Raw genomic sequence first — 50,522 nt, 5'->3', positions numbered from 1 at the left:
GAACGACGGATTTGCCGTCGTGCACCCATGAACGCGTACGATGTATTTCTACCCACACCTAAGGCTAATTTCCATCGATTTTTGGGTGTAAATGGGATAAGGAAGGTCATGAAATGGTTCCCAAGTGCTGGTTTGCTGTGATTCGTCGGAAAAACCGACGAAAAACCATCAGCGAAGATGGAAGAAAGCAGGTCAAGTCGTGAGAGAAATCAAGTCAAGGGGATCTGGTGCTTCTCCTCTCCCTCATTTCCTCTCCTTTCTTTCTTTTCTAATTGGTTTGTTCCCCATTTCTCTCATTTCTCTGTTTCCTGATTCGGCATCCCCCTCATTTCCTTCATATTATTTTCATCTCATCCGTCCATCTCTTTTATTTCTCTTTTTTCTTTTCCATCACAGCCACACACTTGGCATCATCTCACTGCTCCAGTAAAATCTGGAGCCTTCCAGATTTATGGTTAAATGACCATTTTGCCCTCAACTTCGATGGTTAATAACTCATTCGTTACAATTCCAAATTACGTTCTGTTTGCGCCCACGCGTTCGTAGCAATGAGTACAACAAGAATATGCTAAGGGAACAGATCTTATGTGACACGACAAGGCGGTCAACAAAAGCCAACGTATTTGCCTCAAAGGGCATTTTCGTAATTTCACATTTTAAATTATAAAAACCGTAATTTATGGGGACGGATCGTTACACTATCTACTTATCGTACACGTCTGCACAAGCTGTCCATGTAGCAAATCATACCCAGAGACAAATGATAGGTGTAGAGATGGAGGATTTAGACCATATTCAACCAAATGAGGGCCATACGACTCTCTTTAGCCCTATAGCCCTCTAAAAAAATATATATTTTAATGAACAGTGACATGCCATATTTCATTCCATCTCCAACCGAATGGGCCAAAGGGCCATAGACCAAGTATAGCCCTGTGACAAAAATTCGTCTCCAACCGAATGAGCTAAAAGGCCACATGCCAAACATAATTGATTATTTTAATTGAATTAATATAGTTAATTAAATTAAACTATCATATTAGAATAAGCTTTTCGGACATATTGGAATATTATTGAAAGAAGTGGTCATTTGAAAATTATTGAAAAAATTAAAGGAAAGATTATTGGAAGAGAATAAAATGTGAAGAATTGAAATAAAATAAGGTAAGATAGTATAAAATGGTGACAAGTATGTGAGAAATTGTGTAGGAAAAAAAATTCAACAAAAAAAAAAAGTGGGCTAGGCTCATCGAGCTGGTTGGAGATGGCCAACCGGTTGACTTGATTGGCTAGTTTTGGCCTTATGGGGCCCACAAGTCCTTTGACCTAGCCCTCAATTGGAGACATTTTTTGTGTCATTTCAGGCTATTTTTAGCCCTATGACCCTCTGGCCGGATCGGTTGGAGATGGCCTTAGTGGTCCACCCATCAGAGATAAATGCAAAGGAAAGCCTATAGATGCTAGCAGATCTGGAATTTATGGCAAAAGAAATAGGAAAAGGATCATCTCCAGATTTTCTTTGTGGCGATTTGGAGAATCCATCAATCACTGCCGTTCATCATATATCATGCAGTCAGTTTTCGTTAGATACTATTTATATTAAATTTAAAATTTAAAATTTAAAATAATTTCTGATTGCACGATGTACGATGAATAGCCGTGATTGATTAATCCCTTGAATTCCCACAGAGAGGATCCAGAGAGGATCATTTTCCAAAGAAATAGACATAAATACCGCCAGCCAAACAATGGCAAATGAAAGAGAAAGACATACCTTCAACCACTCATGGATTATGATGTAATGGCGAACTACTCAGTTACCATGACATCGGGCATTAATGGTAAGTTATGTTTCAAATCCGGATCCAATAGTATTACACAACCTCATTTTATCTTTGTGGTCCTCATGTACCTACAATTGGATCCAAAAAGTTGTGAGGTGTGAAGGAGAGAAGACAAAAATAAAGAGTGGTATTCCTAGTAGAGCCTCCACTGTCTACCTCTCGTACACGTCTGTCCAAGCTTTCCATGTAGCAACTCATACCCAGAGACAAATGGCAGGTGCAGAGATGAAAGATTTAAGCCATCTCCAACCGAATGAGAGCCAGATGGCTCTTTTTAGCCTTATAGCCCTATAAGAAATTATATTTTAATAAACAATGACATGCCATATTTCATACCATCTCTAACTAAATGGGCTAAATGACCATAGGCCAAGCATAGCCGTGTGATAAAAAACCATCTCCAACCGAGAGGGCCAAAAGGTCATAGGCCAAATATAATTTATTATTTTAATTGAATTAATATAGTTAATTAAATTAAACTACCATATTAAAATAAGATTTTCGGATATATTGGAATAATATTGAAAGAGGTGGCCATTTGAAAATTATTGAAAAATTAAAGGAAGGATTATTGGAAGAGAATAAAATGTGAAGAATTGAAATAAAATGAGGTAAGATAGTATAGAATGGTGAAAAGTATGTGAGAAATGGTGTAGAAAAAAAATTAGAAATTAAAAAAAAAAAGTAGGCTGGGCTCATCGGGCTGGCGGGAGATGGCCAGCCGATTAGCCTGATTGGTTGGTTTTGGCCCGGTAGGGCCCACAAGCCTTTTGACCTAGCCCTCGATTGGAAACAATTTTTGTGTCATTTTGGCTATTTTTAGCCCTATGACCCTCTGGCCGGATCGGTTGGAGATGGCCTTAGTGGTCCACCTATCAGAGATAAACGCAAAGGAAAGCCTAGAGATGCTAGCAAATCTGGAATCTATGGCAAAAGAAATAGGAAAAAGATCATCTCCGGATTCTCTTTGTAGGGATTCAGAGAATCCATCAATCACTGTCGTTCATTGTATATCGTGCGGTCAGTTTTTGTTAGATACTATTTATATTCAATTTTAAATTTTAAATTTAAAATGATTTCTGACCGCACGATGTACGATGAATGACCGTGATTGATTGATCCCCCGAATTCCCACAGAGAGGATCCGAAGAGGATCATTTTCCAAAGAAATAAACATAAATACCTCTAACCAAACAATGGCAAATGAATGAGAAATAAATACCTCCAACCACTCATGGCGTATGATGTAATGGCGAACTACTCAGCTACCATGAGATCAGGCATTAATTGTAAGTTATGTTTCAAATCCGGATCTAATAGTATTACACAACCTCATTTTATCTTTGTGGTCCTCCTGTACCTACAACTAGATCAAAAAAGTTGTGAGGTGCGAAGGAGAGAAGACAAAAATAAAGAGTGGTATTCCTAGTAGAGCCTCCATTGTCTACCTCTCAGACATATTGGAATAATATTGAAAAAGGTGGCCATTTGAAAATTATTGAAAAAATTAAAGGAAAGATTATTGGAAGAGAATAGAATGTGAAGAATTGAAATAAAATGATTTAACAGAGTATGGAATGGTAAAAAGTATGTGACAAATGGTGTAGGAAAAAAATTAGAAATTAAAAAAAAAAAAATTCGTCCAAAAGAAAAAGTGGGCTGGGCTAAAAAAATTCGTTAAAAAAAATGTGGGCTTGGCTTATCGGGCTAGCTAAAGATGGCCAGCTAGTTGGCCTGATTGGCTGGTTTTGGCCTAGTGAGGCCCATAAGCCCTTTGGCCTAGCCCACAGTTGGAGACGATTTTCTTGTCATTTTGAGCTATCTTTAGCCTTATGGCCTTCTGGCTGAATCGGTTGAAGATGGCCTTAGTGGTGCACTTAGCTAGGACTATGGATTTGTCAACAATGGAGCAATGGGTCAAGCTAGTGGGCATAACTTTGTTTAACAAAATCCTTAACAAATTAGGGGAGGGGGGAAGGGGTTAAGAATATTCTTATATCCTATTGGGAGGAGATGGGGGAGACAGAAGTAAAGTGGGTCAGGGATAACACCTTTATTATCATTGTACAAGATGAAAGTACTGCTGCAAAAATTCTAAACCAGGTGCCGTGGGTAGTTATGAAACATAATTTTTCTATTAAAAGATGGCTACATGAGCTAGCACTGAAGGAAGTCAAGATGGAAGTTGTGTCTTTTTTGTTTCAAATCAGGGGTGTCCCGCTATACCTTAACTCGGAAGAAAATGTTAGGCTTCTGGTAACAAAAATTGGAGGGTTTAAAGAGCTTGAAGACTCAATGAAAGCTCGGGGATTCCTGAGGGTCAAGGTATTTGTCAACACCTCAAACCTTCTAACCATTGGGTGTTGGCTTCCAAGAGATAATAGTAATGATACCTGGATAGAGTTTCGATATGAAAGATTACAGGACTTCTGCTATCGATGTGGTAGAATTGGACACTCCAACAACGAATGCTCATTTGAACCCATGAAAGGGGGTACGACTACAGGGTACGAGGAGTGGACAAGCTGCACCAATTCGAGATTTTGTAGAATCCCCAAGACCTTTGGCTATTAGCTCGGGGCAATGAAGGTGTGTTAGAGCAACAAAAACGGGCTCTACGCTTCCCAGTCAGCAACGTATGGATGACATTCACGGGAATGAAAGGATGGAACATGTCAACGACACTAGGGGCCACAACCCAATGGTACTGACTCAGGACAGAGGAAAACAAACAAAAAAATGGCATAGATTCAGAAAAGAAGTGAGGTATTGAATTTCAACTCGACCTAGTGGATTATGGAAGGATGTAAGCCTCAGTTAAGCCAGCGCTTTATTAGGGACTATGGGCCCGTGGAGCTGCAAGGGGAACAGGTAAAAAACCCTACGGTTATGATCGAGAAAATTCAGGAACAGACTTATAATCAAGCTGAGGGTGTAGTTGTTGTGCCTCAAACTTAAAATCAAATTCAGTAGATAAAACGGAGGGAAGAGATAAGTATGGAGGGGGATTTACAAGGAGAGTTTTGGGGTTTCTCAAGAGTATGCGAGTAAAGAGGGCTAGAAATCAAGGAGCAGGAGATGGTGCACTCCCCATAGAACAAAACAAAAAGCAAGGAAGATAGAAAGAGTACAAATGAGAAAAAGGAGAAAGCTACAGAAAAACTGAGGAATATGAGTATAAAAGAGAGATACCTGATGATGGAAATAATGATCTATGCGAAGGAGGAATTGCAGGAAGTCCCGATAGAGACATGTGTGACTACATAAAAGAGATCTCTGTGGGGGACAAATATGCCTTGTTGGCAAGGAATGCGAGAAACTCATCTCGAGGTGATGGCGGCTGGCTTTCAACAGCCGCACGATCACCATGGTACACCTCTTTGGAATTGCCGTGGTCTTGTTTCAAACATGGTAGTTCGGGCCCTACATGATACTTCTGTCGAAAACCAAAATGAGAGATCATAGAATTGAAGATGTCAGGCAACGTATGGGTTATTTTGAGGGGTTTAATGTTGCTATGCTAGGGATAGTGGGTGGTTTGAGTCTCTGGTAGGATGACTCACTAAAAGTGGAAGTTATGGAAGCCTCGAAACATTTTATTAATGCTAGGTGCATCTATGTTGATTCCTAATGCGTGTTCCGATTCACGGGACAGAACTAGTTACTAGGTTGAAAAGGTTGATTTCTAGAGGGGATGATTCAGAAGTTTAGCCTAGATAACATCTCATGGATATGTGGAGGTGACTTTAATGAGTTTTTATGGGAGTACGAGAAATCGGGAGGTGCGGAAGTTAGATATAATCGACCACAATACCTTGAAGATTTCATGAGTAACCTAAAAGTTATGGATTTGGATTTTAATGGTCCAAAATTCACTTGGAGAGGGACAATAAATGGGCAATTGGTGAAGGCTTGGCTCAATCGTGGTTTGATTAATAGGCATTGACAAGTGCGCTCGCCCAATACAATGATCATTCACGGTACTGTTTTAGGGTCCGACCATGTTCTAGTTTGGTGTGAGCTGAATGCTGGGAGCAGGAAAAAGCTATTTCGCTTTGAGTCTTTCTGGTCTAAGGAAGCAGAATGCTGTGAGATTGTGAAAAATTGCTAGGCAAATCGGCGTGATGAAAACAGTTTGGAACGCTGGAATATGAAGGTCAATGATTGCCGCTCTAAGTTAATAATTCTCAGAAAATTGATGCACTGTTAAAAAAAAAAAAAAAAAAAAAAAAAAACAAAGACTATTTGTAGAGTCAAGATGAGAGTCTTTTGCAATAGAGATCTAGAGTAAAATGACTCAAAGATTGGGACGCCAACACAACGTTCTTCCATCAATTTACTCTGCACAGGCAAAGGAGGAGCAAAGTGGTCTTGTCAAAGGATGATAGTAGGGAGTGGGTGGACAATTCAAGTCAAGTTCGGGGCATTATTGACAACCATTTCGTCAATTTCTTCACTTCGACAGGGCAGCAGGACTAGGGATCTATCCTTGATTGCATCATCCCAAAAGTTATTGATGAGATGAATGAATCCCTTACCACCCTGGCTTCGGTTGAAGAGATCAAGGATGCGGCACTGCACATAGAGGGGCTAAAAGCCCTAGGTCCTGATGGTTTCTAGGGTATTTTCTACCACTCCTATTGGATATTATAGTGAAGGATGTGAATGATTTATTTAGAGACCTGATGAATGGTATCCAGAACCCTAACCGGATCAATGCTACACATGTAGTATTGATTCCCAAAGTACAAAATCCTGAAACTGTTTAGCAGTTCCACTCTATTAGCTTGTGCAATTATTCATACAAGGTTATTCCGAAGGTTATGACAAACCGTCTTAAACCACTATTGCCGGCCTTGATCTCCCCTACTCAAAATGCATTAGTGGCCGGAAGACAAATATAAGATAATATCAGTATAGCGCATGAGATTTTTCATTTCCTCAAAATGAGAAAGACAAAATGCAAGTTCGAGCTTGGAATTAAGTTGGATATGCACAAGGCATATGATAGAGTGGAGTGAGATTTTTTATTGGCAGTGATGGAAAAATTGGGGTTTGACAGTAGATGAAGAAATCTCATTATGAGATGTATTTCATCAATGAACTTTGCCATTCTCTTCAACAGACAGTCCGACTCCAAATTTGCTTATCGTGGGGTCTTCTCCAGGGGGACCCCCCTATCCACATACTTATTCCTATTGGTTAGTGAAGTCTTATCATTTCTTATCCAACAGAATGAACCCCACCGGCCCGATTATCTCTCATATATTTTTTGTGAACGACGCGCTTATCTTCTTGAAGGCTGAGAAGGAAAATTGCAGACACTTTGTCTAATTAATTGATGCATATCGTTCGGCTTCGGGACAACAAGTTAACTTGCAGAAGTCAAGTGTTTTTTTTTTTTTTTTTTGGGGAAACATCTTAGCGGTATTGTCGGAAGAGTTGACCACTGTTCTTGGCATAGACACGATCGTGGACCTTGGTTTGTATCCCGCTATTTGGGGCCGATCAAAGAAAAGTGGATTGGCATATATAAAGGGGAGACTATTGGGGAAAATTCAAGGGTGAAAGCAATCTACCTTACACAAGCTGGGAAAGAGGTGTTGATAAAGGCAGTAACACAAGCAATTCTTGCATACCCGATGAATCTATTTAAATTCCCCACGACTCTATGCAATGAGTTGGATGCTATGATCTTACACTTTTGGTGGGGGCAAAAAGGAGGGGGAAAAACGCATTCACTAGGTCTTGAAGGAAAAATTGGGTTGGTCAAAAGCTGGAATTGGTTTTAGAAGCTTTGTGGATTTCAACGATGCCATACTGGCTAAGCAATGTTGGAGGTTGATTAATGAATTGAATTCCATGTGGGCTTTGGTGCTAAAAGCTTGTTACTTCCCTAACTGCTCATTCCTTGATGCTAAGTGGGGTGGAAGAGCTTCTTGGGCTTGGTTTAGCTTACTTGCTTGAAAAGATATCCTGCTTAGGGGATCACATTGGCAAATTATGAATGGTAGTGAGGTTCAGGTGTGGGTTGATAGATGGATTATGAATGGTAGCGAGGTTCAGGTGTGGGTTAATAGATGGATCATCTCCATCCCCTTGGGTCGGCCTTTTTCGATGGGCACGGTGCAGGTAAGTCGTAATACAAGGGTTGACACTTTGATCTGCCCTGCAAACGATGAGTAGAATATTGATTTTTTGAAACCATTTGTCTTAGCTGAGGAATTTGATGTGATTTTGGAGACTCATATTAGGGATCCATTGCTCCGGGATAGGCTGGTGTGTCATTTTGATAAAAAAGGATATTTTCAATCAAATCTAGATAACACTGGCTTACTTAAGGAAACCACCTCAAAGGAACATGTGGTCTGCATCTTCTGCTTCCATCCCCAGTTCTCTTTCGAAGATGGTGTGGAAATTGGAGACCATCCTTAAAATTAGGTGCTTTATGTGGAAATCTCTTCATTCAGCTAAAATTAGGTGCTTCATGTGGAAAGCTCTTCATTCAGCTATTTGCTACTATGCAAGGTTCTAAAAAACGCTAGGCGCTAGTCGGGCGGTGAGCTAGCGCCTAGTGCCTAGGCGGAATCTAGGCGGGATTCTAGGCGGCCTAGGCGGATTTAGGTAAATTTCTTGTATATCTTGTACATAAGTGCATATTGACAAAAAAAAAAATTATATTTGTATGAAATTCTTGAATAAGATAATAAAATAATGATAAAATACAAAAAGAGTATCCAACAAGTTCAAAATTTAAAAACATATTAAGCATATATACCATATAACTTAAGACATTTTGAATGATTAGTAAGTTAAATAAATTAAATTCAGAGAGATAAAATATAATTCAAGACATTTTATAGTATTAATTTAAACTAAAATATAACACTTAAATTTAGGAATGAGAGGATTAAGTGGTGGAGGAGAAAACATACTAGAATTGATAAAGTGGACTGTACAGCAAAGCAACCCACGTGATTTTTAGTTTTTTTTTAATAAAAATGGTGAGGCTAAAAAGCCTCCCACGTGGCTGAGGAGACTGTTTTCAAACCAATAGCAAAAACACACCGTTTTGCTAAATGGTTAGTCGTCTGCTTCAGTTCTTCTCCACCTTCTGGTTTGCAGAAGGCCATAACAGAGCAGTCGTCGCCGCTGTTTTCTCCTCCACCATATACCTATATTTGGGTGGTCCTAGGACCACCCAGGTCCCTTAATAGATCCTTCCCTGCGTCTACACAGACCTTGTTGATTTAAGAAACAATTTTGAGTTAATCGCGGTGGAGCACCGCTGCCTGGTGCCCAAGCGCCACCTAGGCGACCGCCTCAACCATTTTTTAGAACACTGCTACTATGGCGAATTTGTTTAAATGAAGAGCCTCTCCATCACCTTTATGTCTTCTATGTAATCTGCATGAAGAATCGATTGAACACCTTTTCCTTCTATGTCTTTGGGTGGAGGTGGTTTGGTTTAGTAGAGCTTTAAACTTCAAGATAAATCGATTGAGAAATGTGATGGGAGAACAATAGATAAATGATAACATGATTATTTTTATAGAGAAAGACATATTTGATGGTATTGTCATTCAACACTTTCTGGACATGAAAACACATTGACATCTGTTGTAATATGTTGTATGAAAAACTTCATGGATTAATATATAACTGTTTTATTCAGTAAATTCTTGAGTTTTTTAATTTGTGACATTTTTGTTTGAGAATGCCCCATCCATGCAGATTTCTAATTTCGTCCATGCGTGGACAACACAAATTTAATCATGGAGCACGCATCAGACAGCATGGAAAAAGTCAAAATTTTACCATAAATCAAACTAATTTTTTTTTAAGATGGATAGAATCTGGATCGAAATAAAATTGTTTAAACGTGGTGATGTAGTTCAGAAATTGGGTTTATTTGAGATGGGATACATCCTAATTAATTTACAACTCTATTACGTGGGATAAGTTAACTCCTACTCATTTAATCCAAATTAAAATCAGAAATAGAACCGAAATTACTGTTCAGTTCAGTTTTTTGTCGGTTTGTATTCGGTTCAGTTTCGACCCGATTTGGTTTTTTTTTTTTTTCCCAATACCAAAAACAATTTCTAAGAAAACAACTTGCAGCCATTTTGTAATACATCTTCCAAAGTCTAAAAAAAAAAAAAAAATTCTAAAAAACAACTTGCAGCCTTTTTTTTTTTTTTTTTTTTTTTAACTTCCAATGTGTACTCGAAAATGAGTTTGTTTGATCATGAGGGCCATTTGATTTTGATCTCATTGAGTTTAAACTTGAGCTAGAGGCTCTTGAGACGTTTAACGCCTTTTACTTCATCTAATTCACACAAAATAATAAGAGGATAGTAGTTAGTACTACAAACTTGTACAAAAGTAAATTGGTGCATATTCCAATTAGTGCAGATTCGGTTATTGGTATAAAAGTTAAAAAGTTATGATTTAATCTTATGTGATCATTTTTCAAGGCCAATGATACAAAAATACAGCAAGAATAAGACAGAATAGACCTATGAGGTCCTCCCCGGGGATAGGAATTTCAGACCTCCATTCCTTTTCTAATAATTTCCCATCTTTTTACAGCAAGACTCCAATGATCCACTTCAGGTGTATACCGTGATAAAGCAAGTCTGATTCCAATTGATGCAGAACAATCACACTCCAAGTCCAACTTCTACTCCTAGTTCTAGTCTAGTTCTGATTGTATATTATGTTTTCTAATCTAGTCCAACCCTACCTCTCTCTCTCTCTCTCTCTCTCTCTCTATATATATATATATATATATAGCTACCTCACCCACCACTGCTGGAAAACCCTAGATAGCATGTAATATCCATAAATTCAGAAGAACTTGCAAGGAAGAAGATTAAGATCAGATATCAAAAGCGAAAAATACATATTTTACAGCAAGAAACTTGGTTTACCGCAAGGATTGGGCAATAAGAGATTTAAATTACCTTGCAAGAAACTTGGTTGTTTTCCTCTACCAGATTGACTTGGTTGTCGCTTGAATGATCTTCTCTTGCGCAGAATAGGCTTTGGGTCTAGTAGAGATCTCTTCGATTGATTCACCTGTTAAAAAAGGGGTCATTAACGCGAACAACCAATGAAAGAAATCACATTTAAGTGCACTAATAGAACTGTTCTATTAATTCCAGGTTCTTAGTCACATTTAAGTGCACTCAAGGGATTGTATACTATTACCAATGAAAGAAGTCAGGAAGTATATCCGAGTTCATTCAAATACAATTTTGCGGATTAAAATTTGAGAACCACATATTCCAACTAAAACTCACAGCCAGTTAAATAGAATTGCATTCCCACTTTTCTCATTAATGGCAAACTGCATAGAGAATTAAAATGATGATACTCAGCATACTGAACTTCTTATCATTCAAAACAATGATAAAAACTTGGTTTATCTTGCTTGCAATAATCATCAAATAAAATTATCTACCACAATAAATTAGAACAATCAGAAACACAGATTAGTTATTCTAATAACAGAAGTATTCCTTTATCCAACAAAGAAACAAGTTCAACTACAAGAATTTGGCAAGGCATTAAGATTCCTATCATATATACATACAGGCATCAAGAAATCAAAACCCTAAACGAAAATATATACTTCCAGATAATTAAAGCCAAATCATGTAGTTAATTTTCAGACCACATATATATATATATAGTTAGATCCATGCATCGAACCTTCATCGATCAAAACCCCAAATGTTTTCCACTCACATACATCTATCTCAAAGATCCAAACAAACACAGAGAGCAAACATTCAAACCAAACCTTCGATGTGAGAGATTGAGTGATTGAGACTGAGAAGGGTCGCCGCTGGGAATGAGAGACAGAGAGTTTGAGAGAGTGATTTAATTGAAGACCTAGAGAGAGAGGAGGCTTAGGATGCTACGCGAAGTGCGAACTGAGAAAACGGGAGAGAAAAGGGCTAGAGTTACACTTTGGGGTAAAACTAAGGCTAGTTCAGGTTGGGATCCCGAACCGAAACCTCCAATCCAAATTCCAAACAAAAACATTTCGGGATGAAATTTTATATTCCAAAATCGAACCTAAACTATTCTATTCCTGAAATGTGGGATTCCCGAAACTGTTTCGGGATTTTCAGGTCACTTCAGGATTGGGCCTCAAAGCCCAAAATGTTGGGCTCTTTAAGCTTTTTACAATTTTAGGCTCTTTAAACAACAAGCCCACCCATTTTTCAGGGGAAAAAAAAAAAGTTAACAATTGCAGGCTTGCAGCCCACCTGTTTCACAATCACATAAATTCACCACAATGTCATCTCATAATTTCAATTCTCATACTGAGTAAGCAACAATTAACAAGTTAAGCTTAAGTTCACAATTGTCTACCAAACTAGGTAATTAAAAGTGCATGCAACCAAAATGAAATAAATAAGTTAAGTTTTAGAAACCAAACTTCCGAATGAATTTAGATTAAGTTACAAACCAAAAGTAAAACATAGTTTATAAGCAAAAAAGTGCATGCAACCAAAATGAAGCTTAAGTAAGTTCATTCCCCTTCTCCCCTACGGCCCTTTCCCCTTGTTGATGAATGACCCGTTGCAGTTGATGGTGGACCCCTTCCTCTTGTTGATAATTGAACCCTCCTTCCTGTTGGTGTAAATGCTCTTGAAATGGGTGGTCGTGGAAGTAGTGATGGGCGGCGTTGAACTTGAGGTGGTGGAGGAATTGGCATTTCACTTTGTGTAGGATTCTCCTCACCTTCCAAATTAGGCAACTCCAAAATAATAAAAACAATAAAAATAATAAAACACAAAATATATTTAGAAAGTGAATGTATAAATTATAAAACTAAGAAAATAAAAACATGAGATCAAATACTTCACTTACCTTTCTCCAAGTCTTCAAGTTCCTTGTAGAACATGAGGTCGTTGATTGTAGGCTCCTTGTAGAAGGACATTTCATTCCCCCTTAGCCAATCACTTGTACACACCAAAGCTTCTCGGTGTTATGGAAGCTCTAAAAGGATCTACAACTCTCCCACCAAGACTAAAGGCATTCTCACTAGCAACGGTGCTACTAAGAAGAGCAAAAATGTCCTTAGCAACCTTACTGAGAGTTGGATATGTTCCACAATTGCCTTTCCACCAATCCAAAATATTGAAACCCTCGTATGTTAAGCTTTGGTGAGGATCGTTGCAGTACATATCCACTTCATTAGATATCTTGTTTTGTTGGGCCGCCGCTCTTTTTTGTTGGATCTTCTTTTGCATTCTTGTACCAATATCATCATCTTCCAACCCCGAAGAATCATCTACCACAACACTTGGCCCTTGATCCAGGGTAACACTACTACCACTAGAAACCTCTCCCTCCTTATACGCCTTAAACAAATGTGTCAAGTTTTTTTTAATACTTGTCTTCACATCCAAGATTGCCTCACATGCATAGTGGAGTTCCTCTAGGCTTGCCTCTAACATTTCAAACTTGTACCTTGGGTCGAGTGCTTGAGCTATAAAGAGAATAGGGTTAACCTTTTCAATGTCCCCCCCAATACTTGTCAAACTTAAGTTTCATGGAAGTTGCCACATTTGCAAAGTGGCATTAGACAAATTGCAAATATTTTCTTCTATCTCCACTTGCAATGCAATCACCGTGCCGAGTATTAAGTTTGAAGTTGGAGTAAGGGTTGCACTAAGTGTTAAGGTGGCTTCATAAGACCTTTTAAGAAAGTGAGCAAAGCTCACCGCCCTCTCCTAATCTTCCACCACCAGAGGACCCACCCGTTTCACCTTGGTTGTGATCCCATTAATCTCTTTAGATACTTCATCTTGAAAGTAAAAGATGAAAGTGTTGCACTCATCTGCCATCCTTGAGAACACTTGATTAAATTTGAAGGCACTATTGAGCATTTCATAGGTGGCATTCCACCTTGTGATAACATCAAAAGGAATATTCGACATCTTAATAAATCTTATCAAGACGCAATACTCCCTAAAAGTCTCCAACCTCGCGGGGGATGAGTGTATGAACTTGACATAATTCCTTACCCCTTCAATCTCGCGACTAAGCTCCGTCATTCCATCTTTAACTATCAAATTGAGGATGTGATAAGCACACCTCATGTGCAAGTGAGCCCCGTCAAGTAAAAGAGTACCATTGGACTTGAGCCTTCTTTTCATGTATGCAATGGCGGTGTCATTGGCACTAGCATTGTCGACAGTAATGCTAAATACCTTGTCTATACCCCAATTATTCAAGCATACCTCTAGACAAATCCCAATATCATCACCCTTGTGAGACGTAATTTGAACAAAGTTTTGGATACTCTTAAGCAAAGTCCAATCATTATCCAAAAAATGTGCCGTCACCACCATGTAATTAATATTTTGGATTGAGGTCCAAGTATCGGTAGTGATACTCACTCTCAAACGATCAACCACATTCTTGATTTTTCCCTTCTCTGTAATATACAATTCTAAAACCACCGCCGCCACCTTGTGCCTATTTGAAAGCTTGTACTTTGGATTCAAGTCATGGATCCAATCTCTAAAGTCCTCTTGATCAACCGCCCTAAAATGCATCTTCGCTTTTATTATCCATTTCACACATTTCATATCAAGTCTTTTTTTATTGAAAGTGTGAGCGACAACTTGACCCCCATCACCCTTTGTGACAACAATGATTGTTTCGAATCCGGAGCCTCGTAGAGACTAGAATCCGGCCATTTCTTCAAATGATTAAGAATACCTTTTGTCCCATGTCTAGAGGACTCTGCCGGCACTTGCATTAACTCAACTCTAGGAATTGAGACTTTCTTATCTGGACTCGCTGCTCTCACTGAACTAGTTGTGATGATCCTGATGCCTCCCATTGTTTTCTCTATATTTTCGAAACCACAATGTTCTTTTTTCCTTATGCAAAGACGATCAAATATGGCTACCCATTAGCTAGCCAAATTTATACACCACCCTTCTGCCACGTACCTTTGCTTATCCAGCTTTTCTCCCTCGTATATCTCTTCTATTCCTACCAAAAAGGTGAAAACTAAAATGTAAAAACAAAATGGTTATCAAATATTTCCGGAACTTCTTGTCATGTTTAAAGTATGGTGGTTTTGTTCTATTTTATTATAACCTAAATTCTTTGTCACCCTAAATGAACAAATACTAAGTCTAACTTTGAGGTTGAGATATGAATTACATTAGAAAAGAAATTATATCCGAGGTACCACATCCTGAAGGTTGTGTTGCAGCAAATAAGATGGTAACGTGAAGTTAATTATTTTTAAGTTTTTAATCTTTTTGAATATCGATTGATGCGTTAAAAAGCAAAACATAATATAAAAGTAAAATACTAACCCACAAGTCACAAGCAACAAAATTTCCCACCAAAAAAAGCAACAAAGATTTGGAATCTCACCTTCATGTAAAATTAGACTTCAGAATCAGTTCCTCCTCCTTACTCCATATATTGTAAAAAAATTCAAGTGTGTTTCTGGCAGCTGCTTCTCTCTTTCTATATATTATGTGTTATAATATTATTGCAGAAATTGGAGTCTCCTTAATTGTTGCTTATGAAGAGACTTTTCATGTATCAAAACACAAGCTTGTATATTATGTGTTATAATATTATTGCAGAAGAGGATATATTTTTAAGTATTTGTTCACTTGTTTATGACACGTTGTATATACATATCGTTTTGTATCTCAGATACACAACTAATGGGAATCAGAGGCTTGTCCTTGAGTAATTTGGTTGAAATGAGGCAGTCATCATTTTTGTAACATGGCCACACTTCAACTTCTTTTAACAAAAGTCACTGAAGGTGGACTTAGGAGATTCAAACCTGGCTTCCGCTCCACTTTCGGTGAGCTAACGAGAAAAGAAGCATAGGATATTTAAACCTCCTCAATCGTTTAATTATACTTTACATTCTTAAAGTTTAGAGTGATTTTTAAAATGAGTCACACAATTTTAACTTCTCATATAACATTATAAAGTAATGAAATTGTATTAATCTGTGCCTTAAGTCTGGCTAATTGTATGATGATTAATTAAACCAATGAAGTGCGAGCTTGAGTCCCTTATATTGACTAACATATGGCATATTTTAAAATTTTCATAGTGCAACCTAAGAAAATGGAAACCTCATATGGCATATTTTAAAAATCATCCCGTTTGCATTGTCCACATGTTAAGCTTGAAAATTCTCCACATTTGAGGAGATGTGTAAGAATACGAAGGTTAATTAGAGAGACTAAACCATACAAGGACTTATAAGTTGTTAGGTTACTTAAAACCTCAATTTTTTGTCATGTAGACAAAAGTTGATTACCTCAAAATTTAGAGACGTGAATCGAAGTTAAAACTAGCATACAATGGTGAGTACTCTGAACAAACTCGGCTATACCATTGCTGACGACTGAGTTTACTGTATTTGAAAACACGTCACTTGCACAACTCGGTACCTTTTGCTGAGGCCCAAGATAGCACTTCTGGGCCAGGGGCTTTTCGCCCTGGGCTCGGTAGTCAATTTAGAATTTTTGTGGCCCAATCTAATGCGGCTGAGAATTTTGATGCTCAGATAAAAGATAAACAAGAAACAAACCAGAGAGCAACAGAGACCCACAAAAATGAAAGTTTGCGGCGGATTGGTGTGCGGAGGCTCTCGCGCCACCGCTCTGCCCACTGTGCTTCTTCGGCACGGCAGAGCTCGGCCGCGCTGCTCTTATTCCTCTGTCACGCATGGTAACTTGAGGCACTGTTTGGCTTGGATCTTTTTAGAAAGTGCTTGTTAATGTTACTGTTTTGTAAAGTTTGGGAATTGATTTTGTGGTCGGAAATTGCAGACCATGTGTCTTTCATCAAGGAGGTTGCCTCCACTCAGCCGCCGCAGCATTTGAGCCAGTTGCTGAGAATGCTCAAGACAAGAGGTGGGTCTCTTCAAGTTTTCACATTTCTAACATCAAACATCATCAATTTGTTGGGTTTCTCTCACTTTGTTGTGTTTTCGGATTTGCATATGTTGGTCTGTTTCCTTAAATTTTGCTAATGTGACAATGGCACTTGTAAAAGACAATGATTTATAGTACAACAATTTGCCCAGCTACATTCTCAGGATTATAGTACAACATGTGACAATGTGTTAACTGTTGGTCTATAATTTAGAGTTATTTCAAATTACAGTCTGACGCATTTGCAAACTAACTTGTTAAAATCACAAAAAGAAAAGTTTTTGCACGCATGTCAGACCGAGATTTGTTTGCAAAGGACTGGCTCAGAGGAGCTTTTTACATGGTCCATGCATTTTTGTATTCAAATCCTTTAAATAATGAAATTCTATGTAAATTTTCACATACATTGCTATGGAACAGGTGAATCTATTGTTTCTCCGGGAGCCAAGGAAGGGCTAATCCCCCTTGCCATACCACTTGCCAGAAACAGCTCAGGTATGGAAAACCTTTACTTGTATTTGGAATTTGACCAATCCCATTATCCCAAAAGTTGCCTTGCGGTTCAAGCTGTTCTAATTTTGTAAATATTTCCTCGTCAATAGGTGCTGTAACTGCACTGCTCCGGTGGCCTACAGCTCCGGCAGGGTAAGTGTTTGGAAAGAACAAATTTGATCCTTTTTTAAAAGTTTGATTCATCTAGTCCAATACCTGCAGTATGGACATGCCAGTAGTTGAGGTCAGGAAGCATGGGGTGTGGCTTTTAGCCAAGAATGTAAGTGAAGCAATGCCAGTTGTGCGAGTGCGATACATGTCTAAATGTGACTGTGAATGCATTTATGTACTCGTTATACAATTCTTCTCAGAGTAGACGTCCAATCTTCAATCCGCAGGTGGACCAATTTATTCACAGAATCCTAGCTGAAGAAGATGCTAAGAACCCTGAAGAAAGAAATGAAGAGCTCTTTCAGGCTTCTGCTGATGTTGGGGAGAAACTTTATACGAAGGGTGACTTTGCAAAGTCGCAGATTTCAAAACTAGATTTCTACCTTTTAAGAAAAGTACCAAAGAAAATTCTATATTGCACTTTGTTTACCCCGCTTCCTCCTTTATTTTCTTTTAACAAATGGTTCCCTTTCAGGTTGGTTTATTTCCAGATGTCTTGGAGCGCAAAGTGAAGTGGCATTTTGAGGAAGGGGACTATGTAAGATTCATCACCTCACTTTGTTTACTGCCTATAGGCATCTTTGATTAGTGTGTATCTACAATTCTAATTCCTTTGTGTGCTTTTGAAAGGTTTCAGCCTTGGTGACGGGAGAGTTCTATACGAAGAAGGAACATTTTCCTGGTTTTGCACGGCCTTACGTATTCAATGCTGAGGTTTTGCTGAAGTTCGTAGGAAACTTTTCCAGCTACTTTCCCCCATGCATTTGTTCTGAATTACTCAAGTTCCAACTTCTAAGATCAAATGTTTTATAGGGTCGGGCGTACTGCTGAAGCTAAAGACGCCGCCAGGGGAGCTCTAAAATCACCATGGTGGACACTGGGTTGCAGCTATCAGGTTTCTACTTTTGGTGATCATTCCTAGATTGTCGCAGCTCCCCATTCCTCTGCAGGATTTTTTTGTGACATTATTCACTTGAGTACTTACGATACAGGAAGTTGCTGACATAGCGCAATGGGAGGACGAGCAAATAGAGTACATTAAGGAGAAGGTGACCGAGGAGGGAAGGCAGGCGGATCTTAAAAAGGGAAAGGCCCCTGCGCAGGTTTTGTACCCGTCATTCCTTGAACTCTCAGAATAGAAAAAAAAAAATAAATAAATAAGAATAATTTCTAATCCTCAGAGTTCCATCATTTGCAGGTTGCATTGGATGAAGCAGCATTTTTGCTGGATCTAGCTTCCATTGACGGGACTTGGGATGACTATGTCGAGCAGGTTGCTGATCGATATAAAGAGGCGGGCCTCCAGGATATTGCAGTATTCGTATTATACAGAGATTGATGATGGAGATAAAGAGATTTATGTTAAAACTGAATATACAGTGTCATGAAATTGGCTTCATGACCGGAGACGATTTTTGTGCTGAGTAATTAGTATGTCCACCATCTTTCTGAATTTCTCTCTTTAATTTTTTTTACTCATTATATGTTACATACATATCACATTTTTCTTAATTTTCTTAATTCTGTTTGTTTTTCTCTCTATTGCTGAGGCATTTCCAGATTCCAGGAAGCTAAATAATATTATCAAACCATGACTTTGCTTAATCTGCATTTTTAGGGTAACTTTTTAGCTAATTTTCTTGTGAAAGTTGGTTGATTTCCTGTCCAGATTGCTGAGGCATTAGCCGCATTATAGAAATCCAAGAGCTCGTTTGGTAATCATTTTGTTTTTAATTTTTGTATTATAGATCAATGTATTAAAAGCGTGAGGCATGGACGAGGTGTCCGAGGGATAGCCCAGCCTAGGTATGAGGCGAAGCCTCACGAGACCTAAATTTTTTAATATATACACTGAGCATGCACATATATTATATTTAAAAAAAAAATTATTAATCAATAATCACCCTGAGCATACATATATTATAAATACATATACACACATATATATACATATATTATATATATATAATAGAGGATGAAAAGCACAATGAGAACACATATAATAATGCACGTAGACGGCACACACATCCTTTATATAAAAAATAAAAATCAGAAAACAAGGCAGAGAGATGATAGTGCAAGGAAGAGGTATGAGGTAGTTAAAACCCTACCTAAAATTTGGGTTTGGGAGTATTAAAAAAAAAAAAAAAAGGTCCCCTGAGGCGTGCCTAGGCAGCTCCGACGGCACCTTCTGGCGCCTAGGTGGCTCTGGTGATGCCTTCCTGCGCCTTCCGTCCACTCCCTCAAAACAGAGGCGTCAATCCTCAAGCCCAGCCTCACAGGGTGCCTAGGCACGCCCTGAGGCGAGCCTTTTAAAACATTGTTATAGGTAGAGAAATAGTATGTGGGAGAAGGGAGAAATGAAGAAGAGTGAAGGCTAGTGGAAGAAATGAACAAAAAATCAAAAATATTTTTTAAGTTGTTTCAACATTTTTGCTTTCCTTTCACCTCTAGCACAAGAAACTGAAAAGTAAAAATGAAATTGTTATTAAACAGACCGAAATAAAAGTAATAACTTTGCTGCAGGAACTTAAATATATCAGGACGAAAAAGAAACATATTTATTTACTGGGAAGATTACACGTGTACAAAAACTGGAAAATACATGATGGGGTACACAATTGTCAAACATGTCGTGTGCTGACATTGCTTCAGATTCCGATTTGCCTACAAATCCATGATATATATACAGGAGTAATACACAAAATATGAGCTCTCGGACGCACTCGGCAATCTCTCAAATCACCAACACCAGTCATAACCTTATTATTTCCAAATACATGTGTGAAACAAACAAAACTGCCATCAAAACACAGCAAGGAACACCGACGTTGTTATCGCGTTATCATATGATTGAGATTTGATCATGGGGCAATCGGAAGGGGTGTCTTTAGGTTGTTACCTTTCTTCTTTCTCCACACTAGCTTTCTCCATAGGCTCCCACCTCCCCGTTTCTTGCTGGGCGCTATAGCTAATGAACCAGCCGCTGCATTGTCATCCTGGTATTTACTATTTAGAACAAGGATATTAGGACCCAACGTGGAAGTCGAATTACTGCCAACCTCTTTTGTCGTTAGAGACGTAAAGTCCTTGATGCTAGCACCATCTTCTGCTAACATTTTATCTAGTAATGAGGATCGTTGGTTCGAGTTCCTGTGTGGGGTTTGGCTTGCAGCTTTGGCTGTGGGGGTGTCTGTATCAGAAGGATTAGTGATGACCTTGTCGAAAAGGGCTGCTTCTCTTGGTGAAGCCATTGCCTTCAACTGCTTCCCAAGGTGAAGTATTGTCTCTTGGCATTCGGCCAACTTTTCTGAAGCAGCTGCTACCTCCCAAACCTGAAATTTTGAGGGAAAAAAAAATATTTACCTTCAGAAGTAAAGAATCAGAATTCTTTGAACTGTAAAAACAGTAACTCGTGTAATATTGCAGCTGAATGACAAGAAAGCACGGTAGAAACATTTTTCGCTTGCAGTTGTTTTCTTTCAAAACTGAATTCTCAGTCTACATTTAAGTTGATCACTTTCGATGGTGTTTCTAGTGCGATTACTGTTTCACTGTAGAATTATTAGGTACATTACAGCAGCTACCATTCACAAATTAAAGATTCTCAAACGAACGTAAATGTATGTACAACAAGAGGATATTAACTCACATTTTGGGCTTTCCTTTCCTCCTGATTAAGATTGGAATTTGGGCTTTTCTTCACACTGCCAATAAAAACATACGTCAAATGCATATGAATATTGTAGATAAGTAAAGCTGTAATTTGTATGTGTGTGTATTTGTGGTTTATGTCAGCATTTGTACCTATCAAGCTGAAGCTGTAGTTCCAGGCATGTAGCCTCCAACTCTGCACAGCAGTTGTATTTATTCTGCAGTTGAATTTCTAGGGATGAAAACTTTTGGAGAGCTTCGTTTAATTCAACTCTGGCCTCAGTAAGCTGCGTTTCAAGATCTTCATTCATCATCTTGTGATTTTTAAAATGATCTTCAACGATTTCCTTTGACTCTCTTAAACATTGTAACTCTGTTCTCAAGCTGGCAATAGCTTTTTCAGATTCCTTGAGCTGGTTCATCAGGTATTCGCTCTTATCACTAGCCGACTGAAGTCTCCCTTCCAACTCTCTCCTTTCAGATTCTAAATTCACCAGTTCATTATTTAACTTTCTGTTTTCTTTTACCAGATTGGCCTGCAGCTCTTCTATTTGTATAATATGGCCATTTGAAAAGTGACCAACCGCTCCAGCTTCTCCTTCGGTTTCACTTCGTGTATCATCCCAATCAAATTCCTTCTTAATTGCATCCTTCATGCTTGAAACATCTTGAAGTGAAAAGCAGTGGTTTAAAATCCAGTCCAATGCAGCAGTTAATTCTTTGGCAAATTTTTCGAGACCAGCCCTTCCATTCAACAGATCATAGCAAGCATGAACAAACTGTTGTAAAAGATCACCGAGTTCAGAAGCTTTCCACTGGAAAACACGAACCATGTAGCCTGCATTTTCCGAGTTTTTATATGTCAACACGTTTCCGTCCTTCCTGGACCCATTCTCTGGGTTATTATCTGGAGATGGCACGTGGATTCCTTCAATAAGCTCAATTACTTTACATAATGACTTACTCAGATCTGGCTGGAACCGCGGATTACTCTTCTGTGGGTTTGAGATGTCCACATCACTTACTCCTCTGGGTGAATCATTTACTAGAGATTTATCTGAACCTTTCCATGAGGTGCAGCTCTTAACGGAGGAAGGATTCAATGCATCAAGATGGCTTCGATTTGTCCTTGCATTAACAAATTCACCAGGCTTTGGTTCTTCTGTACATGCCAAAGCTATTCTTAAGTCTTCAAGTATCTGTTCGGGGTTTCTTCCTGCAACACGGTTGTGCTCCATCACCAGTTTCACTATATCCTCAACCCAATGAGGAGCTTTGCCATTGACAATATTGTTAAACCTGGTCTCCCTGTTTGACAAACTGAAGCCTGACTCACCGTCCGAAATAGGGACCATCTTGCTGCCCACAAGTTCGGAGGAATACTCAGATTCCAAGGGGGGCGCAAATGCATGGACTGAAGAAACAGGAGGACCAGCACTTTGTTTGTCAGCAGAAACGACTGATAATTTTTCCATTTCAACAAAGTCATCCATCAGATTTATGTCTGAAGTTCCTACAGTTTTGTTCGTCAGAGATCCTTTTTGTTTTTCAGTTCTGAAGTGCTCCAGTTCTGTAATCAAGGCAGATGCCCATGAATCAGCACAACTAACCTTATCATCGCTGCCGATATCAGACATAGATGCTACAGAGACCTCTTGTAACAGAAGATTACTCCTCATTGACTCCATGGTTGCATGGCCTTTTAACGATTCTTCAAGCGGTGTCTCAGATTGTGATAATTTAGAAGCTACACGAGCATACATGTTTCTGGAGAACTGGAGTTCATTTATCTTCTTATTGAGTGCTTCCTTGAGAGTCTGGTTTTCTTCTTCCATAGCATATAACTGCTCGGTCAAAATGTTAACCTTTTTGCTGGGAGTCTCAGGAAAGTTATCAACTGTGGAGTCATTCAACTTTTTCCTCCGCATGTCAACAGAGTCCCGTCCTAGCATTTCCACTTCATTTTTCATTTTTGCCAAAGCGGCAGGGCCTGGTAACCGCTTCCGGACTAGGAGCCGCAACCTCTGACATTCTGATTCTAACTTCGCAATTTTCTTTGCACCCTCCAAATTCTGCTTGTGTGATGCATCAGCGGTTCGACGATTGAATTCTCTCTCTTCATTCCGGATCTCAAGCTCTTTCTCAAGCACCCGAACCTCATATTTCAAAGAAGCATTATCTTTCTCAGTGGATTCTAATCTGAGCGTAAGTGCATTGAAATCAGCTTCCACCTGTGTCAATTGTTTTCTTAAATCTTCTATCAACTTATCCTTCACTAAAAGAGCATTACTAAGATGGGTGTTTTCAGCACTGATTTTAGAAAGCCTTCTAGTAGTCTCTGCTAACTTCTCCTCTAACGCCATCTTGGATTTCTCGAATTCTCTTGATGCCTTCATCATAGCCTCATGAACCCTTTGCTCCTGCTCTTCTCGAACAAATCGTAGCTGCTGCATGCAGTCCTTCAGGGCTCCATCCAATTGAGCTATTCTTTCTTCCCCAGCTGCTCTGACTTGGAAAGATTTATCTAATTCATGCTTCAGAAACCCCGCATCTGCTTCCACCTTCTCCCAGCCTATATAAAACATCCATATGAAAATGAAGACAATATACTGACAAAATGCACAGATTATTGGAACTTTTCGACTCATGAATTACCTTGAACAGCATCCTGTGCCATTTTGGCATGTTTTTTCACAAGTGCATCTTTACTGTTACATTCAGAGAGAGCTGAAGCAAGCTTATCGCTTAGAGCTTTCAGGTTGTTCTCCAGTTCTGCCTTCTCAGCCTGATGTGCTTCTACCTAAAAAATAAAGAAAACAAAGTAAAGCGAAAAATAGTATCATTAATGCCTCCAAGAATATTGAACAGTTCCGAAATAAAATATATGAAAAAAAAACATAGTTCTGAATGAAAACATATGTAGCAACCTCAAACAACAGGCATCATAAACATCCGTAAACGATGATAACTAATTACCATTACTCTCTTAGGAAAACTGTCCACATTACGAGGAAATCCTTTTTGACAGCAGTTGACTGGTTAGGATCATCAAAAGTCTAAAACTGGTTTCAGAATCCCCGATGCCACACAGGGGACGCATACCTGATGTCTCTATGAAATTTACCCCATGCAGTATGTCCTTTTGACTGACAATCATATTATTGTAAGCTTAGTTTGTGGAATAGATAATTGGGGCCAATCTAGTGTCTTTCTCTAATGCTAATTTCCGACATAGGAGAAACTTTGAAACTTTAGCACTAGTTTTTTAACCTTAAGATATATCACAGTTCTTGCTGTCGAAAACTTCTGATTGATATGAATATTTATCTAAAAGTTGAAGGCTTAACATATTGAAAAGAAAATTTTGTCAAAATTGACCCACTCTCCTGTAAAATCTCTATTCTCTGGTCATCAAAACCCACTAAGATATACTGACTAACTTTTAGCAAAGGTCCATGATCTATACCACGAGTTTAGTTTTCGTCCTGAACTCTACTAATAGTTTCTCCAAACATTTCCTTGAGGTTGAGGGGATTGAGGAGGAACTCCTTAAAATAGCTTGTGACCTATTCATAAAACTTCGTGCGTATGATTGAAACTCCTTAAAATATCCAATTTACCCCTTAACTTAACAAAAAAGTCGAAGGACATGACAAAAGGATCACAAGTGCAACACGGGGCATAATTCGAGGACGAGAGCAACTGTTAGTAGAGTTCAGGGACCAAAACTAAACTTATGGTATAGCTTAAGGACCCTTGCTACAATTTCTTGTTTCTATATTTCACTAGTGTAATGCATGACCAGTTTTCTTCAAAAAAAAAAAAAAAAAAGGGCCTCCTTAAGCCAATATAGTTGTTTGAACTGCGAGAAGTTATTCGATTTTAAGAATGTTTCAAGTGAATCTCCAAGGAACAAGAACAACCATGGACCTTACATAAGTGTTCCTTTTAAGGGGAATTAGCATAATAGCATAAGAAACCATAAACATTTCTACTTACAGGTAATGTAGATTGGAATAAAACATCATGGATTTCACTAAACTATGAATTTAACAGAGAAGTTAAGGAAAATGTGTACCTCCTCTTCATTTCCTTTGACTGAGACATTGACTTTGTCTCCTTCTGCTGCTGCGTTGGTTTTATCTGCAGCTTTCTTCCTCCAAAGCCATGGCTTGTGGTCCATGATTCACCTCCCCAACCAACCTCCTCAACCCACTTGCTACCTCTCTAAAATCCAAACAACCACTCAATCCAATCACAACCAGATGCATGCAAACAAACAGATTAAACCCAAATTTCAAAACCCAAAAATAATTACACCCAAAAGAAAAAATCAACAGATTAAGTACCAACCAGGTGAGCATTGCATGAACGAGCAAAATCCCAATACCAGAAAATGCAGAGGAGCTGAAATTTCTATTTCTCTGTAGAAATTGCGGTAATTAGAGAGAGAAGTTTTAGCAGAAAGAAACCATCAACGCAGTCCGATCCCACCACCGACAGTTTGATTTGGTTGCAGAGAGAGCGGACTCGAAGGAGGAGTTGATGATAACGAAATGGAGGCTGAGTGGCTGACCCAACCACCAAGCTTTAGCTTTTCTAGAGAGACAAAGTGAGAGTCAGAGAGCGAGAGAGAGAGAGAGAGAGAGAGAAAGTGCGTGTGTTTGGTAAACAGGAAAAGTGAAAAGCGGGGAAAGTAAAGAGTGGGAAAATGTAGAGAGAGAGAGAGAGAGAGAGAGAGAGGAGTATGGAGGAAGATACAGTTGGGGGAGCTGGAAATGGATCTGAGTTTCTGACACGAGAGCCGAAGCGTACGTGTAGCTGGTGAGTCGTCGAGTTCCGTTTATTTATCGGTCGTTTTTGCGTTCATTTGACGTACCGGAAGAGCGGAAGTCGTTGTCTTTGTTGACAACGGTCTTCAACAATTGCGACTGTTTTTTTTTTTTTTTTTTTTTTTTGTGAACAAATATGTTTCGATTTTGATTTTCTTTGAAAATAAGATCATCTGGTGCTGCGGTATAATAATAATTTTTTTTATTTATAAGTGAGAGGTTTTAAATTTGATTCTTATCAAAAAGAAATTTGAACCATATTATTGCTAGCTCATTGTGAGGTTAAGCCCACCTCATCCCCTTAGTGTAGAAATGGTAGTCCACCATTTTGAAGGTCACAAAGGTTCACATACTCATAATGTGTTATGAAATACAGGTCTGAAATTCGTTCCCAGAAGGTTAATTTGATTTTGATACTTCATTTAGTGGAAAAAATTAAGAACAAAAAAATTTGTACTTTATTATCCAATACAATCGCAATATGTGCTAGCATTGGTCATTGTGAGCGTGATTACACAGAGAACGAGTTGTACGCACAGTGAAGATATTAACACTACGCATTTACACATGACTGATTTTGTCAGATATTCAGAATGACATATTACCTCAATGTAATCGTATTATATTTAATCATACTTAGTATTTGAATATTAAAATTGGCACATGCATATTAAAATTTTCATCTAAAATTACTTATAATAAAATCTATATATATTCCCAATTTTCTAAATGTTTTAAAAAATAGAGTTTTAAAGAAACACTCTAGGTACTATTCATTTTTAACGAAAAATCACATTTTTACCTTTCCGTGGTACTATTTACTACACCTTTATTTGTCATTTTTATTAAAACTAAAGTTTTTTTGGACTTTTCGTTAGTTTTCCTTTAAAAAACTATGAAAGAAAGTTTTTTCATGCAAGGACGAAGAGAAGTAAATTATGTACGTGCAAATAAACAATTACATGTGACCAATTAGTGTTGTTTTTTTCCCATTATTGTATAAGTGGGGTGTTTTCTTTGTTCTAGCTAGAATGGTGATGGGGTCAGTGAACTTCTTGTTTTGTGTTCATTATGTTAGTAATAAATTAGATTGAAAAAAAATATATATAGAGATTTTCAAGGCATGAGGAATTCAAGTCGAGTTAATAAAGAACTAATCACAAAAAGTTAGAGGAAAGAGTATTGTCCTTTACACGCTTTACAACGACATCTGAGAAAATTTAGCTTAAGGAACAAAAGAAGTGACAATCCGTGGCTCCAGGAAACGATTGTGGAAGAAACAAGTGAGGCAAGCCTCGAAACGAAGGCAGACTTAACGAGTGGGTAAGTGTCCAACAGAGGCAAAATATTCAATTGTGTTTATGATCAGAACCGTTTATATTAGAAATAATATGTAAAAATTATATCTACAAAAAAAATTAATTAAAATTAAGATCGTTCATTCATCTGTTTTTATTTAGTTTGATGATTAAATGATCTAATATTAATGATGTTTTGTTAAATATTTTTAAAGAGTCACTCATGATATTAACAATTCCAATTACAAATATGAAATTTTGTGAATCGGCTATGAAATGAATTGAGGAGGAACTCCTCCTCCACTATTAAAAGCCAAGTTAATTCCAAATATTAAAGTCTAAAATTGGCGATGTAACAGCTGATATAGTTTTGGGGAGGCAAGTCAAAAACCTAAAAGTGCAAGAGATCAATAACCTTAATCATATACTTGACCTGGGCTCCGTCTTTTTCCACCCATGATATTAAAAATCGACATCGAACCACTCCGTGTCGAATGCCATTGCCACCAAATCAACAAATTATTATTATTTTTTTAATTATATACACTAAAATCTTTAGCATAGTGTATATTAAACGGTTAATGTTCATTCATCTCAAATTGAACGGTTGATAAAAAAAATTTAAAAACAATTAGAAAATAATTAGAAACCGAGAGCCAACAATTGCAAGGCTGCTTCTCCATTTTAGCACCAACAAATATTTTCCGGAAATTCATATTTTCATGGCAAAATACAATTCATCATATATAAGTTTTCATTAAATTTCAGAGTAATATGAATTTCACATCAAACAAATTATGAATCAGAAGACCTTTGCTTTTCTCCCCCGAAATTTTAATGTTGTGTCTCAACCTCTGTTAACAAAAAAAATCTATCGAAGATTATTTAATGGGAAGACAGAGAACTGGATCTAAATTGGAATTCGATCTAGATCTGGGTTTAGGACATGTGATTTTTCTTAAATTAAATACAACTAGAAATTACCACTTAATAGTACAGTCCAGTGGTATTCCTCTTCACTTGGTAAGTGAGAGGTCTTAAGTTTGATTCTTGTCAAAAACGAATTTGAACCACATTATTGCTAACTCATTATAAGATTAAATTCACCACCTTCTCTTTAGTGTAGATAATATCGATTGTTCAAAAATAAAAAAAATACAACTACAAGCCGGAAAAAAAAAAATTACAAAAACCTATAAGATCAAGTAAAATTACACACATGTCATTATATGAGTGGTCGCCAGTTAGGCTCACTCACTGCAAACTCGTTGTAATGTTAGCATCGTTCCTATGACTCTAAAACCTCATTTTAATTTAAAAAAAAAATAATATATATATATATATATATGTATTAGTTGTCTAAAACTTGAATTTAATTATGTACGATTAAGTAATTTCATAATTTAATCAACCTCGCTCACTCTATATAACTCTTCTCTCGACTTTTAATTTCTATCTACTTTATACAAACTTATTTTAGGACTTCATCACAACAAATTCGTAGCATCTTTTAAAGTACATTTTATATTTTTTTGGTAGTACATACTACGAAGCACTAAGACAAAACCCATGTTACGCTCTTTGTTTTTATTTTTCTAAAAATAGAAGACAACGGGTGATAAATCACGGTTATTTATTTATTTTGGTCCCAAAGAGGCTATGGGAATTTCTCTCTGCCTATCGTCATAGTCAAGCAACTTACTAACTCAAAACATCGAATCCAAAACCTTTCACATTTTTTATTATTAGTTCGTGTCTTTATCACTATACCACTTGTGATTCATCTCACGCTCTTTGTTGGTGGTTCAATTATATTATGTAAGTGTAGATATATATATATATATATATATATATATATATATATATATGTGTGTGTGTGTGTGTGTGTGTGTGTGTGTGTGTGTGTGTGTGTTTTATCTTGTTTGGCTCCGAGTGCATGGGGTGGTACAACAAAAGACAACCACACGTGATACGTACAATTGGTGGAGTTATCATAAGTTGATATTAAATATATTTGGTACATATAATTTAAGGTGGCAATTAACTATATGTCCTTGACAAATTTGGTAAAATTGGACGGTTGTTGCTAACTTTATTAAGGCATGATGTGCGATGATAGAGTTATTTGGAAGTATTTTTAAAATGATTGAAAATATTTTTTGTGAAATTATTTTTGAAAAAATCTTTAGTAAAAACGTAAGTAAATCTTGGAAAAAGCACTTCAAGTGTTATTAGAATCCAAAAATATTTTCTCTATAAGCAATTTCAGTCATTTTAAAAGAACTTCCAAACGAGCCCATCTTCATGACTGACGGTGTCACATCTCGGCCCGGGCCGGACCACTTCCCGGGCCTGCTCCACCACCGTAGCACGATATTGTCCGCTTTGGGTTTACCATTCCCTCACGGTTTTGTTTTTGGGAACTCACGAGCAACTTCCCAATGGGTCACCCATCATGGGATTGCTCTAGCCCCTTACTCGCTTAACTTCGGAGTTCCTACGGAACTTGAAGCCAGTGAGCTCCCAAAAGGCCTCGTGCTAGGTAGAGATATGAATATACATTTAAGGATCACTCTCCTGGACGATGTGGGATGTTACAATCCACCCCCCTTAGGGGCCCGACGTCCTCGTCGGCACACTTCTGCCCAGGGATTGGCTCTGATACCAATTTGTCACATCCCGGCCCGGGTAGGACCATTTCCTGGGCCCGCTCCACCACCGTAGCACGATATTGTCCGCTTTGGGCTTACCATTCCTTCACGGTTTTGTTTTTGGGAACTCACAAGCAACTTCCCAGTGGGTCATCCATCATGGGATTGCTCTAGCCCCATTCTCGCTTAACTTCGGAGTTCCTACGAAACCCAAAGCTAGTGAGCTCCCAAAAGGCCTCGTGCTAGGTAGGGATGAGAATATACATTTAAGGATCACTCCCCTGGGTGATGTGGGATGTCACAATCCACCCCCCTTAGGGGCCCGACGTCCTCATCGGCACACACGCGACCAGGGTTAGGCTCTGATACCAAATTGTCACATCCCGGCCCGGGGCGGACCACTTCCCGGGCCCGCTCCACCACCGTAGCACGATATTGTCCGCTTTGGGCTTACCATTCCCTCATGGTTTTGTTTTTGGGAACTCACGAGCAACTTCCCAATGGGTCACCCATCATGGGATTGCTCTAGCCGCTTACTCGCTTAACTTCGGAGTTCCTACGGAACCCGAAGCCAGTGAGCTCCCAAAATGCCTCGTGCTAGGTAGAGATATGAATATACATTTAAGGATCACTCCCCTGGATGATGTGGGATGTCACAGACGGCTTAGACCAACAAACTTCACATTATTCAAACATGAACTTGTGATCGAGTTTATGACCTTTACTTATGATTTATTAAAATTAAGTCATGTTTGGGTTTGATTTATCTTAAAATTCTAGTATAATTTATTTTTTATTATGTCAAATACCAATATGAAACGACATTGTTTTGAAACAAATGCAATATCAACATAAACATACAACTTGTATTGGCAACGATACTACAACTTTTGAGTTTTAAAGGAAAAAATATAAAATATAAAATTTTGAGAAGTTATCATTTAATCGAACGATTGAAAATTAAAAATAATTTATAAAAAATAAAAATGAATGTGTGGATAGTATTACCCTTGTCGAATCTAATGAAAACAAGATAGTACATATATCCTTCCAACCAAAACAAGGATTGATAAAGGCCAAAGTCACATCCCATACCTAACGAGGAAACATCTAGTTCTCTAGCTTAGAGTTGTGAAATTTAAGGTACCATTTGGCCTCTTCTCCTTGTAAATGCATTCAACCTAGAAACTGCAACAGTAATTTAGTGAGTAGTTGGTTCGAAATTTGACTCAATTTAATTATTCCATGTACGTGTGAAAATGAAATGAAGCTATCATTTGCACTCATAAAAAGTTATCGTGCATTATTTTTGAACAAAAAAAAAAAAAAAAAATAAAGAAGTGCGAAGTACGGATCGAGTGTAGAGAAAATTAAGAATTTTGATCATTTCAGTAACTTGAAAAATTGGATTGAATCTCTAAATTTCAAAATTGGCATGATTGGATTAGATGATGGATTTTTGGTGTGAATTAAATTGAATCTAATCCAATTCAATTTAGTAAGTTGTCTCACGTCAATTGCGAGGTAGAAATAAATGAGATTGAAAATGGGCACAAGTAGAAACAAATTAATGAGATGTTACCCCGTCATTTGACATTTTAAAATTTGAGATAAGACCATGTTCTAACGGTATTTTGCTACACTTGTAAATGAAATGTCTCAAATCCAACTTTCATCAATAGCAAGTTCAATAGCTGATTATGATTTAGTCGAAATCCATTTCTCCAATGGAATTGTATCAAAACAATGAAGGGTAGGAAAACACCAAAAGATTCAAATTGAGGTAGGGTTTTGCTTTTGCCCAATACATATGGGCTTCCTTCCTGAAGCTCAAACATATTATACAGACTACAGTAAAACTTTATTTATATGATCAAGCTTTGTATAGCTAAAGGAAGGTCCAATATTTGTAAGAACCCAAAACCCATCTAGGAAACTTGGGGTTCTTTTGTTTTTGGTGGAAAGAAACCATTTAGAGATGGGCTTGAAGATTGTAAATATAAGTTTGTACGAAACAAGATATTTTGCCTATATACTTTTCGTGTAGATTTATGTTTTGCCTTCAAACTCGTCTTATTGGTTTGCTCTACATGGCCGACTATGTGACACAACTACTGAAGATTCCCTATAACTTGTTTAATGCAAAAGGTAAACAAGTGATCCATTTACTCAAGTCTTGCTGAAACACTTGTGTGGTTTTAACTACAGCTAGGTTTTTTTTTTTTCAAGTGCTTCTTCCATTCTGTTATTGAGAACAGTGAAGTTTTGGAACATAGATGTCGAGTCCAATAGATTTTTAGTGTGTCCAGAACACGAGACATAATACCACATATCATTATATAATTAGGAAATTTTTTTTTGTTCAAATATCTCTCCAATTGGATAATATCATGTGGTGTTCCGCCTGGTGTTCTGATTACAATTATTAGATTTGTAGGGTTAAAAGAAAGCATTGGCAATTTGGCAGCAACAGTCGTAGAAGTCAAATCACTGCTCATACCTAGGTCATAGACCTGACATTCGTGTCGTGTTTCTCGTATTCGTGTCATTTTCATGTCATACTTGATAGTTTAACGTGTCGTGTCATGTAATAAAACCTCCCACCCAGGGCGATGTGGGATGTCACAAAACCTCCCACCCAGGACCGTCTCTGACATTTTGGGGCCCTGTGCGAATTTAATAAAAAGGCCCTCCTTATTAAAAAAAAAATATTTTTTTGGACAATATATTCATACAAAGCTCAACAACCAATATTCAAAATTAATTGAAATTAGCATCTCACACTTATTATTTTAAACCAACAACAACCCAACTTTTATTATTTTGTTTAAAAAAAAAAACATAAATGAAGTAATAAATTTTGGCATATCGGGTGGAAAAAAAACATAGACAATATGTCAAATTGCCAAGTCAGCCATCAAATTAAAATTTGATATTTTGAATTTAACGTCTCTGTTGAAGATGTTCTAATCTCCAACATAAAATCATGATTTAGGGTTCATCTATATAAAAAAAAAAATAGAGCATAACTGAAAGAGAGATATGAAATACGTTTGTATTGGTGGGAGAAAGTAATACACAAGTTTTTATTGCTAGAGAAAAGTAGAAAATTAATATATTAAATATAAGCTTCACTTAATCAATTGTAATATAGATTAAATCATATGATGATGATTTTTCTTTTCAGTTTAAAACTTTTTTATTAGAAATTTATACATATGTAATATATAGGAGGGTAAATTTTTTTGAAACCCCTAAAAAATTTGGAATCCTGTGTCACTGCACCTTTTGCACACCCCTTCTACTCTCACCTGACCTAAAACCCTAAAAAGTTGTTGGGCTTCCTTCTTTGTGGACTGACTGCATGCAAATAATTGGAGTCGACAAACATCACTTCCCCGTATACCACTTTTGGTGTTTTCAAAAACCTAAGGCAAACTATTAGAAACCGCTTTTCAAAAACTCCAAAATTGCTAGAAAAGAGATGGGTACATTGTTTGCCACCAACCTGGCCAGTTTTTCAATATTTCAAAGATAATTTATTTTGGGTAAGTTCCTTAGTCTTTGAAGTTGCAAGCAAAACCCAAATACATGTCAAATGAAGGCAATATGCTTTGCTTAGAAAACAGAGAAGACTAAATTTGGTGGTTGGGTGACAAGAAAGGCTTGGCTTTAAAGACCAAGTAACTTCTATTTATGGAAATGATTGAGTGCAGCCCATGCCAAAATTAATCCCAAAAAAGAAAACTAAATGAGTAGGAATCCAAAGAACTGTATCAAATAATATAAACAATCAAAACCCATTTATTGTGTAGGAATCCAAGCATGAAAGCATGACGAGACATCTATTACATTCATCTTAAGATTTAGTGTATTTTATATCCGGATGCTATAAAATTACAAAAATGCCTTCAGAGGGCTAAGTAGAAATCCTACGTAAACATTTGAGTTCTTTTCATTTTTTGTCCCTCTTCTCGTCTTACTTAGATAGTACTTGTCCTTACAAACGAGTTGCGTACATTTCAAGGCGAGGGCTAAATGAGAATTTTGCCCTCTCGGGACTCCACAACTTGTTTTCTAAGACATCAGTAGCTGTCAGTATCACTGGCTATAGACTGTAGTACCGTTGGTTTGCTAGCTGGACTTGTGAGACAAGTTGGCTAATTTATTTTATCATTTTCTAATTAGGCCTAATGCATAATTAATTTATTGTTTTGGCTTGACCCAAACACAGAGACATAGTGAACATATCCATTCGTTTAGCATATGGCATTCTTGTAATTTCACAATTCGTTTGTGCACTACCAATATTCTTTTATTGTTCTATCTTGTTTTGTCGGTTGGTGGGACCCACTTCTTTCTCTCCTATCCCGAGTCACTCTCTCTCCCCCAACTTTTTTCTCTTCTTCTTCCTGAGGACAACAAACCACCACCCCCATCATTGACTTCACCTCAGTGAGAATACCACCGCCACTAACTCATTCTCCTCACCTCGAACCTAGAGACAAATAGAGCCCTCGAGCTTGAAGCCAAACCAAGGAATCATCCAGCTTAGTTTGAACTTGAGAGAATATACCGAGTGATTCCGTCAATTCCTGTTGAATTGGGCAATTTTGAGACCACCAATCGACTCCCCATCAACCCTTGCATGCTCGAATCCACCTCATAATCTATAAAACTTAAACTGGCCGAAACTTTCAGGCCATTTTTCAGCCACCTCTGGCCATCCCTTAGTCTCGATTTAGGTAAAAACTAATTCTACTATTTGATCATGAAAAATGATCTTGCCTAGAGCAAAACATCCATGAATAAATACAGTTTTAAAGTTTATAGAATACATTTGAATTTTGATTGGAGAAGATTTTTCTTGTCTTTCTATGTCTCTAACTTGCTCTTGAAGCAACAATATAGAAAGTGGAAGCTTACCAAATTTTCGGATCTGATACTACCACAACAGTGAAAGAGAGGTACCTCGCTAGTTCGACTGGGAGGTACCGAATGGTATGGACCTGACTTAAGCTGGTGTATGCCCAATTGTATAAACCCAGCTTCGTCTAGAGTCTACCAGAAGGTCTGGCCTAGTTTATGTATGAACCCACTTAATGGCATGCCTTGTTTTGGCAGGGATGTATAGAATGACATGCTCTACTTCGGTAAAAGTGTACATAAAGAGATGCTCTGCTTCGGCAAAGGGGTACCAAACAGATGACTCTATTTCGACAAACATTTATTAAATCTGCTTATCTAGCTTCCGCTGAGGAGTACCTAACAAGCATGTGAGTTTGTCTATCTCTCACCCACTTTAGAGTTTGTTTTACAACATATGGTAGAATCAGAGCCTGCTAAAATGGTGGAATCACGACCATAAGCATAATTCTTGACACCTAAAATCCAAAACTTCAAGAATAAAGGAATATTCCGGAACCTTGATCTTGCAGAATCTATTTCTGTTTCGATAAGAAAGATCATTGGTTATGAACTTTTTTGTGACCCTACCAATGTTGTTGAGTCATTCTCGTCGTCAATCTATGAGACTAATTTTGTTGTACGTAACATATTGGGAAAAGCAAAATTTTGAAATTGAAGGGCCAAATTGGTCAAATCCTGTTAGTACATTCTGGCTTACTTTGCGAACAATTTCCTATCTTCCCGGATTCAAGTTTGGTGATTGTTTTAGTTATGGTAATGCTATGAATATTGTTATCGAATATGAGTTGACTGAATCATGTTTCTTACACATGTGACCGAATTCAATTAACACGTGATTAGGTAGAAATGTGAGGAAATTAGTTGTCTAGATGAATGTATTGTTACGCGCACTAACTTCATACCTAAAACACCTCTCTAACAACAAATTCAAGTATATCCACCTAATAAATGCCATTGACACAACTGCTCGTTGTATGAATGATATTGAATACCCTTAAAGGGCCTTATATACACTTTGTTTCGAAAGAACCTCGTTGAGTTTAAAGGATATTCGAGAAAGCAATAATCATGAGTGAAACCATCGAAGAAAATAGTGTGGAATATCTTTGCACCACGTCCAAAATATGAAGCTTGAAGCTATGTTTTGGGGTCAATGAGCTGCCTCTTAACTAGGATGCACCATATGCGGTAGGCTTGGAGTTGGTTGATTCGAGCAATTTACTTGTTTTGACATGACCAATTGGGACACTTATTGTGGAGCCAAAAATAATCAAGAGGCGACACGTGGATTTTTGGGTAAAAATGACAAAATTACCCTCGAGGCATATCGGAACTTCTACGCGCGAGCAGTGGACAATCATCCCTCAACTAAGTCAAAAGTGCCCAAATAGGTATTTATTTACAACCTATTTCATCAATCCTCATCATATCTTCTCCACAAGGTAACTCCCAAATCCTTCATCTTTTATTATAATAATTAGCTAATTAATTAAATAATTATTCCATTAATTAGCTAATTAACCACAAATCAAGAACCTAACCCACAAAATCATCCAAGTGGGAGGTCCATCTCCTCCCAAGGTGGCATGCCACATCACTATATAAGCCCTCTCATTCTCTTCAAAACTCAATTCCATTTCTCTTGCTAAATTATCTAAATTCTCCAAACACTTTTCTGTCAAAATTATAACTTTGGCATTGAAGGTTCTTCAACCAAAGCACCCCCTCATTCATCGTGGGCACGTGAGGCTTTTGGCCTTGACCTAAAGTGGTATTTGTTTTGTAGGTGTAATTTTGTCCAAGAACAAGGAGGAAGAAATTTGCATCCACAAATTGGTGCTTTCATTAAGAGTTGAGTCCCACACTCGTAGAAAACTCTCGCATTTAAGGTTTATTTTCTTGTCCATTTGTAGATTTTTCGTACGTTCTTATTTTTAAAATTTTTTATTTGCAAAAATTCTTTGGTAAAACATAAAAGAAAAGTACAATGACAAGAAATTTGGAAACTTCAACGAATGAAAATTTCAATGTTCAAGCAATGGGACCATGGCGATCCATGAGGCTAAACGTGACAATAAGTGGAGCGGCACCACCACCACAAGGCTCCACCACGGTAGCTACCCACGGCGAGGTTCATGGCGTTACCACCACGACGCAAGCCATGTCATCCAAACTTGCCATGCCATCCAAAGCCCACGGTACCAAGGTCATGGCATAAGTTGTGTCATTCTAAGCCCAAGGCAAATCGGCTCGTGCCGCCCAAATCCAACGGGAGCCAATGCATTGTTGAGCCAAGCCCAAGCCTCGCACTTGTGTGCACCACACACCGAACAACCCACTCGCATGGCCTAGCCTACTCCCGTGGTTTCCTAAGCAGCCCAAGTAGGCTTAAAATTATCATAACCATCCAGACCTACTATAGAGCCGGGGGCATTTTCACCACATTTCTATGCGGATTTAACATTCATCAATTCAAATCTCGTGCCCGGAGTCTACCACACTTCCACTGCTCAAGGAGATGCATTCTTTCCAAGCTCTTCTAACCCAAATAAAGAACAACACATGTCTCGACAAGTCATAGAATTAACGAGCGCCCTCACACAGAAGATGACCACGGTGAACCAGCTCTTACAGTGTATCGAGATGCAACATGCCCCAGACGAGGTGTCCCGAAGTAGGACAAGGGCAAACGAAGAACCTCTCTAGTAGCGTCCCGGCAAACAGCCACTTGACCAGCCACGAACCGAGTGTTCGGGCAATGTACACTCCCGATTAGGCCCCGAGATAGCGTATAGTCTGGTCTTAGCGTGCAGAGGAGTGTGCACTCTCGGTCAAGCCCACAAACGAGCATACATTCACGGTTGGGGTCACACTTCGATAATTAACATAAGCAACCTTCTAGGCGAAGTGTTTATTTATGGCTATGCTGGTAAGGAGCATTCTCCACCTCACATCGGAGTAGGCAGCACGACAGACGAAGAAAAACAGTTACTTAATCTGGCTCAAGTTCAACCAGCAGCATGCGAAGAATTCACTTGCCTACTAGGAACGTACCACATGCACTACATCCACGGTATAGATGAGCCAAACATATGGAAAAGTAGCCTAGACCAACAAGTCACAACTGGGAGAAGCCGAAAGCTCTGTTACCCCAACAAAGGCAAATTCAAGAAAAAGTAGAGAGGCTCCTGACCAAGCGATTATGTGATTTCTAATGCAACGAGGTCATTGACGAGGCACTACAAGGGGTCATGACCCACATAAGTAGGTCACCCTTCACAGATGAGATCCAGCAAGCAGAGCCTCCACGCAAGTTTAGCATGCCACATTTCACATCATTCAAATGAGATGAAGACCCAAAGAGACACTTAAAGTACTACCGAAGTGTAATGATCCTCTATCAAAACAACGATGATCCCATATGCAAGATATTCGCCACCACTCTACAAGACGAAGAGCAGATTGGTTTTACACCCTTCTGCCATAATCTATCCAGAGTTTCGATGAACTTTTTTTGGTTTTCACCAAAGAATATTCATCATATTGCTCGATCAAGAAAGAGTTCAACCACTTGTTCAATGTCAAGAAGAACCTAAAGTAGTCGCTTTGCGACTATGTGAAGAGGTTCAAAGCAAAGAAGGCAAGGATAATCGGATGCAACAACTCGATAACTAGAACAGCCTTCCAAAAGGACTTCTAGTAGATCACCCGCTGTTCGAAAAATTGATCTTGAAATAAGATCTAACTCTGGCAGACTCTTTCGCTCTGGCAAATAAGCATGCACTTTGGGACGAGGCTCGCCGATGCACATTCAAGGACTTGAAGAAGTACTTGACATCACCTTCCTACTATCCAAACCGGAAGCAATGGAGGACTTATTCGCATGTTTAACAGTATCTAAAGTAACAATAAGCTCTACCATTATACTAGAAGAGCTAGGGGCCCGCCTACCTGTATTCCACAGTTCAAAAGCTTTCATCGATGCTGCCAGAATTTCAAAAGCTAACTTTGGCGATTGATGTTGCAACTCGGGAGCTCAAGTTTTACCTTTCAACGCACGTAGTTATAAATATAACGCACTATTCTGCCCAATCTAGATGTGCAACGATAAATGCGCAGACATTGGCAGATGCAAAGTTTTCTGACAAACACAACAACTCGGCCCAAAAGGCGCACCGAGGGTAGACAAACCCTAGAAGGACACACTCAGAAATAAGTTTTGTCCTCGTCATCCTAAAAGATTCCACATAGGAGCAACATGTACCGACAGTTGAACACCACCTTCTGCTACATGTCACACGACCCCATCTGACCCTTGCTCCATAATTCAACTCTAAAGTGGCCTAATACCAATAGTTGAGCATCTCCTGCTGCGTGTAACAAGGCGACCCAACGACGGCTGCACGGCTCCCTACTGCGTCTTCAAGCCTGGCCTAGGCAACGCAACAAAATTGCCCAACGACCCCCAGAGGTAGCCGAGCACGCCCTAGCCATTCCTACTCCACCCAATAGAGACTTCTAACATTTGTATGTTGACGGCGCATCCAACTACAAAGGTTCGGGAGCAGGTGTGGTCCTTGTCACCCCAGACGGCCCGATGCCCGAGCAGGCGATCACTCTAGGCTTTAAAGCATCCAACAAGACGATCCCTGACTGTCTCAAGAAATCCTTCACCAACAAGAAGGGAAAATGGCCAAACGAATTCCCCGAATATATATGGGCATATCGCACCACCAAAAAACAAGCAACCGGTGAGGCTCATTTTTCTTTAGCATTTGATTTAGAAGTAATCATTTCTCCCAATGTTATCGTGCCAAGTATCAGCACTCTACTGCCAAGCATTGAGTAGAACAGTAAGGAGATGGCCACAAGGTTAGATCTGGCGAAGGAGAAACACGAGCAGACCAACACCTGCATCGTAGCCTACCAGCATCAGTTTCTCTCCAGCTACAACAAAAGGGCCAAGATTCGACAGTTCCAACCCAGAGATCTATTCCTAAGAAAACCCTTCATCACTGCCTGCAAATAAGACTCCAAAAAGATGGATCCTATTTGGGAAGGTCCATACAAGATCAGCAGAGTAGGCGTCAAGGGTAATTACACCCTCACTACCATAAATGACAAAGAGATGTAGAAGCAATGAAACATCTACAACCCGAGGAAGCACCATGTGTGACCTCCAACTATATCAAGACCTGAAGACTCAAGCAGTTCGATGGGCATTATCTTGCAAGCCGATGACTATCCAGTTGTTATGCAATCCCTTACAACTAAGTTATTCGTTTGTTTCACTCATTTTTCAATAAGGAATTTAGAAGTAATCTACAACTTGGCTCGGCTGCATGCTTACAACAACTGATCACTCATGCACTTTAAAAAAAAACCACGTCCTTTTTAGGGACTCATTGCAAGAATTGCACCTTCCAAGGGACCAGCCATGCTCTTCAGTGCGAGAGGGTAAACCAATTCCTCGACACCCATATGGGTTTGCTATCCAGTGCGAGAACATAAACTAATTGCTTTCCAGTGCGACAGGGTAAACCAATTCCTCAACACCCACATGGGTCTGTTCTCAAAGACGAGAGGATAAACTTACACTCCGAATATCCAGACATGGATTAATCGGGCTGCCCAGGTATAACTAGGTGCACATGGCTTACGTTGGGATTCCAAGAAGTAGCCATTCTTTTTCAAGGCTTAGTTAATGGAAGAATTTTGGGTCTCTTGGCCTAATCCGCAGGGAACTGGGCCTTAGAGACGGAGGAGGCACATTACGCAGTAAGCCCCATGGACGGCTGCCCTGGAACCCTAAAGTTGTTACCGAGTGCACTAAGGTAACCTACGGTTTCCAGAAGACTGCCTACGACTTGCGCTTCAAGCAGTAAAGCCATTTTAGATTTATACAACCGCATATTCTTGTGAAAAGGTTAAACAAGTTAGCGTGCATATATGAAGCTTTATTCACTGCTGACATGCTACGTAGTCGATAAGCTTCACTTCTGCCAAGCGCGGAACGACTTACACCAAATCCTAAAGTGTTGTGATACTTGCTATGGAACCTACGGAATTGAAAAAGCCAAGGTTAACAGCCTAATGGTCACGTGGACTTGTCTGCTTCTGTAAGTAAGGCGTCCAGCTGCCGACTCTATGGCTAACAACTTTGCAAAGTTCTACACCAACACCTACGGTTGCATAAGTTACACGGCCTGTCTGCTTATAGAAAAGTAGCACGCCTACCACTGGTCTATAAAGTCTAAAGGTTAGGGCATGAACAAAAGAAACGAAGATGGAGAAAAGAGAAGGAAACAAGTTTATTAAATTTTCTAGCAAAATTGATAAGCGACTAGCAAAGACCAAAGGATTTCAAGCAAAGCAAAAGCAACAAGGAACACAAAGAAAATCCAAAAGACTACCTAGAAGACTATTCTTCGGCAACTTGGACACTCCACGACTACTCAGTCGCCACATCTTTAGCAGCTACGACATTCTCAGCAGCGGCACCATCCGATGCTTCACCCCTAGCTGCTTTAGCCTGGGCATCAATCTCTCCGACTACTTCACTAATAGAAGCCTCAAAAGTAAAGGCAAGCAAGTCTTCCGAAGAAATAAAGAAACAAACGTTCATGTCTTCAAGCAGATTTGGTTTCAAAAGCGCACATATCTCAGCAGCCTTCACAGAAACAAGCTTAATGGATTTCTAACAGTTGCCTATACGAGCAGTCTTATCCTTCCCAGCAAACGAATCAATATTAGTAGTAGAAAGAATGGGCCTTAGCGCACCTTTAGCAGCAAAGTCCATCTTATCGCTTTGAAGGAAGATTTGTGAAAAACAAGTTCATTTGAGCAACATCAACAACATGCAATTAACAATTAAAAGGCGGAATCATGTTTATATGCACTCAAAAACAAAACTTAACCCATGAACTTCAAAGCCTAGTAGATAGGTGAACCAAGACTCAACTCAAAACAAAGTGAGTTGAGAAATCAATACCTTTGTAGATTCCTCTTTGCATAAGCAAAGGCTAATCACCCAAAGAGAGGGCCTTCATTCCTTGCATCTTAGATCCATGGATTTGGATGGATGAAAAGGTTTCTCCAAGTTCCCAAAATTGAGAACCTCTAAGTTTCCACACCAAGGCATATTGTAGAAGAAATGAGTGACCTTGGAGGAGTTTGATTGCTAGATGATCCCTCCAAGGTGGCCGGCCTCTTTGAGAGCAAAGGGAGGTTTGTGTTCTCATCTTTACTCCTAAGAAAAACCCTAAGGATGAAATGGCTATAAAGATGTCTTTATACCACCTCACAATGGAGTGGCAAACTTGCAATTAAGCCAAGTTCACTACCCTCCTCTAAATGGCCGGCCTAAGGGGATTTATTGGGCTATTTGGGCCTTCGTGAATCATTATTCATTAAGTTGTCATACAACTTAAGTCAATGGACTTGACGTTCGAAGCCCATTGGGCCTTAAGGTCCAAAACTATCCCGAGATCTTTAACGAACTTATTCGTTTGATTAATTAACATATTAATTAATCCTTGCCATAAATAATTAAACCATTTAATTATTCTTACTCATCTTCGTTGAATCTTCAATCTCTACCTTACACGGTGTACGATCCATTAGGTTCCTTTTAGCGAGGCAGTGGGCGATTCAAACTCTTTCAAATCGATTGTGAATTGAAACTTACTTTCAATTCTCCCGTTAGTGATAATACACTTTTAGGGCTTCCACAAACCATGGTTGACGCCTAGCAGCATGTCATGGTTACCCAAGCTAATCAGAAGAGGTGGAGAACCTATTCAGTTTTAGGATTACAAATGCAATACGGTCTTTCTCTAATACAATACTCTTGACCACATTGTTTGGTTTGATAGTTTATTCATGTCTACTATCCAATGTGAGTCTTGTGCTTATATGATTAACTTGAATGTGATTTGGAACACATTCCTAAATCTCATTCATACTTTGGCCAAAGATTCTTAATCATATCATAGAGTATTCTCCCTCAAACAGTTTGAAGGTTAGAGATCCCTTGTTGCGCATTCACTTGCCTCCATGGCTAAGTGGCTTAACCCCAACGATGCCGTGGACACCCTCCTGATGGAGTGACTTTGACATAATCAAAGATTAAGGACCTAACCACAAGACAACTGTGATGCCTCAGGTCAAAAGACTAATTTGCATTATCCCAACCATGAGTTCTCATGTGACATGAATATGAGAACTCTTCGTTGATCGTGTTCAGTGAACTCATTCTCTATTGAGCACCTACGTACTTGTCTTGATGTCACACACACCAATGACTCGAGACTAGTCACTCTCCCTGAGAGAAGACATAGCACGTACTGATCTTAACGGACTGTCAATGCCCAATTGACAATCCTATGATCAGGAACGTTTAGGATGTGTCAACGAAAGAATGGTCTCATGAATCTAACTTCTTTAGATCGCATTCTTCCAATCACATATTCCTTGGACTTATCGTTTAAGCATATAACATTTATATGAGACGGCTCAAACAATAATGTTTGCCCTTAATATTAAACTAGATTAGTTTAACATGTGAAATGTCCATAAAGTATCATCATATGATTGGTTTTAGGGCACATTTTCAACACGCTTTTCATAATAACAAGACTCTCCAAAGGTGAATTGGACTTAGCTCCCAACAGACATCTTGGTACAAACTTTGGCACTGGGGGCATGACAGGACCTCTGCGCTGAGCAATCTTATCATCAATCACACTAGCTATTCTCGACATGGCAGGCGCCACAGGCTCAGATCTAGCAGCCTCATTTTTCTTCCCATTAGAAGAAGTCATGTCAACTATAGGCCTCTTGGCAGTAGACGAACCCTCATGAGCAACGGAAGAAGTCTTTAATTTTTTCTCAACCATCATCTCTTGAGTAGGCGGGGAAAATCTCTTCTTTCTACCTTCATTCATTGTAGGCTCCACGACAGTGATCAGACGAACCAATGCATCCACCATGATCCTCTTTACCTCATCTTTCAAGAGCAGCCGACATTTCTCCCGGTGAAGAGAACTAAGCAGCCAACGCCATTCACGGTACTTAGCAAGGGAGCTCAACCCATACTAGCTTTTCCTTCATTTTTTTTCTCTTGGACCATTTTGCAAGAGGCCTGCATGCCCAGCATTCTAGTAGCACATAAGCCTCGCGTTAGGTCCAAGAGCCCAAAGGACATAAGTCATGCGGCTTGCCTAACACTACACCCTAACACCTTAATCCGCGGCCCCAGCCACACAAGCTACCTTTGGCTTTAGCAAAGGCATGCAACCCAAGTAGTGGCCCCTGCCATAACACCTCATCGGCCTATGCCGAGCCGACTCCTGGCCCTTGCCAGTCGAAGTGTTTCACCACCCCGATGACTGCCCCGCGACAACACTATCCAATAGGAAGACGAGAAAAATTAAATTTTTCTTACCTCGGTGCGGCATGGAGAGGACGAAGCAAGCAACGAAAGACGATCCTTTGCACGGGTAAGATGTAGAAGATTGCTAGAGGAGGGGGAATAAATATCCTCTAAGTTTTCTCTCTCTTATAGGGTAGAATAAATCGCTCTCCAAAGTTGATTTAATAATCCATTTAAGGTGGACTTAAATAAGCTTTGAGAGAAATTTATTTCCCTTTCCTAGAAGGATCTAATTTCCAATTAAAGAAGGAATCTACATCAAAATAGGAAACAATCTTATGTTTCTTCAAGCAAGAAGATCTTTACACCTGCTGCCTTTTCCAGCGAGCAACCTAACAGGTGTAGGGGCATTTGTGGAGCAAAAAATAATCAAGAGGTGACACGTGGATTTTTGGGTAAAAATGACAAAATTACCCTCGAGGCATATCGGAACTCCTACGTGCAAGCAGTGGACAATCATCCCTTAATCAAGTCAAAAATGCCCAAATAGGTATTTATTTACAACTTATTTAATCCATCCTCATCATATCTTCTCCAAAAGGTAACCCCTAAATCCTTCCTCTTTTATTATAATAATTAGCTAATTAATTAAATAATTATTCTATTAATTAGCTAATTAACCAAAATCAAGAACCTAACCCTCAAAACCATCCAAGTGGCCGGTCCATCTCCTCCCAAGGTGGCTGGCCACATCCCTATATAAGCCCTCTTATTCTCTCCAAAACTCAATTTCAATTCTCTTGCTAAATTCTCCAAACACTTTTCCCTCAAAATTCTAACTTTGGCATCGGAGGTTCTTCGATCAAAGCCCCCCGTCCCAATTCATCGTGGGCGTGTGAGGCTCTTAGCCTTGACCTAAGGTATTATTTGTTTTGTAGGTGCAATTTGTCCAAGAACAAGGAGGAAGAAATTTGCAACCACACTTATGTTGAACAATGATGCCACGTACTACACGAAGCATCTCCTTATCTGAAGTAAGGATCATGTACCTACAAGCACACTTTGCTAAGCTTGCTTGTTGGAGAAATTGAATTTCTATATCATCCGTAGCAAAGATACTACTTGACCTTAATGTACTCTTTTTCCCTACCCATTATGAGCATTTTCCCATTGGATTTTTGCTACCTAACGAGGTTTTGACGAAGCACCTATCCTGGGTTGGTCATACTCTTGTGTGTGTTATACTTGCATGGCGTTTAGTTTTGACTTAATGCAAATTCTCACTTTTCTCCTTAGACTATGAGTTTTTTAATCCTATCTTGGGTTTTTCCATAGCCAGGTTTTGTGAGTTTTACTTCTTATGCATTCTTTTATTTATTTTTTAGACTCGCATTTGCTCATTGTGCCAACTAGACGGAATGACGTCACCAACTATTTTTACATCATCACATGAATACCTGATGTGCCATCTATTTAAGTATTTACACACTCAAGGGGAAGTGTTACTATCCTAATTTCATTGGGAGTGTGATTGTGTAAATCATAATATGTGGGATTCTACAATATCTTTTAGATAATTTCTTAGTTGTAATTGTATTACTTGGAAAGCTAGAACTATCTCTCTATTATTATTATAAATAAGGGTACAAGGCATAGGGATTATGGCATGTAGAATTCTTCAAGTCTTTTTCTCTCTTGCCCTTGCCGACATTTTTTCCTTCTCTTCTCTCAATAAAATAAGCCTACAACAATAATGAATTTCCTAAAGTGCCAATAATCCAGTAAAATTGTTCTGGTTGATGTGTGCTTAATTGTGTGGGTGACTCAATTCCTAAGCTTTCACCTATATGACCTCTTCTTTATGAGAGGAAAGAGTGAAAGTGGGGAAGCAGACAGACCCAACATGAAAACCACTGTATAAAATCCAACCCAATATTTCAATTTCACATCAATACCACCTCATCGGGAGCGAATGGCCACAGATGAATTGCTTTTCCTGGCCGCTAATGAAACGTGCCAAGTTTATGCCGACAATATTTCCATTTTTGGAATGGAAACTTTTGGGACTTTCTCTCACTCGCATCTCACTCGTCTGGTTCTCCTTGCTGCTAATTAAAAACTTATCTGTGTCTAAAGGTGACGGTTTCTGATGGGTCAATTTTATTGTTTGTAAGCAATAATAATACCATGTGCATGTGAAGAGATAATGTAATGTAAACTGTAACATTTTACTTCAAGGTTCTTTAAATATAGATCTTTATAACTCTTATTTTCTAGATAAAAACCCAACTAGTTATAAACTTTCAAATAAAACCCAAATTTGAAAATGACTACCAAATAGAAAAATAATTGACCTATTATTACAAGATATTTACAAATTGTACCACAATATTCAAAATAAATCAATAAATATAATTACTCACCTTAATTACAATGAACAAATAGTTATTACACATATTATTACCCCTAACATATATATATATACACACACACACGTTCAAATGTATATAGTACTACCATAAGCTCAAAAAAAAATATATATATATATATATATATATATGCACAGTACTACATATACGTTCAAACATATTATACTAATTAATCTACCTATATGTAAATTTATGATGAGCAACTAACATATATTTTGTGGGTAAATTGATGTTGAATCAAATAACATTCTTTTATTTCGTAGGTAATATATTTTCCATGTATTATTACATATATTTGGCACATTTGATTATTATAAGATATATGTATAAATAATAGGTAAATTAATTTTGAATCAAATAAAGTTGCTTTATTTTGTAAGTAAATTAATTAATTTTGAATCAAATAACATTCTTCATTATGTAGGTATTTTATTTTGTATGTGTCATATATTGGGCACATTTTATTATTATATGTACAAATATTAAGTAAACTAGTATTGAATTAAAAATATTATTTTTTATGTAGATACATTATTTTGCATGTATCATGCATCTATTGGGTTTGCTTTATTGTGTAAGTAAATTATTTTACATGTACTATTTGATTTTATGTAAGAAAATTAAGTTTTAAAGGTTAAAGTCATATTTTCAGTTTATTTTATGAGTTGGTCAGTCTGCAGTTTGCAGGACGGCAGCTGCGGGCAGCAGCACCCGGTGAAGAAGCATGAAAGAAACACAGAATCTTCTTACAGTGAGTCAAAATTAGGAATAAGGAAGGTGCAACAACACAATAGGATAAGAGTGGGGATAAAAACTAGGGCTTGTTTCGAAGGATTGCATAAGAATGCATAAGTAACTATTTTAAGGTATGTTAAATAAAAAAAATGAATAATTTGTAGGTAGGTGATTGATTATTAGGAAGAAAACTTATTTATTCTAGTCTTCCTCGAAATCAGAGGATTAAAAGAAATAATTTTTTTTATGTGTCTCATTCTCTCAAAATTAAAATTATTCTCCATTACTTTTAAAATACCTTGAATTTGGACGGTTATTTCATACTAATCCAATCATCTGTACTAAATGAGGTCTAGGAACTATTACACGCTAATCTAACACTAATGGAGTTTTCTTACTATATATGCTATATACATGCAATATATATTGGTAGAAACAACGGCTTGATTCATATGTTTTAAATGCATGAAACATAATATTTGGTGGTCTAGTGGATCCAAAAACACAATGTATGCAACACATCATTCCATTGCAAAATTTTCACACCTCCAACTTCAAAAAGTTGAATTTCTTTAAACAATGCTGTAATTGTTGTTCATGGATTGAGGAATGATTAGAAAAATAAGCCACCTTTTTTTTTTTTTTTTTTTTTTTTTTTGTGAAACTAGATACATTCCATTAATAAAAAAAACTAATATAAGACATAAAAAGTTCAAAGAAAATTAAAATACAAGCATAATCCAAAAGTAAATACAACAGAAAAGCTCAAAAATAGTAAGCCCACAACAAAAACCTAGATATAGAAGAATGCAGACTCCACCACACCAGCTGTGCCACTATCGCCGATCCACCGCCACCACTATGAGGAAGAATCCACGAACAAACTGGATGAATGAAAAATAGGGTGAGCGTGCCACTAGCGCAAAAAGCACTCATATAGTCCTACGAAATAGTGCTAAAAACACTTTAATAACCATCCAACATCAAGGTGCGCCACCGAAAAAAAAAAACATAATGGGCCGAGTAGTAGGGTCAGTGGTGGAGGACTGACCATGGAGAGAAACATCAGAGGTAAAAAAAAGAACATATTATCCTACCTTATAATATTTTTTTTTATATGTGCAACATTTATAATATTTTTTGATGTGTGCAACACAACTACCCGTTCGACCCAAAAGTTAATAATTCCTAGGAATTAAACTCTCTGTATGGCACAATAGTAACAGAGTTCCGTTTAGATTGGGTTTTGTTTGTTGTAGTATTGTAGACACAAGGTGGACAAAACCTACATGGTTGATGGCAATTCAACCATGCCAAATTGCCAAATTGCCAAATTGCCAAACGTTATTTGGCATGGTTGAATTGCCACCAACCATGTAGGTTTTATCCACCTTTCTCTACAAGACTAACATACAGAACCCAATCTAAACGGAACCCTGTTGCTATTGTGGACCCACCTCTCTGTGAAAGATCTCTATCTGTGGACAAAACCTACATTGTAGGTGATGCCGGGTCTTGTACGGCATGCATACTATGCAAACGTTATTTACTGCATTATAATTTCATTAACTAACTTAACTTTGAACAAATAATATTATTTATACTAAAAAAAAGAAAGTAGGTTTAGCTTTATAATAGACTAGCACTAATGTGGTTCAATTCACATTTTGCTAGAATTGAACTTAAAACCTCTCATTTAAAAGTGAAAAAAAATATCATTAGATCGTAGTACTAAGTAGCAACTAACTTTTAACTTTTAAGAGCATCAAATTTGCAACCTAACTCTTTTGAGAAGGCCGGGACCATGATTGAAATTTCTACGTCTAGCAGTAGCATTCACAACGAGTACTTTCCTCTTGTGGTCCAATCCAATTGCTAAATGTGAGACCGATGGAATTCAGAAACAGCTCATTATCTTTTGTAATTTATGAACCCGTGGATTAGATAATTAGACATCTGAGGTATTGACACATTTGTAGGTTCTTTGATTCTTGGTGCAAATAACAATTGCCCAACCCCATAAACCTTGACCACTCACTAGCGGGTGACATATCTCCATCCAAATCAAAAGCATCAAGGTCAAATGTTTTTTTGGCCAAGTGATGGACTGAACTGGAGCTTGCATTGCATTATCTGGCAAATTCAAATCTATGGAAGGATCTCTTGGATCCCAAGTCTATGGATGAATTTGGTAGCAGTACGAAAAAAAAAAAAAAAAAAAAAAAACAGCCACAGAAATGCTAGTCATATGCAATTATACAAGGACAAAGGACGCCTATTTGGGCAAAAAAACAAAAAAAAAAAAAAAAAAAAAAAGAAAAAAAAAAGAAAAGAATTCAGTTATAAATGTTATTTTATAAAGGAAATGAGTGTAAAGATAACTTTACATTTTGAATTGGGTTTGCGAGGGTAGTTTAGGTAATAACTTTGGGTTTAAAGAGATATTAATTCTTTAATTAAAAAAAATGGATGAAGAGAGTAAGTTGGGTATAGAAAGAGGTTAGATGAATTCAAATAAAATTTTCCAGAACAAATTCCTTGACGGTGGACCCACTTCTATTGATTTTAAATATTAGAGACCAAAGTAAGAAATTATGACAATCTCATAGATCATTTTAGCCCAAAAATCTTTACGTTTTATAACATATCCCCTGTTATTTGTTGATATATGTGGTGGTCATCAAATTTCTAAACTAACTCAACGTGGCAAGCATTTTTCTATAAAGGATCATGGGCCTTTACATTACTTCTTAGGAATGGAAGTGACTCACACACGCCAACAGGTCTATATCTCTCCCAGTCTAAGTATATCTTGGACCGTCATTTAATACTACAGTTTAGTGATATTTCTCTTTACTTGTAATTGAGAGGTTTTAGGTTCGATTCTCGTCAAATGCAAATTTGAGCCATATTATTGCTAGCCCATTAATATAGATAATATTGTTTGTTAAAAAAAAAAAAAACAGTAGATCCTAGACATACTCAAGAAAACAAAGATGCTTCCAAACCACAAACAACTGGTCTGTATCTCTCTCATTCTTATTCTCAATAATTTGGCTAACTGAATAACCTAATAACCCTAGATAGCTATAAAACAAAATGCATTATCCAAGAGCGAGGAGTCGAAGCTAGAACCTTTTTGTGATGTACAACCTAA

General features: G+C 38.1%; 2 protein-coding genes, 1 long non-coding RNA gene and 1 pseudogene across 5 annotated transcripts; 2 read left to right on the top strand and 2 right to left on the bottom strand.

Annotated features, from left to right (window-relative positions):
* Positions 1 to 3,676: 3,676 nt before the first annotated feature.
* On the top strand, positions 3,677 to 4,431 carry LOC148698681 (uncharacterized; annotated as a pseudogene).
* Positions 4,432 to 10,268: 5,837 nt separating this feature from the next.
* LOC148698680 (uncharacterized) lies at positions 10,269 to 11,912 on the bottom strand. The gene is made up of 2 exons (XR_015956386.1): positions 11,656 to 11,912; positions 10,269 to 10,928 (listed from the first exon to the last, which is right to left on the bottom strand). It is a non-coding gene; the product is annotated as an uncharacterized LOC148698680 (long non-coding RNA).
* Positions 11,913 to 16,453: 4,541 nt separating this feature from the next.
* LOC137747711 (protein IN CHLOROPLAST ATPASE BIOGENESIS, chloroplastic) lies at positions 16,454 to 19,023 on the top strand. 2 transcript variants are annotated; one of them, XM_068487872.2, is made up of 11 exons: positions 16,454 to 16,595; positions 16,697 to 16,780; positions 17,222 to 17,296; positions 17,404 to 17,446; positions 17,516 to 17,573; positions 17,692 to 17,859; positions 17,940 to 18,002; positions 18,095 to 18,189; positions 18,278 to 18,359; positions 18,457 to 18,567; positions 18,663 to 19,023. In XM_068487872.2, the coding sequence occupies exons 1-11, from the start codon at positions 16,481 to 16,483 to the stop codon at positions 18,801 to 18,803; spliced, it is 1,035 nt and encodes a 344-aa protein (XP_068343973.2). In that variant the 5' UTR covers positions 16,454 to 16,480; the 3' UTR covers positions 18,804 to 19,023. The 2 variants fall into 2 exon arrangements, with proteins under 2 accessions (XP_068343973.2, XP_088541401.1); XM_088685275.1 differs by having other exon boundaries at positions 17,665 to 17,859.
* Positions 19,024 to 20,001: 978 nt separating this feature from the next.
* On the bottom strand, positions 20,002 to 25,995 carry LOC137748464 (filament-like plant protein 7). Of its 2 annotated transcripts, none has more exons than XM_068488617.2 (6): positions 25,472 to 25,995; positions 25,197 to 25,345; positions 23,774 to 23,918; positions 21,272 to 23,690; positions 21,117 to 21,171; positions 20,002 to 20,799 (listed from the first exon to the last, which is right to left on the bottom strand). In XM_068488617.2, exons 2-6 carry the CDS (start codon positions 25,299 to 25,301, stop codon positions 20,329 to 20,331), a joined length of 3,195 nt encoding a protein of 1,064 aa, XP_068344718.2. In that variant the 5' UTR covers positions 25,302 to 25,345; positions 25,472 to 25,995; the 3' UTR covers positions 20,002 to 20,328. The 2 variants fall into 2 exon arrangements, with proteins under 2 accessions (XP_068344718.2, XP_068344717.2); XM_068488616.2 differs by having other exon boundaries at positions 25,468 to 25,935.
* Between the last annotated feature and the right edge of the window lie 24,527 nt (positions 25,996 to 50,522).

This window comes from Pyrus communis, chromosome 2 (assembly GCF_041283825.1).
Source record: "Pyrus communis isolate YQ-2024b chromosome 2, ASM4128382v1, whole genome shotgun sequence".
NCBI classification, from domain to species: Eukaryota; Viridiplantae; Streptophyta; class Magnoliopsida; order Rosales; family Rosaceae; genus Pyrus; species Pyrus communis.
The sequence above is the reverse complement of the archived record's forward strand: the minus strand, read 5'-3'. Positions and strand labels throughout refer to the sequence as shown.

Coding starts and splice junctions, on each gene's coding strand:
- LOC137747711 (XM_088685275.1), top strand. CDS start 16,481: ATGAAAGTTTGCGGCGGATTGGTGTGCGGAGGCTCTCGCGCCACCGCT. Junction 17,297..17,403: donor ACTTGCCAGAAACAGCTCAG/GTATGGAAAACC, acceptor CCTCGTCAATAG/GTGCTGTAACTGCACTGCTC. Junction 18,003..18,094: donor ATTTTGAGGAAGGGGACTAT/GTAAGATTCATC, acceptor TGCTTTTGAAAG/GTTTCAGCCTTGGTGACGGG.
- LOC137748464 (XM_068488617.2), bottom strand. CDS start 25,301: ATGGACCACAAGCCATGGCTTTGGAGGAAGAAAGCTGCAGATAAAACC. Junction 23,919..25,196: donor TCAAAGGAAATGAAGAGGAG/GTACACATTTTC, acceptor TTTATTTTTTAG/GTAGAAGCACATCAGGCTGA. Junction 20,800..21,116: donor AGGAAAGGAAAGCCCAAAAT/GTGAGTTAATAT, acceptor TCAAAATTTCAG/GTTTGGGAGGTAGCAGCTGC.